The sequence below is a fragment of the Narcine bancroftii genome, chromosome 1 (assembly GCF_036971445.1).
Source record: "Narcine bancroftii isolate sNarBan1 chromosome 1, sNarBan1.hap1, whole genome shotgun sequence".
In the NCBI taxonomy this organism is placed as follows: domain Eukaryota; kingdom Metazoa; phylum Chordata; class Chondrichthyes; order Torpediniformes; family Narcinidae; genus Narcine; species Narcine bancroftii.
The window spans coordinates 79,678,808-79,750,896 of NC_091469.1; the positions used below are offsets into that span (position 1 = coordinate 79,678,808).

Consider the following 72,089-nt stretch of genomic DNA (forward strand, 5'->3'; position numbering starts at 1 on the left):
TTAATTTGGTGGTAAGATATTTGACATATTTTTGATTGGGAAATTTGAATGGCTCTTTGAATGAACTTTGTTAAGGAATCTAATCCCTGCAACAGGTTTTGTTAGAGGGCCACAGTTTATTGGATTTTGCCTCTGCAGTAAGAGAACATTATTTCTCTGGATTCCTGAGGATCCAGAGACTGCATTCCTTTTGTTTTGAGATCTGGAAGCATTATATGCACATTTGCAACTTGCTGGGGTTGAACTGCTTGAGTAGACCATGTAAAATCTTATAACATAACAGCATCTGGGGATGTCACGTGATCCTCTGGGGTTAGGAGGTGGAAAACTGTAAAATAAAGTTAGGTTAAAAAATGTTCTAATTGATTAACAGCTGTTTGAAATATAATTAAACAGCTACACAACATTTTCAAATATGTCTCCTAAAAAATTGCTGTTGCAGCCTTACATGGAGCCCTTGCGACGTGAAGCCAAGAAGAGAAATGAGGCCTACCATCAGTAAGAATCAAGGAGCCAATGCTCGGGCTGCTCCCTGGGTGAGTGATCCTTCTGATGACCCTGATTTCATCATCGCTCTCCCACAGCCATGGAGAATTGGTATCGAAGAATAGGAACCCAAAAGTGGCGCAGCATGCATGCGTGAACAACGGAGGCCTTCAGAGACACAGACAGAAGAAGACTCAGGCTCGCAGACATCAGCCAGTGAAAAGGATGAAGACCCAGAAGGAGGAGAAGAAGGAGGTAAAGAGAAAAAAGACAACTAGAACTGTAGAAACTAGACTTTAAACTAAGGCCAAGGATGTATCTAACATTGAACTGTGGGCAAATGTAAAGGGAGAAATAAGTAAAGTATTTGAGGTCATTAATAGAATGAAGAAAAAAATTAACTAAATTAGAAGGTTCAATGAAAAGAATGCAAGGAAACATGCAGCAAGTAGAGGATAGAGTAACTATAGTCGAATACACTACTACTGCTTTAACCACGGAGAATAAGAAATTGCAGCAAAATGTGGATGTATTGTAAAATTTTATTAGGAGAAACAACATTAAGATTGTGGGTCTTAAAGAAGGTGCAGAAAAGCAAGATATAATTTCTTCTGGAATTGCTCTCCAAAACATTGGGCCTTAACATTTTGATCGTCCCATAGAGATTGAAAGTGCACATAGTGCTCTCAGACCAAAACCATCTCCAACTTAAATCTATGATCTATACTAATTAAATTTATTCAGTTTGAAGACAAAAAGAGAATTTATTTTTGGTAGCAGCAAAGCTGAGATCGACAGAAGGCCCACTTGAGTTTGAAGGTGAAAAGCTTTATTTTACACTGGCATAAGTGCAGATTTATTAAAAAGAAGAGAATCCAATCCAGTTAAGAAGATTTTATGGGAGAAAGGATAAAGTTTTGCTCTGCATAATCCAGCGACTTTGAAGATCTTCATACAAGGAAATAAGTAACAAGTTCTTTTTGAGCTTTGTGGAAGCTAAGCAATTTGCATAAAATCTCCCATTTGTTCAGAGGGAGTGAAGAATGAAAAGATTTGTGAATATTTTAATTTTTCTATTTGATGGACTAAATTTTCTGGTAGTTTTTTTATTATAAGGTGTAAATCAAGATACCGTATACTGACCATTTTCTCTTTATTATTGTATTCTTGGGGTATTGTATGATTTTTTTCCCCTTTTAATTAAGTTTAGATTTAAGATTTAAAGAATTTAAAGTAAAAATACCAGGGGGTTGGTGAGGGTAGGTTGTTTTAACTTCTATTGTTTCATATGGGTATTTTTGACTCTGGTCATGATCCATAAAATAGAGGGAGGTGGTGTTGAATTGTATTATTACTGCAACTACTGTGGGGGGGGGGGGGAATTTTCTTGGTTTATATGTTTGTTATGAGTATATTCTGAAAATATTTTTCTTTCTTTTCACCTGGATTACTGGAAGAGAGGTGTGTAAGCACGCTGGATTTGGAATAAGAGAATTATGGGAGGGATATTTACAGGCAGAGACAGAAGTAATAGTGAATTAGCAGGATGATTAATACAGTTAAATTTGTAAATTATAATGTTAATGGCTTTAACCGGTCTGTGAAGAGGAAAAGGGTATTAACATACCTTAAGAAGATGGGTGTAGATTTAAATTTTTTGCAACTTTTTTAAACTGAAAAATAATATTCAAAGTTAAAGAGAGATTGGGTTGGTTGTGTAGTTGCTTCTTTTAAATCTAAGGTAAGAGGTATGGTTATTTTGGTTAAAAATAATATTCCAATTAAAATACAAAATGTTGAGTCAAATATATTTGGAATGATGGATGCTTCTTAATTTGTATGCACCCGATGATGAGAGATTTATTCAAGATACCTTTTTGAATCTAGCAGAAGCTCATAATAATATTTTGATATGAGGAAATTTTAATTTTTGTTTGGACCCAATCTTAGATAGAGCTATGAGAGGAGCTGTAAGAACCAAAGCAGCAAAAGTAACTCTGGTTTTAATGAGAGATTTGAATCTGAGAGATGTTTGGAGAAGAGTCCATCTTAGACAAAGAGACTACTCTTTTTATTCAAATAGACATGACTTCTATTCTAGAATTGACTTATTTTTAATATCTGCACAAAGGGTAGATATTGGATGTTGAATACAAAATGAGAATATTATCAGACCAGTCATCTTTTTTCATGACTATTGTAATGCCAGACAAGGAAAAAATCAGTTTATAGTTGGAGACTGAACACAACATTATCGAAAAGAGAGATTTTTGTGATCTTATTAGAAGGCAAATCTGATAAAAATCTGAATTCAGTGAATGATAAGTTTGTAATATTGGATGCCTTGAAAGCCTATCTATAACTAAGAAGTAGATCAGTTGGAGCAAGAAATAAAATTATTGGAAAAAGATATTCAGAAGCAAAGTTCAGAAGATAAGCATAGGCAGTTGATTAATTAAAAAGCTACTTCAATATAATACATTACAAACTTACAGAACTGAAAAAAATGATTACAAGAACTAAACAGATATTATGAATTACATGAAATATTACGAATGAGCATACAAAGAACTTGCATAGCAATTGAAATCTCAGCAGGCCTCAAAAACAATTAATGCAGTTAAAATGACTCAAATGTGATTAGAAATAAATGAAACTTTCAAAAATCTTTTATTCTAAACTATTTAGCTTGGCATCTTTAAAAGACAATAATAAAATAGATACTGGCGAGATCTAATAGACAAGGTTATTCTTTATTCCCAGCTTTGTTTATTTTACCTATAGAACCACTGTCTGAAATAATTAGGAATGATTTAGAAATTAAGAGGTTCAAGATTGGTCATGAGGAGTATAAAATTTGTTTATTTGCAGATGATATTTTGATCTATTTCACTGAACTAGCGACTTCCTTAAATAAATTATATTTACATTTGGAAGAATATGGTAAGTTTTCAGGTTTAAAGTAAATTGGGATAAAAATGAAGTTATGCCCTTTACACAAAGAAATTATACTCTTTGTCATAGAAATACTCAATTTAAATGGCCAAAAGAGGAGATTAAATATTTATGGATTCAGATAGACAATAATTTAAATAATTTATACAAATTTAATTATTTATCATGACTTAAAAATATTGAAGAATAGTTGAAAAGATGGACTGCTTTGCCAATAAAATTAGTATGTAGGGTAAATTGCATCAAGATGAATACCTTTCTACAGATACAATATCTTTTTCAAATTTTACCTATATTGTTACCACAAAGGTTCTTTCAAGAATTAAATCAGCATATTAATAAATTTATTTGGAAAGGTAAAATGTCAAGAGTATCTATACCAAAGCGAATTGGGAAGTTTGCAAATTCCTAACTTGAAGAATTATTATCAAGGGTCTCATTTGAGATTTCTTATTTATTTGAGGGATCAGGAAAACCAGCATGGGTCAAAATAGAGATGGATATAATAGGAGAGAAATCAGGAGAAGAATTTATTTATAAATGGGATTTTACAATTTTAAGTAAGAAGCACGAATATAAAGAAGAAAATAATCTTTGCAGTCAACTTTGGACAAATAATTTTCTAAGAAATAGTTTAGTTATGTTGTAATTATGAAATAAATGAAAAATAGCACCATTATTTTTATTAACCTTAGCAGTTTTTGCATTAATTCCCAGTCAAGTCGAAGATGGAGTGGGAGGTGGGGCGAATGGCTGGTAATTGATTGGTAAATCCAAGTTTTTGACTATTTAAAAAGGGTGGGGAGGGCAAAGAGTTAAGAGGGGGTTTTGATTTGTAGGAGTGAGTAATTGAGTTAATTGGCAGGGACCAATAAAAGGAGGGATAACTAAAGAAATGGCCAAGTGGATGAGTGGCCTAGTGAAGGAGTTGAACTTGAGCCTTTGGCTTAAGCGAGCAGAAGTTCTGGAAGAGTTTGCTTGCTACCACAGAAATAAGGCCAGGTGAGATAGTTTAAATCCTTAAATTAAATTTAGATAATAGAGTTGGTTAGGGCAATGGATTGCTCCGGTTGCAGAATATGGGAAACCTGGGACAGTGTACTTAACCCTGTTGCCTACTCCTGCAGAAGGTGCATTCAGCTGCAACTCCTTACAACCAGAGTTAGGAAAATGGAGCTGAAATTGGGTGAACTGTTGATCTTGAGGGAGGCAGAGGTAGTGGCAGTCAGCAAGGAGGAAGTCATCCCAAAAATTCAAGAGGCAAGGTGACTGTCGGGAAGGGGAAGATGCAGAAAGTGCCAAGTACCCCTATAACCATTCCAATCAATAACTGGTATACTGTTTTTGATACAGATGGTGGAGATGACCAATCACGGACAAATTGAGGTGGACATGTCTCCAGCACAGAGGCTGCCCCCCTTCCCCCACCCAGCTCAGAAGGGAAGGGGGAGAAGAGGAGAGTGATGATGATTGGGGACATTGGTTGGACAAGTGTATAGGGGATTCTCTAAATGAGATAGAGGCTTCCATATGGTATGATGCCTCCCAGGTGTCAGGGTCAGGGATGTCTCTGATTGAGTTCATAGCATTCTGGAGGGAAAGGGTGAACAGACAGATGTTGTGGACCATGTGGGGACCAATGACATAGAGTGGAATAGGGCTGAAGATTTGAAGAGGGAATACAGGGAGTTAAGAGGGAAGTTAAAAAAACAGGACTTCATGAGTAGTTATTTCAGGGTTTCTGCCTGTGCCACGTGCCAGAGAGAATAGGAATAGGAAGTTGTGGCAGATGAATGCGTGGCTGAAGAATTGGTGCAGGGGAATGGCATTCAGATTTGTGGATCATCGGGATCTCTTCTGGGGAAGTTCTGACAAGTTCTACAAAAAGGATGGGCTGCACCTGAACTGGAGGGGGACCAATATCCTGGCAAGCAGGTTTGATAGAGCTTTTGAGGAGGGTTTAAGCTAGTTTGGCAGGGTGGGTGGGAATGATAATGAGTGCAGTGATTAGGGTAGAAGGGAACCAGGGTGTTATGGTTAAGAAAAAGGAAAATAGAAAAAAAGTCAAAAATAATGTGCAGCAGGACTGTTGCGAGTAGAGGCGGCTAATGCCATTTGAACATTTTAAGAATGAATATCATTTGTCAAAAAGTACATTCTTTTGCTATCTTTAGTTAAGGTTTTTTAAGAGAGAAATTAGGTCCAGCTATGGTGCTACCAGACTGCAATGGCATGGAGGCCCTCATTTGAAAGGGGAACATGTGTAAGTTTATTATGGCAATGCATTTCTTATTTCAAGTGGAAAGCCTGAAGCTGGGTCTTAAATCTAGGTAAAGGTGGGAGTCAGACTTGGGTGTAACAACTGATGAATGATGCTGGTCAAATCTGTGTCATGACAGCATGACCTCAATTATTAATACTTGGAGGAGTCACATGATGGAGTAGTGGCCGGTAGGAGAATACCAGCCCTCTCCAGAAAAGAAAAAAAGAAGTGAAGAAAACCTAAGGGGGAAAGTATGAGGCCTTCCTTAAAATTTGGCATCTGTACCTGTGTTATATGGGGGCAAAGATATAGTGCAACTCTTTGTGCTTTGTTACTCTGTCTGTTCCCATCTACCCTCTCCTTGGAGGTGGGATGGTGGTGGCGGGGCAGGGGGGCGGATGGGTTCAGAAATCCATCCATCTTAGGTTGAGTCATGAAAATTTAAAGACCTGTAGGCTGGGGGTTGGTCCTGATGAATCCTACGATCTCTGCTCTTTCGTTGACTTTGTTATTATTTTTTTGTAATAATTTTCTTCTGTGTGATTGTTTTGTTTTACTTTTTTGGTCCTTGTGTCCCTAAAATGTCTGGAAGGTAAAAGGATGCTGTAAGATGCTACAGGCATAGGGGATGAGGACTAACTTATTGTTGCTGTTTTTCTTTTTAGGGTAATTGTCCATTTAATTTTGTCTCTGGATATATTAGTTGTGATAAGGGAATGGGGATGGTGGGGGAATGTGGTGTAATTGGACTCAATAGTGGAGCTTGTAAACAATTGGAAAATGTGGTGTTTCTATTATCATGGATTATGATGGATTGTTAACACCATTTGAGTTTGAAAAATTAGAAATAAAATATTCAAAAAATGTGCAGCAAAGAAGACCATAAGGACAAGGAGGTGAAAAGACAAGATAATTTGTCTTTCAATGGAAATGTAGAGAAGTTGATAACAGATACAGGTTTAAGGGTACTACATCTAAATGCACAGAGCATTAGGGATAAAGAGATGTCCTTGTTGTACAGCTACAGATTGAAAGATAGGATATTGTGGCCATTACCGAGACATGGCTTAGTGATGGATGTGATTGGGAGCTGAATGTCCAAGGGTGCACAGTATATAGGAAAGATAGGCAGGTAGGTTTAGTGGGTGGCGTGGCCTTGATGGTAAGCAATAATATTAAATCCGTAGAAAGAAAGGATATAGTTTCAAAAATAGTAGAATCTTTATGGGTTGATTTAAGAAATGGCAAAGGTAAAAGGATTCTATTGGCAGTTATATTCAGGCCCCCAAACAGCAGCCAGGAAATAATCTTCAGGCTACAGCTGGAGATTGAAAAAGCATGTCAGAGGGAGAATGTCAAAATAATTATGGGGATTTTAACATGAAAGGGGATTGAGGAAAGTCAGGAATATACTGGATCTCAGGAGAGAGAGTTTGTAGAATGTTAACGGGATGGCTTTTTGGAGCAGCATGTCAATAAGCCCACCAGGAATCAGCAGTTTTGGATTGGGTGATGTTTAATGAACCTGAGGGGATTAGGGAATTAAAGGTAATGGAACCCTTAGGACATAATGATCATAACATGATAAAATTGAGTTTCAAATCCAAAAAGGAAAAGCTGGTATGTCAATATTTCAGTGGAACAAAGGGAACTACAGTGGCATGAGAGAGGAACTGGCCCAAGTTGGCTGGAAAAGTAAGCTAGATGGAAGGGCAGAATTGGATGATATTTCTGCAAGAAATGAAAGTGCAGGATAGGTATATTCGAATAAAAAAAAAGGAAAATTATAAATGGGGAAAATGGCACAAATGTGGCTAACAAGAGAGGTTAAGGCTAAAATAAAAGCAAAAGGGAGGGCATACAAGGAAGTGAAAATTAGTAGAAAACAGGACTTTCAAGACTTTTAAAAACATACAGAAAGATACAAAGAAATTCATTAGGAAAGAAGAGATGAATTGTGAAAAGAAGTTGGCAAATAACATACAAAGAGTTTTTAAAAAAATATATAGAATAAAAAACACACTGGTAGATATAGAACCAATTGAAAATGATGCTGGAGAAATTATAATTGGAAACAAAAAAGATGGCAGAAGAACTAAGTGAGTATTTTGCATCAGTCTTTACTGAGTAAGACAATAGTAAGATACCTGATTGTTGGAGGTCTCAGGAATAGTATTAAGTACATTCAGGATTACTAGACAGATAGCGCTCAGTAAGGTGAATGAACTAACGGTAGACGTCTTCTTGCTTGTATGAGGTGCACCCATAAATTCTGAAGAAGATGACTTTGAAGATTGTGGAGGCATTAGATTTTCCAAAAATCAATAGACTCTGGCATGGTTCTGGAGGATTGGAAGGCTACAAATGTAGTTCTGCTGTTTAAGAAAGGAGGGAAGCAGAATAAAAGGAAATTATAGGCCTATTAGACAGACATTGGTAGATGGAAAGTTATTGGAGTTGATCCTCAAGGAAGAGGCTCTGAAATACCTAGGTCCAAGCCAGTATGGTTTCATGAAGGGAAGATCCTGCCTGACCAACCTAATGGAATTTTTAAAGGAAATTTCAAGTAGGATGGACGATGGAGAGACTGTGGATGTTGTGTATTTGGATTTTCAAAAGTCCTTCGATAAGGTGCTACATAAAAGGCTGATTAATACAATGAGAGCCCATGGAATTACAGGAAAGATATTGGATTTGGTGGAGCATTGGCTGCTAGGCAGAAAGCAAAAGCTGGGAATAAACATATCCTGTTTTGGTTGGTTGTCTGTTACTCGTGGTGTTCTGCATGGGTCGTTGTTGGGGCTGCTTCTTTTTACAATGTATATTGATGACTTAGATTATGGAGTGAATGGTTTTATGGTGAAGTTTGCAGATGACACCAAGATTGATGGTGGAGTAGGAAGTTTTGAACAAACTGAAAGGTTGCAGAGAGTCTTGAACAGCTTAGGAGGATGTATCTCATCTGCTATTTCTTTGCCCAATGTTGAGAAATGTATGGCTGTACATTATGGAAGAGGAAATGAACAGACAGATTATTATTTGGATGGGGAGAAAATTCAAAATTAGGAAGTGTAAAGGAACTTGGTGGGGGGTGAGGGGTGGGGTCCTTATGCAGGATACCCTAAAGGTTAACCACCAGGTTGGTTTGGTATAAAGAAAGTGAATGCTATGTTGACATTCATTTCAAGAGGAAAAGTGTGTAAAAGAGGTGTTGATGAGCACTGGTGAGACCTCATTTGGGATACTGTGTGCAGTTTTGAGCCCCTTATCTTAGAAAGGATGTAATAAATTTGGAGAGAGTGCAGAAGATTTACCAGGATGATTCCGGGAATGCAGGGGCTGATGTATGAGGAACACTTAGCCACCTTTGGACTCTCTTCATTGGACTATAGAAGAATGAGGGGATCTCCTAGAAACATTTCAATTGCTGAAAGAATTGGACAGAGTAGATATGACTAAGATGTTTCCCTTAGTGGGTGAATCCAGGATAAGGGGGTATAATCTTAGAATTAGAAGGTACCTATTTAAAACAGATGAGGAGAAATTTCTTTAGCCAGGGGATCGTGGATTTGTGGAATTTGTTGCCACATACAGCTGTGGAAGCTGGATCGTTGGTGGAGGTTAAGGAGGAGATTGATAGGTATCCAATTAGTCAAGGTATCGAGGGATGTGGGGGAAAAGGCTGGAACTTGATGGGAGAACAGTTTAGCTCAGTGTGGAGTTGCAGAGCATATGTGATGGGCCAAATGGCCTACCTTGTTCTCTTTCCTTCTTATTATATGCAGCTGAGTCTTGATGGACATTCTGAAAGGACAGGGATTCATTGTAATTATTTCCATTGCTTCTTTTAATAACTTAATACAAATTAATCTTGTGCAAGTAAAAATTGGGATGAATTAATTGTGTAAAGCTCGATGTGTGCCTGTGTGTCTGTGTGCAATCCTAACCCTCACTGGGCAAGTGTCAGAGTGCTACTGGTACCAGGTAACCCAGTACTACCTGTTGCGTGGTTGGTGACTAAACTGGCTCCCCTACCAGACATCCCTGCAGGATGGAAAAACAAGATCTGTTTAAGGGCGGATAAACCCTCTTGTACAGTCAATAGCCATTTAACAAACATGTGCCGTGAAGTGCAGAAAAGGCATCCCTTGCATTGAAGCTTGGTCAAGCCATTCATTGCAACAGAACTTCTCCCCAGCTGTCTTGGACCTCGTCATGCCACTGGATCCAGGAGGGGATGACTAGAGGGTGAGTCTTGACCTGTGCAACCCCTACTCACCTAAATCAATTTTTGCACATGCAGATCCTTTCTGAGGAGTGGGGTACTCCTCATATCAAACCCCATAAACTGACTGAAAGGAACCATCATCATCCTATGGGATGGATACCCAGAAGTAAGAAAGGAAGGAGCCTTCCCTCTGTGGGGCCGATGTGCTGATTTACTCAGTTTCAGGATACTATTCATCAATCTCACAACCTGTTGGTAAAAGCTATTCCCAGCCAAGTAGTGCTAATTTTGATGCTCTTGTGCCACCTTGATGATAATGGGCCAAATATGTGCTGGATGAAAAGGATTTTCTGTAATTCTTTGACCTGTATTGAAGCAACACTCCCAATAAATGTCATCAGTAGAGAAAAGGGAGACCCCTGTAATCTTCTTGGCCATTTTGATGATCCTCTGTATTGACTTCTGGACTGATGTTTTGCAGCTACAATGTCACACAATGAGGCAGGGAGACAACGCACTCTGAATTGTTGGCACAATGGGGACCTGTAACATTGCCTTCCTCAAACTCTGTCAGAAGTGTAGGCCCTGCTGTACTTTCCTGACTAATGAGCAGGTGTTGTGAGTTATATTTGACTAAAGGTATTTGAACTGGGAGAGAGCCAGTAATAACATCAATTAAAGAATTTATGAATTTTTTTGAAAAATCACTCGCTCAAGGTGAAGCAAGATTGTGCAAAGGCTTAAATTTGATTCAGTGTTAATAAAACACAAGAAAAAGTGAATGAAATAACATACTGAAAATGGGAAAAATGTTGGATGTTGGAAACAGTAAACATGAAAGACAGCAGCTGTGGGAAGATGAACAGAGTTAATATTTCTGGTGATTCTTTCCAGCATATTCTGTTTGTCTTTCTAAGAAAACAGTCGCTGAATTTGTAAATGAATTGAGAAAATTACCACAATAATTATGGCAATACATTCTCAGGGTCGCAGAATCAATGATGTTGGGTTTCAGAGTAATTTTACCTGGGTGAATCTGAGCTCTGAGACTGAAAATTTGCAGAGTATAAATTTGCCAGGCTTGTCAGTGGGATCAGTTATTGCATGTAATAGCAGCAAGACACTATTCTGAGGGAAGTGGAACATGATTTTGAAAAGACAATCAAGGCCATGGAGGGAAACATGAGGTAACTTAAAGCTGGCTTAGGCAAGAAAAAATGTCAAAAATTCAGTTTAAAAGGCCAAGCAACAAAGCTTGTAGGAAAAAAAAAACCATAAAGATGTGTAAATAAAATGAAGTAACAAATTAAAGTAAGTTTCTCAGTTTCTTTAGTCTCCACCATTCTGGCAATGTAAAAGAAGCAAGTGAAGACTTTAACACAAGGAATGTTTACAGCAGGGTTCAAATCCATTGTTGTCTGTCAAGAGTTTATGGTCTCTCTGTATCTCGTGGCTTTCCTCGAGGTGCTCAGGTTTCCTCTCACCCTTCAAAACTTACTGGGATTGTAGGTCGATTGAGTGTTACTGGGAGGCACAGGCTCATGGGCTGAAAGGACCTGTTACAGTGCTGCATGTTTAAATGTTAAGAAAGGAGGCTGTCATAACGAAGAGGGCCTCTGAGTTTTTAAACTAAAAGTCAGAAATGTGATATTGGAGTTTGACACCGGGTGCATCATTGCATTAGTGAACTGGACGGAACCAGAAAATACTGTAGTTGAACTTAAAAGGTTTAGTTCATTCTGAAAACCTGTACAGGTGAAAGCATTGAAGTAGTTGGAGTGATGGTGAAAGACCAAAAGAAAACTATTATGGATGAACATAAGCTCACCTTATGACAGAAGAAGCTGAGGCATTACAAGGGTTTCTTGGAAGACTTGAAGAGTGTTTAGAGATGAGCTGGGCATGCTGAAGGACACCCCCAAGCCAAAATTCCCGTTGATCTCAATGCTCCAACATGGTCCTTCAAGTTAAGGTCAGTGTCTTCTGCAATGAAACCTTTAAGGAAAGATTTGAAAGAATGTTTGAGTCTTCTTTGGTTCAATACAAAATTACAATTTTTAACATTCTTTTAACAACATATTTTAACATGCTATATTTTGAAATTGTAGGTCTTGCTTAGTATCAGATAAGAGATTATGGGGAAGATACTGTCCATCTTTGGGATTTGCATAGGTCAAATTTCACCAGAAATACAATAGTCCTGACATGCTCAGTGCTACTGAACTGAAGTTCTGTTAAGGTTGGATGGTATAAAATGTGGCTATGACTTTCTGCACATCAGAATCCATTTGGACTAAACCGCAACTAGTGCCAGGTAAGCAAGAGAGGATTGCTTCAAGACAGGGTTGTTGGATGCCTTGGTTTCCCTTCAACATCATTTTGGATTGATTGATAAGTATTAATTTTCTCTTGCAATTATTCTTTTTTCCTTGCATGTTTATTGAGTTCATTATTATAAAACTGGATGAAACAGCATTCTTTCGTTCTCCGTGTAAAACATGCAAACACGTTGTGGTGGTACACCACCGGCCTACTGCAGGGGGCAACCTCTGTACCTGCAGGAGTGTAAGGGGACAGGACAACACCTGGTCGGCTGTCAATCAATCGGCCTGAATGGATCAAGCCCCACCCGGTTGGGTGTCAATCACCCTCTGTGATATAAGCCTGTGCCGGCCTCCCGAGGCCTCACACTGAGTTGCTGCAGCCACACCCAGCTTGGCTCTGTGGAAGTCTTTGTGGATTAAAGCCTGTTGTACAGTCTTTACCTTGTGTGTGTCTGATTCTGTATAACAGCGCACCACAATTTAATCCACAAAGTTTTCCCACGACTGCCATGGAAAAACTCCTGAGCGCAGGGAGCCTCGAGGTCGACCCACACCACCCGGAAGCCCAGACACGCTTCGAGATCTGGCCCCACGCAGTCGAGGCAATCATCAAGGCACACGAGGGTAACATCCTGGACTCCGATCAGAAGAGGTGGGTCCTACTCCGGTCAAAGCTGGCTCCCCGCGCCTTCCAGGTAACCAAAGGCTGCTCTACATACAAGAGCACAATGGACACTCTCGAAAACTTGTACAAGCCCCCCATGAATGTGGTCTGTATAAGGTACCTCCTCAACACCCGAGCCCAGCAACCTGGGGAGACAGCTGAGTCTTACTTCGGACACTTGCGAGAGTTGGCCCAACCATGTCTGGCTGAACCTGGGGTAGGTGTAGAGAAGGTTGAGAGGCTGATTCGTGATGCCTTCGTCCAAAGGCTGCACTCGAGGGGCATCCGGCAGAAGCTGCTGGAAGACAACATTCCTGTAAGTACTGTGGGTCCTGGTGTGGGTCAAATCAACAATCGCACCAAAACAGCTAGGAACCAGTATTGTTCCCGATGCGGCAAGAAAGGCCACTTTGCAAAAGTGTGCCTCTCTAAACCTGCCGGCAATTCAGCGGCCCTCTATGACCTCACTACTGCCCCTGCGGACGCCCCCACGTGCGCGTGCCGGGCGGCGCCATTGTCCCCATGACGACTTCCGCCTTCCCTGACTTCGACCGCGCAACATCCGGCCCCGCCAGCAACCGTCGCAGTGTGTGCCCTGAGCATCTACACCAGCCTTCGCCCTCACCGCTTGCTGAGAACGACAGTGACATCACTTCTGGCTCACAGTGTGACGTCACTTCCAGCTGACGTAACAATGTCACTGCCGCCGGCCATGATGATATCACTTCCCCCAGTGCAGCGAAAATGGCTGGGGAAGGAGGCCAGCCATGCAGCGGCTCCCCACATGCCACCGCCATCTTGGGCTAGGCAGTGCCCAACATGGAGGGCCCCCAACAACATTGAGAATGACGTGGTCAACACGGGCGATGACCAGGCCGCCCTACTGATGCTCCCCATGCCTCCGGAGGCCATCGGCTAGTGCATGCTGCACCTCACGACCGATGTTGATGTGGTCAACATGGGCAATGACCAGGCCACCATATTGACGCTCCCCATCCCTCCGGATAGTGATGACTCCGACTTCGAGATGGTCCTGGCCACCACCAGGACATTCCCCTCCATCTTGGATGCTTGATGATGGATGTGAGAGTCAACAGGCAGGTAACAAAGTGTCTGTTGGACAGTGGCAGCACCGAGAGCTTCTTTCACCCGATTGTGGCCCACTCCCTAAGGTTAAAGGTCCACCCCACCACCTGCTCGATCGCCCTCGCCACCAAGGATAAGACTGTTGGTACCCTCAGGCGCTGTTTGGTCGATATAATGATGGGAGGGGAGACTTACACAGGATTCAGGCTCCTGGCCATGCCCAAATTCTGCGCACCACTCCTCCTGGGCCTGGATTTCCAGTGCCACCTGCAGAGTGTCACCCTTGCCTTCGTGGGGCCCCAACCTCCACTCACATTGCACAGCACACCAACCTACCAGCCCCGGCCAACCTGCGGCCTCTTCACACTGTGCATTACCCCACCGGCGCTCTTTCCACATCTTGAGCTAGGCTGCAAGCTGATCACCGCCAGAAGTAGGCGCTATTGCGCTGCAGACAGGGACTTCATCAAGGCAGAGGTGCGGCGTCTCCTGGTGTAAGGCATTATAGAGCCCAGCAACAGCCCTTGGAGAGCCCAATTCCTGGTGGTCAAAGGGGGAAGTAAGCCGAGGATGGTCGTGGATTACAGCCAGACCATTAATCGGTACACCCGGCTGGATGCCTACCCCTTGCTGAGGATCGCTGACATGGTCAATGAGATTGCCCGCTACTGGGTTTTCTCTACGATTGACCTAAAGTCAGTGTATCACCAAATTCCTATCCACCCGAAGGACAAGCCCTACATCTCCTTTGAGGCGGACGGGCCCATGTACCAGTTCTGCCGGGTTCCTTTTGGGGTCACGAACGGGGTCTCTGACATCCAGCAGGAGATGGATCGCATGGTATACCGGCACAAGCTGAAGGCTATGTTCCCATATCTGGATAACGTCACTATCTCCAGCCATGACCAGCAGGACCACGATGCTAACCTGGAAAAATTCCTCTAGACAGCCGCAGAGCTGAATCTCACTTACAACAAGGAGAAGTGTGTGTTCAGCACCACTCGGCTTGCCATCCTGGGGTACATTGTGGCCCATGGAGTTGTCGGCCCAGATCCGGAAAGGATGCGCCCATTACTGGAGTTACCCCTCCCCCCATGCTAAAGGCCCTCTGCAGGTACCTGGGCCTGTTCTCTTATTACTTGCAGTGGGTCCCTCCCTTCTCGGACAAGGTCCACCCACTGGCCCCAGCCACAATTTTTCCCCTCCCACCTGAGGCGGAGGCAGCCTTCACCTGCATCAAGCAAGACATTGCAGATGCCACGATGCTGGCTGTGGATGAGGACTCCCCCGACCAGGTGGAGAGTGATGCCTCCGAGGTGGCCCTCGCTGCTACCCTCAACCAAGGGGGGGTGCCCCGTCGTCTTCTTCTCCAGGACCCTCCACGGCTCCGAGCTAGGGTGCTCTGCCATTGAAAAGGAGGCCCAGGCAATTGTGGAAGCGGTCCACCACTAGTACCACTACCTGGCCGGCAGGAGATTCATGCTCCTCATGGACCAGCGGGCTGTGGCATTCATGTTTAACACTATCCACAAGAGCAAGATAAAGAATGACAAGATCCTGCACTGAAGAGTTGATCTGGCAACCTACAGCTACAACATCCAGTACCGCCCTGGGAAGTTTAACAACTCCCCTGATGCCCTCTCTCACACCTTCACGTCTATGCGTAATGACAGGTTGCAGGCATTGCATGAGTCCCTCTGCCATCCGGGCGTCACCCGGTTGTACCATTTCGTTAAGTCCAGAAATCTGCAGTACACCATCAGGGACGTCAGGGACATGACCGAGGCCTGTTGTGTCTATGCGGAGTGTAAATCCCATTTCTTCCACCCCGCCCCTCCCCCAGGCCCATGTTGTAAAGGCTACTTGACCTTTCAAGCATCTCGACATGGACTTCAAAGGGCCCCTGCCTTCTACAAACTGAAACGTCTACTTCCTCACAGTAGTGGACGAGTGAGTACTCATGCTTCCCTTTCGCCATCCCTTGTCCGGACACCTCCACGGCCACCATCATCAAGGCCTTGGGGCAGATTTTCACCATCTTTGGTTACCCCATCTTCATCCACAGCGACCGGGGGTCTAGTTTCATGAGCAACGAGCTGTGCCAGTACTTGATGGTAAGGGGCATCGCGACCAGTCACACGACAAGCTATAACCCAAAAGGCAATGGGCAAGTGGAACATGAGCATGGGGTGGTCTGGAAGGCAGTCCTCCTGGCTCTCAGGTCAAAAGGGTGGGCCATTGAGTTCTGGCAGGAAGCCCTGCCCAAGGCGCTCCATTCCATTCGGTCACTGCTGTGCATGGCTATCTATGAAACCCCTCACGAATGTCTCTTCTCATTCCCCAGAAGGTCGACAACTGGAATGTCACTCCCAGCATGGCTCACATTCCCGGGACCAGTGCTTCTGTGTAAGCATGTAAGGACACACAAGGCCGAAGCCCTGGTCGAGCAGGTTTTCCTCCTTCATGCAAACCATAACTGCACTTAAGTTAGGTTTGGCATTGGCAGGGAGGACACCATCTCAACCAGGAACCTGGTACCAGCAGGAGTACCCACCACTCCACGCCACCCTCCAACCCAAGACGACACTGATCGGACACACATCCCTGTCCCCATGCAGCTATGGGGCATGCAGGGCCTCCTTGACCACTAGGGGCTGTCATGATAATGAATATGTATGAGATGTACCGGAAGTCACATGGTATGAGAGAGAGAGATAAGAACACAAGCAGGAGAACAAAGGAAACAGGAAAATAAAGCGACTGAGAAGTTTACCTGATAAAACTTGTGTTTAATGTTTTATTAACTTCACATTTCGGGCCACAAATGTGACATTGGCGACGAGGATAAAAGCTTGAAGAAAATTAAAGACTAAACAAGATTACAGAGGATTACAAACAACTTCAAGGTGATAAGAATTTTGTCTGTGACTCAGTACTTTTGGGGCTGGAATATTTCCTCATGGCTGGTGCAGACGGTGACTTTCTAACGCATAGTAGAATTGCTCATTTTGACCCAACGGGTGATGCAAGCACTGTAAGTGTGAAGTGGAAGGCATGGCTGGAAGAATTTGAATCCTATGCCGACAGTCGTGGCCTATTTTTAGATACCGGTACAGTTGAACAAAAAGCGCAGAGGAGGGCGTTACTTCTTTTCACCGCGGGATCCGCAGTTCGGGAAACATTTAAGACACTTTTGAATACTGGAAGAAAGAATGAGTACTGGAAAGCGGTAGATGCATTAAATGCACACTATGTAGTGACACCAAATGCTACATTTCAACGCCATTTGTTTCGGAGAACGAGACAAGAAGATGGCCAGACAATTGCTCAGTACGTGACAAGACTATGCCACCTAGCTGTTGGATGCAATTACATGCCAGCTGATTTGGACAACCAATTATTGGATCAAGTTGTACAGCACTGTAGATCAGATAAACTCAGAAGACGTCTACTGGAAAGAGGGAGTGAGTTGGAACTCACCGATGCTTTAGCTATTGCTGCTGCATTAGAGGCTGTTGAAGGGCAATTTCATACCATGACCCTGAAAGACAACTCAAGCCAGCAAATTAAGAGGCTCTCACATCGCCATAACCAGCCAAGATATACGCCGACACAGGACGTGGAGTGTTATCGATGTGGAAACGGAGGTCACTTTGGAAAAGACCCATATTGCCCGGCCAAAGGCAAAGTTTGCAGAAAGTGTGGAGGTAAGGACCACTTTGCAAAGAAGTGCAAAAGCAAGTCTAATGCAGACCAGAAGAGGAAGAGTACAACTTCCAAAGGCAAAGTCTGGGGGAAAGGAAAGTATCCTGGAAAGAAAGATACCATTTGCCAGATAGACGGTGACGATGATGATACCCAGGAGGAACAGAGTTGTTACCAATTTACGTTGAATGAAGTACATCATGAGAAGGTCCCAGTGATCATTGGTGGAGTGACAGTGCAGGTCATTGTAGACTCAGGCAGTGACAGTAATGTGATTGAGCGACATTTATGGGAGAAGTTGAAAAGAAAAAGATCATCTGTACCTCAAAGAAGTGTTCCAAGAAACTGTATCCATACACAGCAACCAAGCCATTGCAGACCATTGGATGTTTTACTGCAACTGTTGAAGCTGGAGATAAGTACACTGAAGCAGAGTTTATGGTCATAGAAGAGAGGGGAGAACCATTGCTGAGTAGAAGCACAGTGCAAGACCTGGCAATACTTCATATTGGAGCTTGTGTCAATTCAATTCAGTCATACGAGGATATGAAGCAAGAATTCCCCGCAGTCTTCCAAGTAGTAGGAAAGTTGAAAGGTCGACAATTGAAGCTAGCGGTAGATGAAACGGTCAAACCCAAGGCACAACCAATGCGCCAAACTCCGTTTGGACTTCATGGGAAAGTCGAAGCCAAAATTAAAGAATTGATCGAACAAGACATTATTGAACTGGTGGAACATTCGACACAATGGGTCAGTCCCGTAGTGATTGTGCCCAAACCAAAGGTTGATATAAGACTATGTGTTGACATGAGAATGGCCAATGAAGCTATAATTAGAGAACGACACCCTATACCAACGGTGGAGGAAATACTTCAAGAACTAACTACCAGCAAGGTATTCTCAAAAATTGATCTGAAATGGGGCTATCATCAATTAGAGCTGGATCCAGGTTCCCGAGATGTAACAACATTTGTGACTCACTGTGGATTGTATCGTTACAAGAGACTATCATTTGGAATTAATGCAGCTTCGGAGATCTACCAGTATGAAATCCATCGAGTGATTCAAGGCATTCCTGGAGTTGCCAACATTTCTGACGACATCATAGTCCATGCACCAACGAAGGAAGAGCATGACAAACAGTTGAGGCGTGTACTATCTAGACTACAGGAGGCAGGCCTTACCATGAATGGAAACAAGTGCCAGTTCGGTGTGTCAGAAATGGACTTCATGGGACACAGACTTACACGGAAAGGACTAAACCCTGCAGAGGCCAAGGTGAAAGCTATCGCAGAGGCACGTGCACCTCAAAACGCAACAGAGGTGAGGAGTTTCCTGGGATTGGTCAATTTTTGTGCAAAGTTCATCCCTAATTTCACTACAGTGGCAGAACCACTAAGGAAACTAACCAGGAAAGGTGTACTATTTCATTTTGGATCTGAGCAGAAGAAAGCGTTCACAGCGCTGAAGCAGTCTGACAGATGCAAAAACTCTTGGATATTACGATCCGGCGGCATCAACCAAAGTTATAGCGGATGCCAGCCCGGTTGGTTTAGGAGCTGTGTTGGTCCAGATGCATGATGGAGGACCAAGAATCATTGCCTATGCCAGCAGATAGTTATAAGATGTGGAAAGAATATACTCTCAGACAGAGAAAGAAGCACTCGGACTTGTATGGGCCTGTGAGAGGTTCCATGCATATTTATACGGCATTGAATTTGAACTCATCACAGATCATAAGCCATTAGAGGTGATCTATGCACCTAGATCCAAACCATGTGCCAGAATAGAGAGATGGGTATTCAGTCTACAACCCTACAAATATAAAGTAATCCACATTGCAGGGAAAGCAAACATTGCTGATCCGCTGTCCAGATTGGTGAAGGATGGTGGTCCACAATCCAAGTCAGAATTGGGAACAGAAACAGAGAGCTTTTACGCTTCGTAGCTATTCAGTCGACACCGAAAGCTGTGACTACGAAGGAAGCCGAGAGAGAATCTGAACGTGATCCAGAACTCATGGAAGTAAGAGAATGCATACAGAGTGGACAATGGGACAAGTGTACTCACAAGGCTTATATTCCCATTAGAGATGAACTTTGTTTCATCGGACAGTGTGTATTAAGAGGTTGCAGATTGGTGATTCCGCAAAGATTGAGACCGAAGATCGTATCCTTAGCGCATGAAGGACACCTAGGTATTGTTGGTACCAAGCAAAACCTCAGGTCCAAGGTATGGTGGCCAAGTTGTGATAAAGACGCAGAGAAATTCGTTAAAACTTGTCACGGATGTCAAATCACAAGTAGGAGTAATCCGCCAGAACCGATCCGGAGTACGCAACTCCCGACAGGACCAAGGATCGACGTAGCTGTTGATTTTCTTGGACCTTTACCGATGGGTGAATCAATTATGGTAGTGATAGATTACTACAGCAGATACTATGAGTACATGGTGTTGAAGTCCACAACCACTGAAAAAACAATACAAGCTTTAGCAGAGATATTCGCAAGATATGGATTACCTGTTACATTATACTCTGACAATGGTCCACAATTCATTTCAGAGACATTTGCAGAATACATGAGGACCACAGGTATCCACCATCATAAAGTAACTCTGAAATGGCCGCAAGCCAATGGAGAAGTAGAGAGACAAAATCAGTCCATTGAAAAACAATTGAGGATTGCACACGCAGAAGGACAAAATTGGCGAGAAGCATTGCTATCTTATGTGGCTGTCTATCGAGCAACGCCTCATGCAACCACTGGAAAAAGTCCTGCAGAAGCATTTTTTGGGAGAAAAATCTGCACAAAAATGCCAGAAATAAAGGAAATCCAGGAGATGAGGGACCACGATGCTGAAAAGAAAGGTGCAGCAAAGCTGTACACAGATTCGAAACGTGGAGCCAAGTACTCAGACATCATGCCAGGAGATAATGTTCTAGTGAGGCATGAAACTGGTGGTAAGCTAGACACACCTTATTACCATCAACCCTATACTGTCGTATCCAGAAGTGGCAGTATGGTGACAGTCAAGTCTCCGACTGGAGTCCTGTATAAGAGAAATGTATCAGGTGTAAAAAGGTACCAGTCTAGAGATACATCGAGTGAAGAGATTGAAAGGCCAATACGAGATGCTGAAACTGAGAGACCTGATGATGTTCCAGAGGCAGTTACCAGCACTCCTGATAAAGTGACTAGAGCGCCAGAAACATCCGAAGCCGTGGCGAGCAGTATTTCCGACGCTGAGAGTGAACAACCGAGAAGCGACGACAATATCGCAGGCAGGCCGAAACGAAACCGGAAAGTGCCCAAACGATACGAAGACTTTGTGCCATAGTTTTAATAAGAACTTTGGGACAGTATTTAATCTTATATCATAAAGTGCATGTATGAGTGCTGTAGGAAGTAAATTTTATGCAGTTGAGTTATAGTATTACCATTAGTTACGATGTTTGTATGTTTCCGAGGGATATTGGTAAGTGAAGGTAAAGTTTATTTCTGATTAAAGGAGGGACGTCATGATAATGAATATGTATGAGATGTACCAGAAGTCACGTGGTATGAGAGAGAGAGATAAGAACACAAGCAGGAGAACAAAGGAAATGGGAAAATAAAGCCACTGAGAAGTTTACCTGATAAAACTTGTGTTTAATATTTTATTAACATTTCGGGCCACAAATGTGACAGGGGCCTGCTTCAGCCTTAGGAGATGAACCCGCCCCCTACCCATCCAATATGACCTGCATACGTCGACCTCGGCGCCCCTGGCCACCCCTCCGCGAGGCACCACACCAGGCACACACACCCCTGCCGCCAGCCCCCCCTACTTTCCCTCTGACTAGTCACCAGATGCCAGTCCTACAACGGTCACCCCGGCAGCTGCCAAATCATCTCAACCTGTAAATGTTGTATGTACATAATGGGTGCGATTCCTTGTTACTGCCTCCCCCTTTGGGACAATTTTAAAGAAGAGGGTGAATGTGGTGGTACACGACCGGCCTACTGCAGGGTGCAACCTCTGTACCTGCAGAAGTGTAAGGGGACAGGACAACACCTGGCCGGCTGCCAATCAGTCGGCCTGAATGGATCAAGCCCCACCCGGTCGGGTGTCAATCACCCTCTGGGATATTAACCTGTGCCGGCCTCCCAAGTCCTCACACTGAGTTGCTGCAGCCACAGCCAGCCTGGTTCTGTGGAAGTCTTTGTGGATTAAAGCCTGTTGAATAGTCTTTACCTTGTGTATGTCTGATTCTGTCTAACAGTGCACCACAGACATATACAGTGAAAGGATAGCACACATGTACAATATATACAAAAATATTTAAATATTGTTCAATAAATAGTAGAGTCACAGAGGGATTATAGAGCATTTCATCAGTCCTTCAGCAGTGTCACCGCCCTTGGGACGAAGCTGTTCCTCAGCCTGCTAGTTATGGCTTTGAGACTTCTGCATCTCTTTCTTGAAGGGGGTAGCTAGAAGATGTTGTATGTCCTTAATAATTTTATGACTACTCTTCAGAGAAACAATCTTAGTAGCTTGCATCAATTGGGGGTGGGGAAAGGGATCCTTTCTGCCACTCTTATGGTCCTGCAGATTAATTTCTGATCCAATTCTCTACAGCAACTGTACTACACTGTCATGCAGCCAGCCTGGACACTTGATAGAGTTCCTGTAGAAAGTTGACAGAATGATGACCAGTAAACTTCTCAGGATGTGCAGTGGCTGTTGCGTTTTCCTGTCAAGTTAAGAGAATTTGTGTCTAGGATAGGTCACTAGTTAAATGGAGTCCTAAGGACTTGGTGTTCTCTACTCTCCACTACAGAATTATTGATGTGTAGTGGAGGATGGTCATCCCTAGGTCTCCTGAAGTCTACAATCTCCTTTATCTTGTCCACATTGAGGCTCACACTACTTCATTAGATTTTTCCACCTCTTCTCTGCTGTATGACTCATCATTGTTGCTGATGAGGACAACTACTGTTGTCAACTGTAAACTTGATGACTCTGTTGGAACTGGATCTAACATTGCAGTCATGGGTCAGTGAAGTGAACTGCAGTGGGTTGAGAACAAAGAGCTCTGATCTCGACCTGGAAGTCCAGAATCCAGTTAAAGAGAGAGGTGTTGAGTCCCATGATGACAGCTTCTCCACCTGCCTCTGGGCCATGATTATATTAAATGCTGAGCTGAAGTCGATGAACAGCAGCCTGGTGTATGAGGTGTCATACTCTTGGTTGGACAGTACAGAGTGGAGTGACAAGACTGGTGCATCATCAGTGAAAAGGGTCCATCTATAGGTGAATTAAAATGTGCCTATTGTCTCTGGAAGTTGTGTTTTGATGCATTCCATTACCAAACGCTCAAAGCATTTTATAATAGAGGTGGTCAGTGCCAGAGGGCGGTAGTCATTGAGGCCTGTTATTGTCAGCTTTATTTTGTTACAGGGTTGATAGTGACTGTCTTGAAACTCATGGGGATGGTGGACTGCTTTAGTGATATGTTGAAGATGACTGTGAGGACCTCTGTCAGATGGTCTGCATAGTCTTTCAGTTCCCGATCAGATGTGTTGACTGGTCTCACTGCCTTGTGGTGGTTCACCTTGGATAAGATTCTCCTTACTTCAGCTGTGGCTATGCAGTGGGCCCATTCATCAGGGGGACATGGAGCTTTCTTCAGCATCCTCCTGTTCTTCTCTTCAAAATGTACATAGAAGATGTCCAGTCTGTCGAGAATGGAGGCGTCCTTTGACTTGCATGATCTCTTATGGTCTTAATACCTTGCCACATGCGGCCTTGTGTCACCAATGTTGCACAGCTGTCTATGGATTTTCTGTGTGTACCCATGCTTTTCCTACTGAATTGCATGGGAAAGTTCAGCCTGGCTGATCTTAGTGTCATCTTGTATCCTGTCTTGAAGGCAAAATCACAAACTCTGCATCCATTCATGGTTTATGGTTAACCTTACTTGTGAAGCATTTGATCTTGGTGACCTCCTCAATGCATTTTCTGATGCATCCAGTCACTGAGCTCGTGTTCTCATCAATGATTCCATGATCGTTGAAGGTGATCACCTCCCTGAAACAGCTCCAGTCCGTGGTCTCAAAGCAGTCCTGCAGTGCCTCTGTGGATCCCAAGCCCCATCCATGTCCTGATCTCCCTGTGAACTGGCTTTGTTTGTTTTGCCAGTGGTCTAACATGTGATCTGAGTATCCAAGGTACGGGCGAGGGGCAGCCTTATACACAGCAGAGACATTGATATGTACCTGTTCTCTCCTTTAGTGGTGAAGCTGATATGCATGTTGAAACCATGGAAGAATTGCTTTCAGGTTGGCGTAGTTGAAGTTTTCAGCTACAATTATGGCACGGTCAGAGTGGTATGGCTGGGCTTCGCAGATGGCACTGTAAAGGTTCTTCATTGCAATACCCTCATTAACCAAAGGTGGAGCATGAACTGCAGTACTCAGCGGGTATAAAGTTTGTCATTTTCTAATAATTTTATACTACTATGCACAATAAAGTAGTTTTTCCAATCTGTAACAGGTGTTTAATGACTCCTTTGGCTGTGAATTCTTCTTCTTTATGAATCAAGGAAGAACTGGGGAAAAACATTGAAATTGTTTGCTCCGAAACCAAAATTGGAGGTAGCCATTTGCAGAGTTATGAGTTAAAATGATTAAACCTGCTGCATATTCTGAATAGGCAAAACCATGGTGTCAGAGTAGAGGTTGGCACGGTTAGTGTAATAGTTAGAGCAATGCTATTATAGCACGAGCAACCCAGGTCCCGATCTGGTGCGGACTGTAAGAAGTTTGTACGCTCTCCTCATGTGTTGTGTGGGTTTCCTCTCGGTTCTCTAGTTTTCTTCCACCCTTCAAAAGAATGGACTAATTTTGTCAGGAATTGTTTGATTGGTGCATATGGACTGGAAGGGCCTGTTACTAGGCTGTACATCTACATTTAAATTTAAAATCATGATATTCATATACCAGGGTTTGACCAATAAAATATTGACCCTCATCCAAAATCCCTTTCCTAGAACAGAAGGTTTATTTGAATGTAGGCTGGAGGGAAGGCTAGAGGAAAGTTGGATATGAATCAGTAATTCTGCTTCTCTTCCCATATTTGCTACCTGACCTGGTGATCAGTTCAATTTTTTTTGTTTTTAATTCAGATTTGCAGCATCTGAAATTATTTGATTTTCATGCATATCAACAGTGTTAATCAGAGTGAGAATTTTGTTTCTGCCAAGGCAAAAAGAGGATTGTTTATATATATATATATATATATATATGTAAATATCTGGCAAACTTTCCAATATCAGGAAGAACTCTTCTGGATGCTCCCAGTATTGTATATTTGGATGAAATCCTGGTTCTGAGTATTGAGATAGAAACACCTGCAGAATCTGGAAGAAACTCTGAGCAGAATGGAAAAGCCCAAAATAGAAATAATTGCATGTTCTTATATCCTAGAACACTGAATTATTTAGGATTAAATCCAGTTCAAGAGAAGATAAAAGATATTACCAAAGCTCCTCTCCCAACTGAAGTAATGGAGCTGAAGGCATGTCTAGTGACGCTGAATTGTTTTGATATTTTCTTTTCCAAATCGGGGAGTACTCTTAAATACACTTTCATTGGTTTCTATAAAGGACATGAAGACCAAATGGACTCAAGCTCAGGAAGGTGTTTTAGTGCGATCCAAAGAACTGCTGCAGCCCGTTGCTGTGTTCTTGCACCAGAGTCAATCTTTTCCATCAGATGGAAGATGGTTCTGAAAACATTATAGGGTTTAGTTTGAGCAGCAAGAGAAAAAGTACCCTCAGCTGGATAAAGAAGGTTTCGCCACAAAGCTTAGAGTTTTTGACCCTTAAGTTTATGCATGGAGGTCATTTCAGCATTTACATGGATCAGAAACCCCTGATTTTTCTTATTCTATAAAATATCACAACCTCCATTGGTTTCTCATAAATTGAAAGTCGGGCTTCTGGAGCACATGAATATATTATTGTTTTTAAAGCTGGGAAACAGCATGTGCCAGTGTTGACTACTGGTGAAGTTATGCAGGGCCAAGTGGTGATAATGAATAATGCCCATGAACACTGATCAAATCTGCCAGTTTTTTGATGTTACAGTATAGCAGGTAATACCATTTGAATTGCATGACAAATCTTTAGGATATTCGGATACATAATCTAAATCTTTACTTGCTTTACACCTATGACTGTGTGGCTTGGTACAACAACAATATCTACAAATTTGCTGATGTTACTACAGTTATGGGTTGTATAAAAATGGTGATGAGTCAACATACATGATGGAGATTGAAAATCTGGCTGATGCACCACCAACAATCTAAGGAGCAGATTGTTGACATCAGGAAGGGAAAACCAGAGGTTTATGATCTATTGATCATTGGGAGATCAGAAGTGGAGAGGGTGAGAAAATTTAATTTGCTGGAACCACTATCTTTCCTGGACACAACACATCAGTGGCTTTATCCTTCAGGAGTTTGTGGAGGTTTGTTATGACATAGGAAACCCAGGCAAATTTCTAAATATGTGTGGGGGATGTGTTCTGAGCAGCTACATCATGGTCTGGTATGGGGACACCAATACTCCTGAGTGGAAAGCCCTGAAAAAGACAATGGACACAGCTCAGGACATAAAAGGCAAAACCCTTCCCACCTTCAATAACAGCTATGGGGAACACTGTATTTGGAGAACAGCAGCAATCATGAAGGATCCACATCGCCCAGCACATGCTCTTTTCTCACTGCTACCATCAGGAAAGAGCTATAGGTGCCACCAGGCTTACACCACCAGGTTCAGGAACAGTTGTTTCTCCTCCACCATCAGAGTCCTCAACAAAAAACTCAACAGGGACTCTTAAGGTCTTGTAAAAACGCAATGCTGGAGAAACTCAGCCAGTTAAAGAGTGTACTTTATAGAGCAAAGATAAAGATACATAATCAATATTTTGGGCTTGAGCCCTTCATCAGTTACCTAGATGTAGGGCTCGAGCCTGAAATGTTGGTTATGTATCTTTATCTTTGCTCTATAAAGTACACTGTTTAACTGGCTGAGTTTCTCCAGCATTGTGTTTTTACTTCAACCAAGGTGTCTGCAGATTTTCATGTTTTACTTATTTAAGGACTCTTACTTTTGCACTTTATTGGATTTTTTTTCTTCTCTCTGTATTGCACAGTAAATTTGTTTCCATTTCTTTATTTGTCTACATTTATGCATTGAGTTGTTTTTTTTTGCACTACCAATAAGTGGTAATTCTGCCTCGCCTGCAGGAAAAAGAATCTCAGGGTTGTATGTGATGTCATGTACTTTGACCATAAATCTAAAATCTAAATAATATTGCATTCTTTACTCTTTATGACTATCATAATGGCCCCAAAAGTTTTATGAATCAAGATGTCAGGGAAAGTAAAGGTAATGAGCACAGAAAGAGGGAGTAATCAGAATGAGATTGCAGGCTTACAGGACAGTATGGAAATAGTGGTTCAGAAGAGGGATATTGCATAGGGTGAGAGTTTAATGCACAATGCGAGGAGCTTAGTATGAGGGGATTTGGGAGGAGGATTATTGAAGGGGATCTGAGGAGAAGGTCAAGGGGGTTGTTTAATGTCCTCTCTCAACATTTTCAGTTCCTACTCCAGTTAATGAGAATCAGTGACTGTTTTTTATGTGATTGTATCCCTTTCTGCAAATTGATCAATAATTATTTTTCATCAACCCATTGGATGGATTGATGAATAGAGTCCTGCATAGACATTTATAAGCCCTTGTTAGCACAATTGCTCAACAATACCAATATGGTGGGTAAAGTTTTGCTAACATAGAAAATGTGTTATGTTAGAAATCATAATATACAAAAATAGCTCTGGAGGATAAATAATTCTAACAAGATCAACAGCAAACAATTAGCAAATTATTTCAAATGTCTCCAACATTTCTCCCATTTGCAATGTTGGTAATTTTATTCATTTCAGCTTAACGTGATGATTTTAAGACCTAAAATGTAAATGATGCATTGGTTAAAATTGAAATGCCTCTACTAATGTAAGCAGTACTGTCACTGAATTATGACAGTTAGAATTTCAGCACTGAAAATTTTAATTATTAATCATGAGCTCTGAGAAATAGATGTCATAATCAGTTGAGATTCATCAAATCAAAAGTAACATGGGTACATAAAAAGATCTGTCTCCTGCCTTCAATGCAGTTTTAGACAATGTCCTTTGTACTGCTTTTAGTTTGATTAGTATAAACAGTGGTATTATGAAACACTGGACTCCCATGTCATTAGTTCCGCCTTCCTCTAGAAAAGGCCAATCTGTACATTTTTTTGGAGTCACTACCTCTGCTACATGGAAATGAGAGAAGGTAGCAACTGACAGTAAAGCTATTTAGTAGCTGTAACAAGCAGTTGCAGCAGGGGAGATTTTGACTCTGTGTAATAGCATAAAATTGGTGACAGTGACAGAGATAATTTCATCTCTCTCCTGAATTGAAGTCAATGAAAATAAAAATCAAGAGAGGTGTAAAATAATCTTATGTCATTGCAAGTACTTAAAATATGCTCCAACTGGTGACCACTGCTCCTGGCTAACATCAAAAATTGTTGTCACTCTCTTTCTGGATTACTCTGCTTTGTACGGTTCACATATCTTATAATTTTTTGGAATATTTTATTTTTGATTTTCAAAGACTTGTACAAATCCAAACAAACAACGCAATATCTTTTGACAATAGTATATAACATGCAGTCTATTTTTTCCCTACCCTTCTCCCCTCCTTCCCATACCCTAATACAACAAAAATTCTATAAATCACCAACATTTGGATGTTTGTATTTGTTTAAAGTCACAAACCCTTAATGGAACTTAAGAAAAACCAAAAGAAACCTAAAATTAAAAAGATGAGGAACAAAATACAAGAGCACGTCATCTGCACCATGACCACTTCATTGATCTCAATCATTTCACGACTGGCATGGATTGTTGCATTGCTTTTATTCAGAAGGGTTATAATTATATCTGCATACCAATGTGTTGCAGATAGGATTGCCACACCCTAATAAATGTACAATATTTCCTCCTTCAATTGTATGTGATTTTTCTCCACTGGAATACAACTCTGCATTTCTGTATTCTATCGTGTAATATTTAGTTGGGAGTTGGATTTCCACTTGACTTCCACTTCCTGGCTACCGACAAGGTGACTTTCACATACTGAATTTGGTATCTGGATAGTTTAAAACTCATTTCCATTATGTTTCCCAGAAGGTACAAATCTGGATTCTGTGGAAAATCCACCTTTGTAATTTTTTTCAGAATGTCTCCCAGCTCCTCCCAGAATGATCTCACCTTTGTGCACAGCCAGGTTGAATGGATAAAGGTTCCAACCTCCACACCGCACCTAAAGCACATTTCCAAAATTTCTGATTTAGATTTATGTAATTTTTGTGGTGTGAGGTATAGTTGATGCAAGATATTGTATTGCACCAATCTGTACCTGGCATTAATAACTGCTATCACGTTGTCCTGACACAAGTCTGAGCAGCACCACTCGTGGATTGTTATGTCCAAGTCTATCTCCCTCCTTACCCTTGATTTGTGTAAGCCTGGCTTCGGGTTTCAGTTTGTAATAGGAGATGTATCATAGAGATAAACTTATGTGTATTCCCTTTTCGAATTAGAATCTCCATGCCACTACACATGGGCAGGGCCATAGACCTCTCCAAAATATCCCTTAAGAAAGATCTTAGCTGAAGATAGCAGAAGAAGATTTATTTAGACAAATCATATTTATTCCTCAGCTGTTCAAATGACATAAACTCTCCTTGCTCATAACAATCTTCAATACACATGATCCCCCTTCTGGCACCAGGTATCCAAGATCTTATTATCCAGAGTCATGGGTATTAATTTGTTCTGGGTCAAGGGTGCTTTAGGAATTATCCCCATCTTTACTGAGATACATTGATTTATTTTTTTGCCACGTCTGAATTACATGTTTTAATATGGGGTTATCAGTTTTCTTTGATCATTTTAGTATCCCATTTAAATATATACTCTCATATCTTTTCCCCTGTGTGTAGTCCAATTTGTGCCCAGGAGTGGGGTGATAAACCTTGACTAGGCCACCCAATAATACTTTTTAAAAATCTAGTAATTTCAGACTTTCCAATTTGTAATCCCAAGTTAACTTTTCCATGGAGATTTTAGCCACTTCAGCATTCCACAAGTACTTTCTGACATATCTGTTGAGCAGATGAAGTCCTGTGGCAACAGAATGGGCAATGGCTGAAATAGATATTGTAGTCTGCCTCACTTATATTTTAATGCAATTAACTCTGCCCACAAAAGTTATCGGCAGGGTTCTCTTTCTACCAAGGTCCTCCTCAATCTTCCAGAGCAAAGGGAGATAATTCAGTTTATATAAATTATGTAAATCCTTATCTACTTTTATCCCTAAATATTTAATGGTGTCTTGCAGCCATTTAAATTGACTCCCTTGTTGGTATTTTCTGTAAGCCCCTTTGTCAAGGGCATGATTTCACTCTTATCCAGATTTATCTTATACCCAGAGATCTTGTAATAATCCTTCAGTAAGGTCCTCAGCCTGACCAACAACCACACGCAGGTCAGTCAAATATCCTAACATATCATTTGCAAATAAACTGATTATTTTTGCTCCTCCTGGTCCACTTTGAACTCCTTTATGTCTGGATCCCATTGGATGGCTTCTGCCTGTGGTTCAATAGCTGGTATAAAAAGTGCTGGGGACAGGGGCGAGCCCTGCCTATTGTATCTACCCAGCAGGAACACTGGAGACATTTGCCCATTTGTAATAATTTTAGCTTGGGGTTTATGGTAGAGCATCCTTAACCAATTAATAAATGGTTGTCCTAATCCAAATGTTTCCAATACTTTGAATAAGAAGTCCCACTCCTGTCTGTCAAAGGCCTTCTGTATGTCCAGAGCTACGGCCATGCCTGAATCTACCCCTGACTGTGCTAAATGGACTATATTGAATAATCTACATATGTTTTCTGCTGATTGTCTCTTTTGCACAGATCCAGCTTGATCTGGATTTGTTAATTTCAGTAAAGATTGAACCAATCTAATAACCAAAGCTTTTGATTTTATAGTCTATGTTCAATAATGGGTGATAGTCCCTGTCTTTTTTTGGATCACCGTAATAATTGCTTTTGAGAAAGATTCCAGGAAGGTATATGTCTCCTCCACCAGCTTCATAATAATTAATTATTTGAAGATTTTAGACCATTCTCTTCTTCTTGTCAACTGACTTGAAGACACTTTATGGGATAATACATTTAAAAATAATTAAGCAATTTCATGTTGCAATTTGCTCCATTATTTCCATAATTTTTTGAGCATTTGAAATTATTTAAGTACCTAAGAAAAATCACCACAGCACATTTTAAAAAATGCATTCCTAGCAAACAAAGCAAGGCCAATGACAGGAGAACTATTTGCAGTTCCATCATAATTTGAGAAAATTGCATATTTAAAACTTAAGTAATTATAATTCAATCCAAAATAACGGAACTGCTGACTCCAGAGTTTTGAGATGGTCTGAAAAATTTACTTCTAGATAACTAAGTAACACACATATTCTCTGGTTATATATAGCAGAAGAGAATTTGAAAATAGCAGTTTCAGGGCCTTCATAACTTAAATAATGTCAAAAAAAATCAATCCCAACACAGCCATTTTGCAGTAATAAAATGAACACCTAAACCACAGAAGTGGAAGCAATTCATACCAGCATGCAATTAAACCAGACATTTTAGATAATTCTCTTTGATCAGGGGTCTGGTGTTTGCCAAAGAAAGATTACAATCAGCTATAATAATATTTTACAGAAGAATTTGTGTTTGCTTTAAATTCTTTATGTGCAATTGGACTGCCTGAGTGTGATGTATTTGCTCTGCAAATCTCCCAACGATACAACAATTGGTCTAAAACAACAACAACAAATTCTGCGGGAGGAACTATGTGCATTGAACAACATCATTGGGAGAAAGAGAATGGTTAATGTTTTGGGTTAGAACCCTTCATCAAGGCTAGCTTTAAACTAAAATGTCCACCATTCTTTGTCTTCCAAAGATGCTGTTTGAGCCACTGATTTCCTCCAGCTGGTGCTTTCTTTGCTCCAGATTCCAGCATCTTCAGTTTCTTGTACTAATTGTTGCTGGTTTGACTTGTTATAAACTATTTCCAGCAGCATTTTTGAAATTTCTTGATCCTGCAAATGCAACATAGAACGTTGCAGCACTGTATAGGCCCTTCAGCCCACTATGTTGTGCTGACCTATATATGTAGATCCATAGAATGCTAAAGCACAGAAAACAGGCCATTCAGCCCTCTTCATCTTTGCCAACCATTATTCCACTAGCCCCATTGAACTGCTCCCATTTCTTAACCCTCCAGACTTCTCCCATCCACGTATTGATTCAATTTATTCTTAAATTTAAGATAGAGCCTTCATTCACCATATATTCATCATTCACCACATATACCTGTAAAACAAATATAGACCCTTCCTACCTCATAACCCTTTATTTTTCTTTCATTCATTTGTCTGCCTAAGAGTTTCTTAAATGCCCCTAATGTTTTAGTCTCCACCACCATCCTTGTCAAGGCATTGCAGGCGCCCAGAACTCCATTTTGCTTTTCCTGCTCTGGGGAAAAAAAGGCACTGGCTGTCCACCTTATCTATGCTTCTCAGAATCTGTAGACTTCTATTAAGCCTCCTCTCATTCTTTTTCAGACCAAAGAGAGAAAAGTCCCAGCTCTGCTAACCTTGCCTTATAAGACTTGTTTTCCAATCCAGGCAACATCCTGGTAAATCTCTTTTGCATCCTCTCCATAGCTTCCACATTCTTCCAATTATGAGGTGACCAGAAGTGAACATAACACTCTTAAGTGTGGTCTCACCAAAGATTTGTAGAGTTGCAACATGACCTCTCGACTCTTGAACTCAATGCCCCTATTAATGTAAGCTCAGAATTCCATAGGCCTTAAATATCTCATAAACATATGCAGCAACCTTGAGAGATTAATGGATTTGGATCCCAAGTTCCCTTTGTTCCTCCAGACTGCCAAGTATCTGACCATTTACTCAGCCTTCTGATTTGACATTCCAAAATGCATCACCTCACATTTATCTGAATTGAACTCCATTTGGCACTTTTCTGCCCAACTCTGCATCCTGTCTGTATCCTTTTGTAATCCATGACAACCTTCAGCACCATCCACAACTCCTCAAACTGAATATATTCCCTCCACTACTACTCTCTGATTTCTACATGCAAGCAAATGAGTCTTTCATGGGGGACTATCTCAAATGCCTTACTAAAATTCATATATACCACATCAACAACTCTACCTCAATCAACTTCTTTTGTTACTTCCTCAAAAACTGAATTAGCTCGTGAGGCATGGCCTTCCCTTCACAAATCCATGCTGACTCTCTTTTCATGTTTGAAAATTTTATTAAAAAGTTTTCCATACATGTAATAATATCTGAGAACAAAATTTAACAATCAAATATTAATGTCCAATCTATTACTTGATGATATAAACTACAACCCTACAACCCCCTCCCCACTAAACTAACAGCAAAACAAAGAAAAAGAGAAAAAAAGAAATGAAATAGCAAGGAAACATAAGAGAAGAATAAGAAGAAACTAGAATAGAAACTAGGTGGCCACATGTTTCTCCTTATCACATGGAATTAATCATTTGTAACATAATATTTTGAGGAGGTTAATGAAATTGGAGACTCAGGAAAAGGTCTATATTTTAATTCCTTCAATCCTTAAGTATGGCACCAAATTTTCAAAAATACATCATATTTATTTCTCTATTATAAGTGATCTTCTCCAAAGGAATACAACTATGCGTTTCTGCAGCCAACTGTTCCATACACAAGTGGGTATCTGATTTCCATGTCACTGCTATACATTTTCTTGCTACTGCTAAAGCAATATTTAAAAATTGATTTTGATGTGTAGATAGTTTCAGTTTTGGTCTTATCCCCTCAATATTACCAAATAAAAATAACATTGGAGTTTGTGGAAATTTAATTCCCATAACTGTTCTAAATAAAATGCCAAATTTGACCAAAAGGGTCTTACTTTGGATCAAGACCAAGTAGAATGTAAAATAAAAACTACCTACCTCCTGACCACATCTAAAACACTGATCAGATAAATCTAATTTCAGTTTATTTAGCTTTTGTGGAGTGAGATATAATGGATTTAAAAAATTGTATTTGTCATGCAGTCCTGACACAACTCTGTCCAATTAACTTCATCAATATTATCATTTAAATCTGTCTCCCAATGTTGTCTGGACATTTGTATTTCTTGTTAATAATTCCCTTCTTCAATAAAGTATACATAGCTGAAATAAATGTCTTAACATTATCCTCTACATTTCAATATTTCTACATCATCACATTTCAATAATGACATTGTTGGTCCCAGGTTGTCTCTCAAATAAGCCTGTAATTTATAATAACAAAAAAGGGTATTATTTTGTACCCCTTGTTTATTTTTTTAATTGATCAAAAGTCATTAAACTTCTACCTATATAGCAATCTTCCTTTCCAAATCCAAATATCAAAAATTTGATTATCCATTGAAAATGGAATAAATAAGTTTTGCATTAAAGGCATTTTAGCCTGAACAGCACTCTTCATTCCAATTTTTCACTGACTTTATTCTAAAATTTATCAAATGCTTCAGCAAGGGTGCTTCCCTTTCTCCACATAATAACTTTGCTTCCAATTTATGAATTAAAAACCTTCCAATTTCATCTCTCCTATTTTATACATTTATATTTTAATTCATGCTGTTTTTTCTTCCTCATCAAAGAAAGACGTTAAAAATCTCAATGAACTACCGTATAGTAATTTCTAAAATTTGGTAATTGTAAACCTCCTAACCTCAAAGTCAATTTATCTAAAAAAACTCTCAGCATCTTACCCTTCCAAAAAAAAGTTCTAATATATTTATTTTATTCTTGAAAAAAACTTTAGTGGTTTCATTATTGGTAATGTTTGAAATAAATATTGAAGCCTACCCAATAATGTAATTGGCATCATCTTCCACTTATTCAAATCCTCACCTATTTTCTTGAGCAAAGGAACATAGTTCAGTTTATATACATTCTCTAATTTATTATCTACCTGTACAACTCAATATTTTATCCCATTCACGGGTCATTTAAATTGAGTAACTTGTTGACATTGAGTGTAATTGCCTATAGTAAGAGGCATAATTTCACTTCTATCCTAGTTTACTCTGTAACACAAAAGCTTACCATATTCTTCCAATCTCAAAACATTGTCAGCAAATAAATTAATTTTATATTCTTCTTGATTAACCTTGAATCCTTTTATATCCAGATCAGTTCATATCAATTTTGTAAGAGGTTCAATCATTAAAATGAATAATGCAGTAGAAAAAGGGTGTCCTTACCTACTAGATATAGTCAATGGAAACAATGTGGAAACCTGCCCATTCATAACAACTTTAGTTTTAGGGTTATTGTATAAAGTTTTAATCCACTTTATAAACTCTGGATCCATCCTAAATTTATCAAAAATGCAAACAAAAAGTCCAACTCTTGTCAATAAAATGCTTTTTCTGCATCCAAAGTCACTACCTCACTTAAATCTCCCCTCTTTCATGCTAAATGTATTTTGCTAAGTAGCCTAGTTACATTATCAGCCTGTTTGATCCACATATATCAATTATGGTTAAAAAAAAACATCAACCTATTAGCTAAAACTTTTGCAATAATTTTATAATCTACATTTAACAAAGAAATTGGTCTATAAGATGCTGGTTTTAATGGATCTCTACCTTTATTTGGTATTATCATTGTCAACATAGTAGAGAAAGTTTCCAGGAGTGTATGTGTTTCCATCAGCTATTATAATATATCCATAAAAGGAAGAATTAATAAATCCTTAAATTCTTTATAAAATTCAGATAGGAAACCATCCTCTCCTAGAGATTTATTACTCAATGCTTCCCCCATTTCCCTTGAAATGAAAGGGACATCCAACTCCCTTTGTTCTTGTAAAGTTAACACTGGTAGCCTTGTCTGTGATTTTAAAAAATCCTCTATTTTATTGTTGTCTCTCTGTGATTCAGATTTATACAACTGAGAATAAAATTGTTTGAAAGCCTCAGAAATTTAATGAGGCTTATAAGTAGTTACATTCAACTCTGTTTTAAATACATTAATAGTCTTGAAACTTGTTCTGCTTTCAGTTGCCAAACAAGAATCTTATTAGTCTTTTCACCTAACTCATAATATCTCTGCTTAATTCTCATTATAGCTTTCTCCATTCCTTATGTTTGTAATGTATTATAATTGTTTCTTATTTATAAGTCTCTGTTGTTTTTCCTCTGAGACCTGTCTTTGTAAATCATTTTCTAAACATATTATATCTTTCTCCAATTGCTCAAATTCTTTCATATAATCCTTCTTAGTTTTAAAAGTGTAATTTATAATTTGTCCCCTTAAATAAGCCTTCATCGCATCCCATAAATTAAACTTATCATTAACCTAATTAGAATTAGTCTGAAAGAAAATCTGAATTTTCCTTCTAACAAAATCACAAAAAATCTGATGTTTTTCATAACATTGAATTAAGTCTCCATCTATTTTCCTTCTAACAAACTTGCAAAAAATCTGATGTTTTTCATAACATTGAATTAAGTCTCCATCTATAAGTAATTGTTCTTTATCTACCATTGGAAAAATTCATAATTAATGGTGAATGATCAGATAGAAGTCTTGCTTGATAATCAACTTGATTAACTCTATCTTGAAGATGAGCTGACATTAAAAATAAGTCTATCCTTGAATAGGAATCATTCCGGTTCAAATAGAAAGTATAATCTCTATCCCTTGGATGTACTTTTATCCATTTGTCTATTAAGTTCAAAACATTCATTAGTGCTAAAGTTGTCTTTGCTGCCTCTGCTCTTATTACTGTACTGGATGATCTGTCTAAAACTAGATCTGAACAAAAAATAAAATCCCCAGCTATTAAAATATTCTGATGTACTCCTGCTAAATTAAGAAATGTTTCTTGCATAAATTTTTCATCATCAATGGTGCATACATGTTCAAAAAAGTCCAAAATTCTGAAAAAAATTGACAACATACTGTAACATATCTACCTATTGGGTCAATCATTGCATTTTGTATCATGACTGGAAGTGTCTTCTTGATCAAAATTGCTGTTCCCCTTTGCCTTTGAATTAAATGAAGAGGCTGTGACATGTCCCACCCAGTCTCTTTGTAATTTTTGATGTTTCACTTCAGTAAAATGAATCTTTTGTAAGAAGGCTACATGTACATTTGCTTTTTAAATGTGTCATTATTCCCTTCCTCTTCACATGTTCATTCAGCCCATTAATATTAAAACTAATAAAATTCAATAAATTACTTATTTATATTCATTTTAATCCAAGGCCAATGACCTTGTCCCTTCCTCTCTCTCCACGCACCTCTCTGATTATCCCAGTATTCAATATATACCATGTCAGGGGTCACTCTCCTCAGCAGTCCAATTAGAAAAGGAATAATACATTTATACATAAACAAATTAATATTACAACCAATAAAATATTCAAAAATATAAAACAAAGAAACAAAAAACACATTTGATGTGTTTAATTAACATAAAACATCACCCCACTCCATTTTACAGGTTGTAGCTATTGCCACAAATACACACATGAATTGAAAGCAGTCAGTCCATAAAACTTTCAATAGCCCACCACCACTCCCATCCCCCCAGCCCCAGAATGTTTAACATCATCAATCGGGTCTATACAAAAAAAAAATTAAAAAAAGCTTTAGAAGTAAAAAAAGTTGATTAATCAGAACATTTTCAAAAGTCCTCTTGAAGCTTAACTGGTAGAGTTTCAACAAATTCTTCTGCATGAATGTGATCTGTAAAATAAAAAATTCTTCTCTCCTTAGAAAATATTCAGAGTAGCTGAATAATGCAGGATACATTGATATGCCTTTTGCCATAAGGCATGTTTCACAGGGCTTAATGCTTTCCTCCACTTCAACAAATGGAAACTTATATCAGGATAGAAGACTACCTTCACTCCATGAAATTCCAACAGACCTTCTCATTCTTTAGTGCCTTCCACTGTTTGAGCCAATATTTTCTCTCTATCTTGATGTCTAAGACATTTTGTAAGTACAGATCTTGACTTTTAATCTGGACGAGGGCTTTAGATGCCCTTTCAATTTCAATAGCACCTTCAAATTTATCAGGTCCCAGGACCTCCAGAATCCAGCACTGAAAAAAACATTCTTCACCTTTTTTAAGGCCAATAATTTAAATATTATTTTTCCTACTAAAACTCGCCAGTAGATTAACTTTCTCCCAAAGTTGCTTCTTTTCAATGTCCCATGTATCAGAATCATTCTCCACTCTCATGGTTCTATCCTGTACACCTTCCATACCAGCTTCTACAGTCTGATACCTTATCCAATTTATTTTGCAATTTCTCAACAATAGCAAAATATTTCTCCATTCTCTTACAGTACAGCTCTGATTATCCAAAATGGTCTGGACTGGGCCCATTTCGGATAAACGTTTTTTTTTCGGAGAGCCGGTCATTTTTTAAAAACAGCCCAGTAGCAACAGCAAATCACTTGTGACAGTATTTAAACAACACTAAACACCAAGGGAAGTTTAATTAAAATAATGCTTAATTCTCACCAAAATAATGTTGGCCTCCGCCAATCACTGACACTTCCCCATTGAGGCCCCACACATGCTGGATGGCCAAAGGTCCCGCTCCTGTCCGGGTGCTTGAGGTCCCCGCCAACACTGGGAGCCCAAGATCTACTGCTGCTGGGACCCCAAGGTCCACTGCTGATGCCACCGGGAGCCCAAGGTCCATTGCTGCTGCTTCCCGGAGCCCAAGGTTCCTGTTACTGCTGGGAGGCAAAATCCACTGCTGCCACCATCGGGAGCCCAATAGCCCGGTCAGTTTGGCTCCGAAAATTTTTTGGATAAATGTGAGGATTTTGGATTGTTTCAGAGAATCCAATTTCGAATAATCAGAGTTGTACCGTATCTAAAATTTTTTATATTTGTTTTTATTTCTCTCAATTCTTTCAGTAACTGGGCATAAGTGCATTCCTCCTCTTGTAGTACAGGGTATTTTCATTTTCCTACCCTTGTCTTTAAGAACTTTCATCTGCCTTGTCACCTCTTCTTCTTGATTCCTTCTTTGTCACTAGCCAGCGAATCTGACAGGGAAATCTCCTTCTGTTCAAGATATAACTTCTGCTATGTATCAGAGCCAGCACTGCTGGCTCCAGTGACATTGTGGGGCTCTTTCAGTCTGCGCATGCACGGTTCACTGTCTTCCTCCTCAACGCTATCACCCCATAGAGATAGTTGTGGTGGTGCTTTGGAGCATTAAGCGGTCCCAGTAGGGGCACTACTCACCTTGCAATGAGCCCTCAACTCAGCTCCTGGATCTACGGAGACAATAGGCCTTCTTCTTGATGTTATTCCATCTGTGTTTGCGACAGGCCAGGGATGGTTTTTCCTCTTTTAGGTAACATAGCTAGAATGTTGTATTGAGGTTGTAAAGCAGTTTTTAATAGTTTTGGTTATTGCAATTTACCTAATTAGCACTCTTTTTACTAATTCCTAGGAGAGTCAGAATTCAACGTCCTGACTCTACCACGTCACATGCCCCCCTACCCCATGCTGACTATCTTTGAGCAGACTGTACTCCTCCAAATGATTGTAAATCCTATCTTAAAAATCCTCTCCATTAGTTTGCATCACACTGGTCTAAAATTCCCAGGACTCTCCTTATTACCTTTTTTAAGCAAGGGTACCACATTTGCCATTTTCCAATACTCTTTCATCTCCCTTGTGGCCAAGGAGGACTCAAAGATCATAGCCATTGTCCCAGCTATCTCTTCGCACCCTTCCTACAGAAACCTGGGTATATCATGTCCAGCCCCAAGGACTTATCAATCTAAATATTTTTAAGAAGATCCAACACTTCCTCTTCCTTATTCCCATGCAAGCCTGTTCTATTCTAACCTCACCCTGTGAACACTGAAGCAAAGTAGTCATTTAGGATCTCTCCAACTGCCCAACTTTGCATCCTCCATAGATCCTCTTGTAAATTATGACAACTGCCAACATTATCGACAACATCTCCAACCTTAGTATGATACACACACTTACTGACTCATCCTTCTACGTCTTGGTCCAGATCATTCATAAAAGTCACAAAGAATAGTGCTTCCAGAATATATCCCTGCAGAACTCAATGAGTCACCAACCTTCAGGCAGAATACTTTCTGTCCATTACTAGACTTTGCTTTCTATAGTCAAGCCATTTCTGAATTCACTCAGCTCAGGTTCCATGGATCATATGCTTCATGACTTTCTGAATGAGTCTTCCCATGGAGGACCTTGAGAAATGACTTATTAAATTCCATATACACATCTATTGCCTTACCTCCTCACTAAATTCAATTAGGCTCGTGAGGCATGGCCTTCCCCTTACAGAGCCATGCTGACTATCCCTAAGAAGACTGTGGTAAAACACAAAAGTCTGCAGACACCTAGTTGAATTAAAAATACAATGCGGACAAACTCAGCTGGTCATACAGTTTACTTTATGTAGCAAAGATACAGATACATAATCAACATTCTTGGCTTGAGCCCTTCATCAAAGTGTGAAAAATGCTGGTAGGGGCAGGGGCAGGGAAGGTGCTTTGTCCCAAATGCAGAAGGTAATAGGTGGATAAGGGAGGAAGGGCATGCTAGCAAGGAAGAGGAGTAGAGATAGTTGGAAAGGAGAGGGAAGTGAATGAAGAAGGAAAGTGGCAGATAGCTGGAAGAAAGAAGGGAAAGGGAAGGCAAGGAGAAGATAGGGTAAACTAGCAGAAACTGGAGAAGTTAATGTTAATGCCAGTTTAGGGGTGGTCTTGGTGGGGTAGTACACAAGATCATGAACAGATATGGACAGATATGTGAGGATGGTAATGGGGCGTGGAATTGAAGCAGTTGGTTACTGATGCAGACAGAGCAAAGGAGCTCAGTGAAGAGATCTCCCAGTCTGCACCCAGTCTTGCAGATGATGTAAAGAAGGCCACAAAGGGAGCATTGAATGCAGTAGATAACTCCCTCGGATACACAAGTGATGTATTGCTTCACTTGAAAGAATAGTTTTGGACCCCGAATTGTGGTGAGGGAGGAGGTATTCCTTCAGCATTGTGCTTTTATCTGAGAAGATTGTTCTTCTTTAAATGCTTGTAAATCCTCTCCTTAAGAATACTCTCCAATAGTTTTCCCACCACTGATGCAAGACTCACTGGTCTATAATTCCTAGGATTCTCCTTATTACTTTTATTAAACAAGGGAACCATATTTACTATTCTCCAATCCTCCCACACCTCCCCTGTAGCCAAGGAGGACACAAAAATAATTGTCTCTTCACTCCCTTCCACAGCAACCTGAGATAAATCTCAACTGGTCCCAAGGACATTAATCCTAATGTTTTTAAGAAGATCCAGAAACTTTCTCTTTCTTAATCTCAACATGGTCCAGCACATAATCTTTGCTCTTCTGACCTCACCTTGACCAAGGTCCTTTTCTCTGCTGAACACAGAAGAAAAATATTAATTTATGATCTCCCCAACCTTCTCTGCCTCCAGGCACATGTGGTATCCTTTATCCTTAAGTGGCCCTACATTCACTGACATTATCTCTTTGATCTTCACATGTGTATAGAACTCCTTAGAGTTTTCCTTAATCCTATTTGCCAAGGCCTTCTCATGCCCTCTTCAAGCTCTCCTTAGTCCTTTTTTAATCTCCTTCCTGGCTACCATATAATTCTCACGAGCCCTTCCTGTTTTTTTGCTTCCTAAATCTAATGCATGCTTCCTTCACTAGTTTTGTCAACCACAATTCCCTTTTCCTACCACCTTTTCCCCTCTCAGTAGGACAAACCTATCCAGAACCCCACCTAAACATCCATTACAATACTTCTGTGCTTTCTCCAAAGAACATCTGTTCCCAATTTATGTTCCTGCCTCATCCCATTGTAATTAGCCCTTCCCCAATTAAGCTCTATGATCATGTCTCCTTTTATCCATAGGTAAAATATGCTAAAGATCAAGGCATTGTAGTCAGTATTACTAAAATTCATCCCTACAGAGAGGTCTATCACCTGAACAGATTCATTACCCAGTATTAGATCTGGTATGACTTATCTTCTAGTTCGCTGGTCCACATACTGTGTTAGGAATTCTTCTTGGACACAGATGACAAATTCTGCCCCATCTACCCTTCTTGCATAAAGAGGTGCCAGTCAATATTTGGAAAGTTAAAGTCTCCCATAACAACAAGCTTATTATTTCTGCACCATTCCAAAATCTTGCTACTTATTTCTTCCTTGGTGTCCTGAGGGCTATTTTGGGGCCTGTGGATGACTCCCAATCTAATAATTCTCCCTTCCTATTTCTGATTTTCACTCACATCAAATCAGTAGACACTCCCTCCCTCTCTTTCTCCAGCTCTGCTATTATCCATGACCAGTAATGCTATATTGTTTGCAAGCATAAAATTCACATCATGATACTTCTAATGCTGTATCTGAGAATCATGAAGAAATATTTTTCATTTTCTTTGACGAATGTGTAATTTTGTGTATATCACTGATTTTTCAATCAACACATATATAGAGAGAAAACGGAAGATCTAAAGATACAAGAATTCTTTATCTGGTATTGCAAAATACATCATTAATGACGATTGTCCCATTAGGTATCATTGCGAGTTGTTATTCATTTCTTTGTCAAATTGGTTAGAAAAGAGAAGCTACCAACCAAAGTGATAAATGCAGATATCTGATGGATAACTGTTCCGGTGTTTTGAGCTGTTGTGGGACTGAAGTTTATTGATCAGGATTGCTAGTTCAGGTAACATGACAAGAAGGGTATATTCTGTAGGTATTTTGTAATCTTGGAGATGGTTTTCCATCCTGAGGGACAATTTTTCTTTGTGATACAAAATCTATCAGTGAAACCAATTACACAGATGAATGCTTCTGCTCCATACTCCAGTTTTACTGAATTCCAGCATGAACCCTCCTTTGATGCATCAATGGTTGTCATGGTGGGGAGGGGGTATATAATTAATTCAATGCTTCAATTCAGTTGGGAAGAATAAGAAAACCTTCAAATACTGGGAAGTTCTGGATGACTTCTTGGGAAGTCATTGGTGTGTGAAGACAATTGTAGCCTGGAGGAAGAAATTTCACTTTCCACTGTGCTTATTTCTTTAGAAATGAGATATTTTTTTTCATTTCAGCTGATTTTTTTTAGGTTAATGGAACAAAATGGGATTGTGTGGATCTATCAGTTGCTTATCACAATGCAACAAAGTTTACTTAAGGGTTAAGTACAACAGAAAATGAACTGAAAATAAAATGCAACAGGACTTGAAGGACCTAGTGAATGTCTTCAAAATATCTAATGTTTGGAGCTTTTGTCTTGCTGAAAGATAACCCTACTGACAATTAATTTTTACATCATTATGTAATTAATTTGAAATTGAACAAGCCCCCTGGAGCAGTTTATCTCTGCCTTTTGGTCACTTAATTTGAATCACCTCCATTTTAAGTTGACCATCCTTTAGACCATGCATAATATTCCTTCCCTTTCAATTATTTTCTGTGTATTCGGGAAAGTTCATGCAGAAGTGTAATTTTCTCATCACAGACTTTCCTTTATTTAATTTGCAGTGACTTCTCTTTAACAGGCACCCATCCTGATATCTTTGGAAGCCCTTATCCATTGTCTGTGATGAAAGATTCAAACTGTGCAAGGTACCGGCCTTAAATTGCTTCATGAGCCTGCAGCTCAACATCCATAGAGTACATTTCATCCTTTACTGGTGTGTACCTTTAGTCTTGCAGGGTAGTGGGGGATAATTTTAGATCAATTAATTTTTTTAAAAAAGGAAATGTTGCTGATGAAGGAGAAAATTTAATGTATTTAAATTATTCAAGTCATTTAGTTCCAGTAACAGAATGACCTTTGCCCTGAAATGTCAAAGGAATGTTGTTAAGATAATGACCAGAGAATGAATGAGAAATATGAAAGGCAAATATAAATATTTCCCAGAAACTATTTGATTATTATATAAAATAGTTCAAGCATGAAGTACGAGAGGAAATTAGCAGATAATATTGCGGAGGATAGCAAAAGCTTTTTTAAGTATGTGAAGAGGAAGAAATTGGTTCGGTCTAAAATTGGCCCTTTGAAAATGGGCAAGGGTGAAATTATTACCGGAAACAAGGAGATGGCAGAGGAATTTAACAAATACTTTGCAACTGTCTTCACCAAGGAGGATATAGGTTATAGTCAGTTAGGGGGTAGTGGTCATGTGGTACCAAGAGACTTGGGGAACTTTACTGGGGAGGTCGGGGATCTAATGAATATCTGGATCCAGAAGCAGGAGGTTATGAGTAAATTGTTGGGACTGAGGGCTGATAAATCCCCAGGGCCTGATGGGCTGCATCCTAGGGTGCTTAAAGAGGTGGCTATGGAAATTGTGGAGGCACTGGTCGACATTTTCCAAAGTTCCATAGATTCTGGGGAGGTCCCTGAGGATTGGAGAGTGGCTGATGTGGTGCCACTTTTTAAGAAAGGAGGGAGGGAGAAAACGGGAAATTATAGACCGGTTAGCCTGACATCAGTGGTGGGGAAGATATTGGAGTCCATCATAAAAGGAGAAATAGCAGAACACTTAGTCAGTAATAATAGTATAAGGGCTACTCAGCATGGATTCCTTAAGGGTAAGTCATGCTTGACTAACCTTCTGGAATTTTTTGAGGATGTGACAAAGAGGGTGGACTCGGGAGAGCCAGTGGATGTGGTGTATTTGGACTTCCAGAAGGTCTTTGATAAGGTACCGCACGGGAGTCTAGTGGGCAAGATCAGGGAACATAGTATTGGAGGTAAGGTGCTGACATGGATAGGAAATTGGTTAAGAGATAGGAAACAAAGGGTTGGAGTAAATGGGTCTTTTTCAGAATGGCAGGATGTGACGAGTGGAGTGCCTCAGGGATCGGTGTTGGGTCCTCAGTTGTTTGTAATTTATGTTAATGATTTGGATGAGGGGATTATAAATAACATGAGCAAATTTGCAGATGACACTAAACTGGGTGGCGGTGTGGGGTGTGAGGAGGATGTAAGGAAAATGCAGAGGGACTTGGACAGGCTGGGGGAGTGGGCGGCTAAATGGAAGATGAATTTCAATGTGAACAAATGTGAGGTTATTCATTTTGGGGGAAGTAATAGTAAAGCTGAGTATTATTTAAATGGAGACAAGCTAGGGAGTGGGGAAGTGCAAATGGATCTGGGTGTACTTGTTCACCGGTCACTGAAGGCTAGCATGCAGGTTCAGAAAGCTGTGAAGAAGGCAAATGGAATGTTGGCTTTCATAAAGAGGGGATTGGAGTATAGGAACAGAGACGCCCTTCTGCAGTTATACAGGGCCCTGGTGAGACCCCACCTGGAGTATTGCGTCCAGTTCTTGTCTCCAAACTTGAGGAAGGACATACTAGCTATAGAGGGTGTGCAGCGCAGATTTACAAGGTTAGTTCCAGGGATGGTAGGGTTGTCATATGCAGCAAGGCTAGAAAAACTGGACTTGTATCCATTGGAGTTTAGAAGGATGAGGGGGAACATGATTGAGGTATACAAAATCATCAGGGGGATAGACAAGGTGAAGTCTGATTACTTGTTCCCAATGATGGGGGAGACGAGGACTAGAGGGCATAGTATAAGAATACAGGGTAGGCCCTTTAGGACGGAGATGAGAAAGCATTTTTTTACCCAGAGAAGTGTGAATCTGTGGAATGCTCTGCCACAGAGGGTGGTAGAGGCAGATTCACTGACTATGTTCAAAAGAGAGTTAGATAAGACTCTTGTGGGTAACGGAGTTAAGGGTTATGGGGATAAGGCTGGAAAGGGGTACTGATGGTAATGATCAGCCATGATCTAAAATGGCGGTGCTGGCCCTACGGGCCAAATGGCCTACTCCAGCTCCTATTGTCTATTGTCTATTGTCTATTGTCTTTTTGCTACACTTTATTTTCCTAAACAGAGTCTACAAAACCTTGGGAGTGCATTGAGTAAAAATGGTTGATGATATAGTTTCCAATATGAAAGCCTATCAGGAACGTCAGAAAGGATGGCTAATACTCATTTTTTTGTTAATATATCACTAAAATAACCCAAAAGCTTGTGAAAATAATTGGTGGTGCCATAGTTAATCAATAGTTAAGACTGCTGTCACATTGCTCCAAAGTTTTGGACTCTATTCACACTATGACTTTGTATGTAGAGTTTGCACAGGTTTCATCTGAATGCATCAGTTTCCTTCTACATTGCAAAGACCACAGCATAATGCACCTAGTAGTGCAGTTGCCTCACAGCACCAGATTCAATGCTGATATTGTCATCAAATCTGGAATCAAGCTATGATCTGTTGAATAAATGTCTTTCTTACAAAAGGCAAACATCAGTTCTCAGCCATCTCCTCTGCGCCATGACTCCACAGCTGGTCATCAGGACATCTTTCCTCAATACTTGCTGCTTCTTCACTCTGCCAAGCACCAATGGGTGGGACTGTCTGGCAGACCATTGTTTTATGATTAAGGATATGAGCCTTTTCTCTAGGTGGACAATTGCAAGCTCACACATTACCAGATTTATATAATTATATTACTTGCAAGGATGGGATTTGTCTCAGGACAATTGAATTGATACTCCAGGAACCTGACCACTATGTTAAAACATTTACAAATGTTCTCCACTTCTTGACCTTCACAAGCTACTTTTACAAACACTTGAAGTGCTCAGTGTCTTCTTCGATTCATGGGCCTGAGATTCCCTTGAAGACATTATATTTTTGGCATGAGGCTCCGTGAACATGTTAGAAATATTTTCTATTCTCTTGAAAATCACTTGCTGTGTTGGAACTTGGAGTTGAACACATATCAGGAGTGTTATGTGAGGTGTACATCACCCTCGGAGCTGATTAAGTGTGTTCAGAGACTTCATATTGACCACATTGCTCTGGGAGAAGTATCTGATATTAGTTCACATATCCCACCAATGGATTTGGAGGATTTTATAGAGCTTGTGTTGATCATACTTCAAGGTTCAATGTTCAAAGTTTCTTGTATTGTCATGTAATCTAATATATATTTGTGCATGTATGTCTGTTTGTCTGTTCTCCATGCAAATCAATATGGAGCTTACTAGAAATATCCAAGAAGGTTCAGTAGAGGTAATATTTGATGCTGAATGTCATGACCACATTGAATTTAACCTTTAAGGTCGTATGCAGTTCAAAAGTGTTCTTTGACCAGCTTGTACTGACTTTCTTTTCTGTTGGTATACAAGTATTTACTAGCACTGACTTGCATTACTATTTACTATAATTGTGGTACCATTTGATGCTGAATGTCATGACCACATTGAATTTAACCTTTAAGGTCGTATGCAGTTCAAAAGTGTTCTTTGACCAGCTTGTACTGACTTTCTTTTCTGTTGGTATACAAGTATTTACTAGCACTGACTTGCATTACTATTTACTATAATTGTGGTACCATTTGATGCTGAATGTCATGACCACATTGAATTTAACCTTTAAGGTCATATGATGTTCAAAAGTTTTTAAAGAATTGAACTTGCACCAGGGACACCTCAATCAGTTACAGTGCTGTGCATCAATGTACATTCAGAATAAAAATATGTGGCTAAACCCAGTTCAACATGGGGCCCAAAGAAACAAAGCAACATTTCCAGAAGCTCTTAACAAGTCCGTAGATTTAGACAAAGGAAACAGCAGAGGAATATCAGTCTCATCTCACTGCTGATGCTTCCAGACATGCAAGGAGCAGGCAGCAGGAAACAGAACAGCAGTGATATGCTCGTCTTAGTTCTTAGGTCTCCAGACAGGCAAGGGGTAGGCAGTGGGAAACTGTATAGCAACACCAGGCCTGCCTCAGTTTTCAGGCCTCCAGACAAACAAGGAGCAGACAGCAGGAAATTGAGGAACAATGGAATGCCAAGCCCACCTCAGTGCTGATGCCACCAGGCATTCCATGAGCTGACAAGAGTCTGCTGAGGAAGAACAAGCAAGAATCCAAGTAATGTGAGCAAAAGCCACCAGCTGAAGAGCAACACCATTTACTGCAGCTGACCTGCTAAATGCTGTATTCAATTACTCAGTTGACATTAATTATGCAGAATAACCATGAAGTTTTTTTGGGTATTTTGTTTCAAACATGCAGTCAACAACTGAGTGTTTTATTTCACAGACAACGCCGGGTATCCTGCTAGTGATACATAAAAATGTAATATACTTCCACTTTTGTCTGCCATAAGGCAAACAAAGTGTTGTCATGAGCATTGCCCAGCATCCTTAACTGTAGGAGAAAGAGAACCAAAAGTGTGTCCCTTCAGAAACACTAAGTGTTGGTGGATTCACCTCCAGCCTTTGCAGCTGTGCTGTCTCCTTTTCAAACTATTAACAGCCCGGCCTCCATGCCCATACTTTCGATACAATCAAGAAGATATCGGCGCCTGAGCCCTTTGGAAGACCTTCTTGCCCTCAGCATCCTCTCGAATCCCAGACACGATATTTGATTCCTGTGAGCTAGTCTCGAGCAGCCCACAGTCTGTGTCTTCCTTCAACTGCAAGTCACCAGCAGCCAGCCACCTTTGTGGATCCTTCCACTGCAAGCTGTCAACAGCCCGCAGCCTTGGACCGCAAGTCGCCAGCCACCCATGGCCACAATAGTTCTACAATATGTTGAAATGCTTATTGTCAGTTGTGCAAGTCTCCAAAACACCTCAATTGTAAGTAGTAGAAAGATCACACAATATTTCAAGCATTTTCTCAAAGTGCCTCATTTCTGCATCTGTCCATCTCAGGGAGTCATCAGATCCCTCAAAGACTTCTTCAACCACCTTAGGACCTACAGAAGCATCAGAAGCAAGTCAAGCTCTATCCTGAGGTACTGCCCAATACAACATATTTTCTTGATGAGATTCGGACCTGCTGCACCATAATTCCAATACAATGACAATGAAACAACCTAATACAAACTGCAGTAACATCTAAATAACCACACTAACTTGAATAAGCAAGAAAGAGTTATCAAAATTCAGATAAGGTAAAACTTAACCATTAATTTCTTATTTATTGTAACCATCTTATTTATTGTTTATTTGTTATTTATTGTAACCATCTGATTGGAAAGTTCATATTGAAGTTCTGTCTGGGTTTGAATGGATATTGTATGATGCACAATTCACTATTTAACAACACAAAGATTTGGTAAGACCTTCAAATTTAAAGGTAGCGATATGAAGAAAATCCCATTCAGACTGCAATTTTTGTAATTAACTCTCTGGGTCTGTCAGATATATCAGAACAACGTCAGCAAATAGATTGATTTTATGTTCTTCCTGGTTAACACTGAAGCCTTTTATGCCTGGATCTTGGTTAATAGGTTCCACTAACAGTACGATAGCCAGGACGAAAAGGGCTGAAGATAATGGTCAACCTTTTCTACTAGATCTCGACAATGGGAACACTAATGAGCTTTGGCCATTAGTGATTACTTTTGCATTAGGCTCATAATATAGAGATTTAATCAGGACTTCCGCAGGTTATAAAGTTAATTTATGCCACTTACAGGTGGGAATTATGATAATGTTAAAAGAGGATCTCAATTTAAGTGGCCGCTTAATAATATAAAATATTTAGGTATTAAGATAGATAATATCTTACAGAATTTATATAAGTTGAACTATCTTCCATTGCTTCGGAAAATTGAAGATGATTTAAATAAATAGATAACTCTTCCAATTACTTTGATTGGAAGGGTCAATCATACAAAAATGAATATATTGCCTAAATTACAATATCTTTTCCAAAACCTAGCAGCTTTTGTACCATAATGATTCTTTCAGAATTTAAATAAATATATTAGAAAGTTTCTGTGAAAGTGTGAGTTTCCCAGAGTCTCTACGATAAATTGACCTGGAATTACGAACTGGGAGGATTAAAGCTCCCAGACATTAAAAAATATATAATTGGGCAACTGAAATGGAGTTCATCACCTCCCTCTTTGACAGAGGAGACAAGTCTTCTTGGGTAAAATTGGAACTGCATAAGGTTGGTGAGAAGATAACAGAAAATGTAATATATAAATTGAATTCTAAATTAATATTTGGTCCTAAGGAAGCCCCCTTACTAAAGCACATTATTACAATTTGGAATAAACTCAATCGTCAAATTGATGTTAGGGGAGGCATCTCATCCAAAACACCCCTAGGTCAAAATAATTAAATTATGTTAACAATTGATAATAAAATTCTAGAAACTTGGCCTTAGAATGGGGTTAAATATATAGAAGATTGTTTTGAACAGTGACAATTTATGATATTTGAACGAACCGGGAATATATTTGGAATTTTAAACACATACTGTTTCTGCTAGCTTTAGTTAAGATCTTATTTAAGGGATAAATTAGTCCAGCACTTACCTTACTGCAATGTATGGAAATAGAGTCTCAGGTTTGAAAGAAGATCACAAAGAAGTTTATTCCAAAAAAATGTATTCTTTACTTCAGGCAGAAGCCCCCAGACAAGGGCTGAGAGAGATGGAAATCAGATTTAAGTAAAGAAATTGATCCATTTTGCTAGTCTGACCTGTGTAGGGACAGCATGAGCAATACAATCAATGTTACGTATAGGCTGGTGCAATATAAAGTTTTCGTATCAGCTCTATCTTATTCTGCAAAAAATAAATTAATTAAATCTGAATTATCTAATTTATGTTTTCAGTGCAGTCAAGATATAGGGACATTTTTGCATTCAACCTGGTCATGCTCTGTGATTAGTAAGGGATTGCTTAAGGTGGTACATGGATGGAAAGGGAAAGTTGAGAATCACTGCTCTAGACCCAATTGATACTGAAATATTTTGCTTGAGAAAAATTGTCATTGTCCCATTTCCTTTGGTTCTATGAAACCATGCACATAACGAGTCAATTAGTGTAATGGATAAATATTGGGAGGAATTTGGTAAGATTAGTGGGTTACATATATACACACATTTTAAAACAGATCTTATTTGAAAGACTGAAGTATTAATATTCAGGAATATTGCAAAAACTATGGAGAATTTTATGCAAATTTCACAAGTAGGTGCTAATTGAAATTACATCATGAAATGAATAGACCATTGTTTGGAGGAGACAAACTGGCTATTTAAAATTATCTACAGTGTGCTCACAGAAAGGTCACACCTGGGTTTTGTGTATTTAAGACAACAGATGGGAGCAGAAAGATAACTCCTGTTGTTTGCTGAAGAAGGTGGGGGTTTCTGCAAGTGAGAGAGTCACATGGGCTTACTGGCAGTTGGAGAGAGAGAGAGAGAGAGAGAGAGAGAGAGAGAGAGAGAGAAGACAAGTTCAAGAAGCTCTCTCAGCTAGTGTGTGTGACACTGAAAACAACTGAACAGTGCAAGCCAGGAAGCTTGTTGAAACAGAAAGCTCTAGAGCAGTGGATGGCTGGAAGTGCTATCTGTCTGATGTTTCTCTTGGAATGTGGAACAGAAAGGAACTTTGTAGTAGCCTGAAAGAAAGAGGTTATCATCTGGAGAATCCTAATGGGGCAAGTTTCATCAGCGAGACATTGAGGTGACTAATGGTGGTACCTCAGTTGTAGAAATCCTGGAACAACAAATAAACCCTACAAGAACCTTCCTGAAAAATAAACATTTGCCTTTTGAGCACCAAAGCCTGGTTAACTTTATACATGTTAAATTCTGTTCACAGTATAAGAATTGCCTGCATCCAGAAAACTTGGAAGAAGGAGAGGTGAGAACTGTGAACTAAATAACTTTTCTTAAATTTACACACACATTACATACATGTGTGCTGAGAATTAGAAGGGGGTTAATTTGGGTTAGTTAAGTATAGAGATAAGTTAAAGTTTGATTCTATATTCATGTTTAAAGTTAATTAAAAATTACTTTTATTTAAATAACCATTTGTTGTGGTGAATATCTATTGCTGCTAGATTTTGGGATCCTTTGGGCTTGTAACATTCGACACTATTAAAGCAGTGTTTTTTAAACTTTTTCTTTTCATCCACATATCATCTTAAGCAATTCCTTACTAATCACAGAGCACCTATGGCAGAGGGAATACCTAAAGTGGTATGTGAGTGGAAAGAAAAAGGTTGAGAATCACTGATTTAAAGCATCAACAATTTTACAATTGAACTCATTTGGTTGTGTGCTTTAATCAACTACACACACTACCATGGTCAGCATAATGGTGGGTGAAACGCCATTACAGCACTAGCGATTGGGAGCAGACTGGAGTTCAAGACCCACACTTCCCATAAGGAGTTTGTACGTTCTCTCAGTGTCTGTGTGGGAGTTTGTACGTTCTCTCAGTGTCTGTGTGGGAGTTTGTATGTTCTCTCCATGCCTTTGTGGGTTTTCTCCAGGGGCTCTGGTTTCCTCCTACCATTCAAAAAGTAAAAAGTACTGGGGGTTGTAGTTTAATGCAGTATCATTTGGAGGGCATGGACCTGTGGGCCAAAATGATCTGTTACCATGCTGTGTGTCTCTTATATACTCACACACACACACACACACACACACACACACACACACACACACACACACACACACACACACACACACACACACACACACACACACACACACACACACACACACACACACACACCATTTGACTGCTCAACTCAGAGAGGAGATTGACAATAAGGACTGTTTCACAAGGTTCTCAGATAGCAATGTAGAATTCCTGGTCAAATATTCAAACAAGTATGGGAGCCTTACATTAAATACAATAGCGAAAACCTACCGGGGACAAACATTACCTAAGTTGATGGAAGGAGAAGGAACGAAAAGAATGGACTCAGTAGAATTTCTGGTGTATTTTTGTTGAATGACAACATTGTCTGACTGGCTTAATGCAACCTAGATCGTATACCTAAAATGGATGAGGGGGGGGGGGTGGGGGGGTGGCTTGGGAGGAGGGGGGGGGGGGTGGGGAGAAAAAGTCACTGTATATGTGTGAAAAAGAAAAAGTGTATATCATGGCTAATGTGATTTATGGTGTGAAAAATAAAAAAAAAAGGCGATTGAAGAAAGAAAGTATCTGCTTTGATTAAACTCCTAAAATTGAGTATGATTCATTTCAGCAGATACCTTTGATGACAGACATGATTAGGTGGCATCTTGAGGTCACGATCTGTACCTCCAGTATGTGAAGCAGCAACTTGTAGAAGTTGTGAGTAAATGTCAAGGATACAGAACAAACATTGCAAATAATACATGGTCTTGCCAGGAAGGTTAAGTGACTCACAGTGGTCAAAGGATGGGAATAATATGCTTCAGTATGTCCTGCTTTGAATTTAAAGTGTTGTTAAACAGGCAATGACATCATCAGACCTATAACAAACACTAATAAAATATTATCATGTGAGCACTTCACATGATGGGATATTGCAAGCCCAATATCCAGCACAATTTCAATCCTGTCATAAAATCTCACAGCTACTACTTTATCATTTAACAAAGTATTCTGGATCCTATCATACTGTAACAGGATTTATTCACTTATAGAGCTAATCCATTTAACCAACCAAATCCATGTCAATGTTTATGCTCAAGTGCCAACATTGTCCCACTGAACTTCATTTTCCCAATCTAAAATTCTTTTTTTTTCAGAATGTTTCACTTCACTTCATGTGATATGGTTGTGCAATACATTTTCAACTGTAACTGGTTTTGTCTTCTTCAGAAAAAAAAAATATAGTGGTAAATTAACTGAGTTTTATCAGCTAAGACTAATTCATTTTTTGGTAATAGATCAAAAGAACAGTGTTTAAATTAATGGACAAGTAATCAGATGACTGGGTTCATACTTCACATGGGCACGAGATCAAATTCCCCCATAGCTGCATGAATTTTCTTTAAAAAATTAGTAAATGCCACTGTTTCCAGATGACCCAAAACTTGGAACTAAAGTAAGCAATTAGGAAGAGGATAGTAAACCTGTGGAGGATAGAAATTGGGGAAATGCCCAGATATAGAGAGGAAAATAAATTACCTCTTTTGGTTGGAGGGGCAGTAAAAATTAAAATACACAATTTTAAATTTGGAGCAGGAACCAAGGAGGTCCCAGGCTTTTAATAGATAAACTTTGGAAAATTAGTTTCATTAATTATGGCAAAATTAATGATAAGGGCTAGATTGTAGCTGTTTTCTCTGCTGTAGCTCTTTTGTTGAGGTGAATTCTGGCTATGGTATTTTGGGGAGAATACCAAGACCTAGTATAGACTAGTACAATTCAAGGAATAGAGATTTCAGATATGTGGGAAGATTTGAAAAGCTGTAGTTTGTTTTTGTAGATTTGTTAAGGGTCATTGTGGGCTCTTTGCTTTCTCTGGATTCATAAGGTCCAATAAGTCCATTTTCAGTGTGGGCAGAAAATTACACAGACAAGGTACTCAAAACAGGTGAGATCTTCAAGGACTGGTCTCATATCTTTTTTTTGGAACTTTCTATCATCATGTCATTAATCACATGATGCAATCATTCTGTAAATAGATAATAAAGTAAGAATCGGACCCAAAGTCAATACAGAGGATAATTAAAATAGTCAGGAAGACCAGTGAGGTCTCCTTTTCCTCTTTGATGACATTCACCGAGAGCAATGCTTAAATAAAGCTTGTCAGAAATTAGGTACAGAAGCTTCAAAATCAGGACTTCCAGACTGGGAAATGTGAGATTGATGAACCTTGGGTTACTGACAAATGAAATTGAGTAAATTATTCAAACATATTTATTTTGTATATTTTTTAAGCATGTGATTATTATGTGTTGACTTATGAGAAATGTATTCTGTGTGTATGTGTACACCATGGTCCGGAGAAAGACTGTTTTGTCTGGTGGTGTGACAGTCACGTGATAAGAAAATGACTTGAAGAATTAGGAGCAGTGTTAGGCCATCTGGGCTTTCCAAGAGAGCTCTGTCCATCTTTGTGCATGCTTTACTTTTTCTTTCACCACAGGTGGTTGTATTCCTGTGGGCCTTCTTTGTGGTACAGGTGGTGGGTTTGGGAGATGCTGTCAGTTTAGCCTGGATGAATAACTAGAGTCATTGATTCATAGAGTTAAATAGCACAGAAATAGGCTCTTTTATCCCACTCATCCATGTTGATCAATTTGCCTCTCTGAGCTCTTCCCACTTACCTACAATTGGCCCAAATCCCACTCTCTAACTGCAGTGCCTTGTTTTTAGACTAAATTCACTGCACCCACTGTGCATCAATGAAGGGAATACATTTTTTAGGATGGTTGATGGGGTGCAAATCAAACAGGATGCTTTCCCCAGGATTTTATTGATCCACTTGAATTTATGGTACTGCACTCATGGAGAGTAATTCATTTACCTCGGGATTTGTGCTTGAGTTATAGATGATGGGACATCTTGGACTGTCAGGAGATGAGGTATTTTGTCAGTATACTCAAACTCTAACCTGCTTTTGGTATGTATCTGGTGCAGCTGAGCTTCTGGTCAAGGGTGTTGATAATGCAAACTCAGCAATGTCAAACCTTAGTAATTAGATTTTTCCTTGTCAGAGATGGTCATTACCTTGCATTTTTGTGGCATGACTCGTACTTGTCACATCAGTCTGTGTGGACTGCTTTATTTGCTGAGGGGTCCAGAATTGAATTGACATAATCTTCACTTCTGTCCTGGTGGTGGAAGAAAGATCATTGATGAAGTATCTGAAGTTACTTAGGCCTGAAACTAGGGTGGCCATTCCAAAGGAGGACATGGTCATAGGTTACCATATATAATATATATATATATATATATATATATATATTCACACACACACACACACACACACACACACACACACACAAAATTTAATATATATATAAATAAATAAAATGTATGTATATAATATATAAATAACAAATGCAAACACACGATGTCTCTGGCCATTTTTATGTAACCTGAAGTAAATCAGATTGACCGGAGCCTTGCTTTTTTGCACTACCTCCATATCCCTTGATACCCTAAATATTCATAAATACATGGATCTCTGTTGTGAATAAACTCAGCCAATGAGCATCCACAGTCCTCTGGGATAGAGATTTCCAAAGACTCACCACCTTCTGAATGAAGTAACACCTTAAATCAGTTATAACCACTCTTACATGCATTATAGTATTCAAAATTTTGAAAGGTTTGGATAGATTAAGATACAAGAAATTGCACCTAGAGGAAAATAGATCAGTAACAGGAAAGCACAGATTTAAAGATAATCCACAAAAGAAACTGATTTAGCCAAGCCAAGATGTATTTTTTAATACCACGACTTGTTCAGTCATAAAATGCACTGCCTGAAACCATGTTTAGAATAGATTCAAGAGTTTGTAGCCACTGTACGCCACTACAAGTTATTTTCAAAAGGGAATTGAATAAATAATTGAAGGGAAAAATTGTGAGACTGCTATAAAACTGCAGCATAATGGAACAAGTTAGCCAGTCAAATCAAGTTTATTGTCATCTGATTGCACAAGTACGACCCAATAAAACAGAGTACTCCGGTTCTGAGTGCAAAACACGGAGACATGCAACTAGACATAAGAATTAGACAGACAACAATACATATGCAGGACAAGTATTCATACATTAAAATAAATAAATAAATATTGTTTCATGAATATGAGAGTCATGGTGTGAGCAGTTCATTCAGCATTCTCACTCCCTGAGGGAAGAAGCTGTTCCTCAGACTGGTAGTGAAGGTTCTAATATTCCTGTATCTCTTTTTTGATGGCAGCAACTAAAAGATGATCTATGCAGGGTGGAAGGGAATCTCAATGATTTTGCATGCCCTGTTCAGACAACAATCCCAGTAGATGGAGGCTCCACCTCGGCTATAGCTATGCAGGAGGCCTGTTCATTGGGGGACACAGAGTTTTTTTCAGCATTATCTTGTTCTTCTGATCAAACCGTGCATAGAAGATGTTCCGCTTGTCTGGAAGGGAGGCATCATTATCCGTAACTCACAAGGTCTTTCCAGAAGCAGCAGCATCTCTATCTGCCCTGAAGGAGATAAAGGCCATCCAGCTGGATCGCTGTGTCTGGAATGGTATCCTGAAGCCACGTTTCTGTAATCATCAGAACACAGCAGCTCTGTAGTTCTCTCTGGTTCAGATGGAGCCTCAGTTAATCCATTTTATTCACCTGCGATCTTATATTTGACAGTAAGATCATCAGGAGCATGGATCTGAAGGGTTAACTCTCAGTCTAACCGCGATGCCAACCCATTTTGCACATCTCTACCTTCTTCAGCAGCACCTCCAATGGCCTCCCACATGTCTTGCATGATCCACTCTATGGTTTGGAGTAGCATGTGTTCCTTGATTCAGTAGGTTTAAACTGCACAGAATCAGTTTGGCCAAAATGCCAGCAGAAAGATGCTGCAGAGATAGCCTCTTCTATGCTGCATCCTTCTATAATTCTGTGCTTCTGAGCGGTTGGATTATCATTCATAAATGCCCTCAGGAAAGGGAAACCTACTGTCCTACTCTATCAGTGTTCATGTGGCTCTGACCCAACATATTAACATGGTTGACCCTTAAATGCCCACAGGATTGGCCCTGTAAGCCATTCAATTGCATTAAATTATAGGTAAGACAACAAGGGTTGGGCAATTCATTCTAATTTGCCATTAACATCTACATCCTAAGAATGTATGGAAAAGATCATTAAATTCACATATTCAAGGTTCACTGTCAATCATTACGATCCAAAATGGGTTGCTTTAAGGCACGTCAGAAACTTCTTGTGAATCACAGGAGTTGGCGTGATTTTTTTTTTACGTTATTTTCAACTTAAAATAGATTTCTAACTCAAAAAAACCTGTCATACTTGTTTATGTCGTCAAAAAGATTTGAGAATTGTGACAAATTGAAATAAAAATGAGAAAACTCAGTCCTGGCCGCTTCAACACAGGCAGACATGCTACTTTTCAGGGTACCATCTGTGCACAACTGAAGTTCACTAGTTTTTATCTGTGTTATTTACCATATAACCATATAAGCATGGACAGCACAGAACAGGCCAGTTTGACCCTACTAGTCCATGCCGGAACAAATCCTCACACTCCTAGTCCCACTGACCAGCACCTGGTCCATACCCCTCCAATCCTCTCCCTTCCATGTAATTATCCAGTCTTTCCTTAAATGTAAATAACATCCCTGCTTCAACCACCTTCGCCAGAAGCTTATTCCACATCTCAGCCACCCTTTGAGTGAAGAAATTTCCCCTCATGTTCCCTTTATAATTTTCCCCCTTCAATCTCAAACCATGGCCTCTGATTTGAATATCCCCCACTCTTAATTGAAAAAGCCTATCCACGTTGACACTCTCTGTCCCTTTTAAAATCTTGAACACCTCCATCAAATCCCCCCTCAATCTTCTACGCTCCAGAGAAAAAAACCCCAGGCTGCTCAACCTTTCTCTGTAACTCAAACCCTGACATCCTGTCAACATTCTCGTGAACCTTCTCTGCACTCTCTCTATTTTGTTTATATCTTTCCTATAATTTGGTGACCAAAACTGCACACAGTATTCCAAATTTGGCCTCACCAATGCTTTGTACAATTTCATCATAACATCCCAACTCTTGAATTCAATACTCTGATTTATGAAGGCCAACATTCCAAATGCCTTCTTCACCACACCATCTACCTGAGTTTCAGCCTTGAGGGTACTATTTACCATAACTCCTAAATCCCTTTGTTGCTCTGCACTCCTCAATTGTCTACCATTCAATGTATATGACCTATTTAGATTTGCCTTTCCAAAATGCAACACTTCACACTTATCCGTATTAAATTCCATCAGCCATTTCTCAGCCCACTCCTCTAGCTTTCCGATATCTCGTTTTAAGATACGGTAATCTTCCTCACTGTCCACAATACCACCAATCTTTGTATCATCTGCAAACTTACTTATCCAATTCACCACCCCTTCTTCCAGATCGTTAATATATATAACAAACAATAGTGGACCCAGGACTGATCCCTGAGGAACTTCACTAGTCACCGGCCTCCAATTGGACAAACAATTTTCTACCACTACTCTCTGACACCTCCCATCCAACCATTGCTAAATCCATTTCACTACCTCCTAATTTATACCTCCACCTTTTTGCCGAACCTCCTGTGGGGAACTTTGTCAAAAGCTTTACTAAAGTCTAAATAGACAATATCCACAGCCTTCCCTTCATCAATCTTTTTTGTAACCCCCTCGAAAAACTCTATAAGGTTCATTAAGCATGATCTACCCCTAACAAAACCATGCTGACTGCTATCTATCAATCCCTGTACTTCCAAATATTTGTAAATGCCATCCCTCAGAACACTTTCCATCAACTTGCCCACCATAGACGTCAGACTCACAGGTCTATAATTTCCAGGCTTACATTTGGACCCTTTCTTAAATAGCTGAACAACATGAGCCACCCTCCAATCATCTGGCACTACCCCCGTGACCAGTGACATCCTAAATATCTCTGTTAATGGCCCCACTGTCTGTACACTAGTCTCCTTGAGTGTCCTTGGGAATACTTTGTCTGGACCTGGAGATTTGTCCACCTTTATCTTTTTTAACACTGCCATCACTACCTCCTTGATTATCCTTAAATGATTCATGACCTCCCCACTATTTTTCTTTACTTCAACTGGTGCAATATTTTTTTCCCTAATGATTACTGAGGAAAAGAAATCATTTAAAATTTCCCCATCTCCTCTGACTTTTCACTCAGCCTACCCTCCCTATCTACAAGGAGTCCAATTCTATCCCTCACTAATCTTTTACTTTTAATGAACCTATAGAAACCCTTTGCATTTATTCTTACTCTGCCTGCCAAAGCCTCTTTGTGCCTCTTTTTGGCCTTTCTAATTTATTTCTTTTTCTACACTCCTTGTAGCCCTCTTTCAATTTCTCAGCACCCTGCTGTTTATACCTCTTGTACAGCTCCCTCTTTCTCCTAACCAAATTTCTAATATTCCTCGAAAACCAAGGCTCCCTATGACTTCCAGCCTTTGCTTTGATGCTCACTGGGGCATATCTACTCTGCACTCTCAAAATTTCTTCTTTGAATATTCTCCATTTTTCATTTATATCATTTCCTGAAAAATTCATGTCCCACTCAATACTCCCCAAATCCATTCTTATTCCTTTGAAATTTGCTTTTCTCCAATCCAGAACCTCAACTTTAGGCCCTTCTTTCCTCTTCCCTAAAACTACCCTAAAACTAACAGAGTTGTGATCACTAGACCCAATTTGTTCTCCAACATTATCCTCAGATACCTGACCTATCTCGTTCCCTAACAGGAGATTTGTTTTGCATACTTGAGCATCACACACAGATGCCGAATTCAGTCACCTAGAATCAAAAGAGTGCCAAAAATTCTGTTTTCCAGATCAATAACAATAATAAAGTATTGATTGTGCAGTCATATCATCAGACCTCAGTTAAAATAAATATATGTAAAAGAGTTTCAATAGCATAGTTTTAATGCTTGGAAAACAGAATTTTTGGCACTCCTTTTGATTCTAGGTGACAGAATTCGGCATCTGTGTGTGATACTAACACACACACACACACACACACAAACACACACACACACACACACACACACACACACACACACACGCACACACACACAAACATGCGCGCGCGCGAACACACACACACGCACGCACACACGCACACACACACACACACATACACACGAGCGCGCACACACACACACGCGCACACACACACGCGCGCGCGCACACACACACGCGCACACACAAACACGCGAGTGCGCACACACACACGCACGCGCGCACACACACACATGCACACACACACACACGCACGCACACGTGCGCACACACACACACGCGCACACACACACGCGCGCGTGCGCGCGCACACACACACGCGCACGCACACGCACACATAGACACACGCGTGCACACGCACACGCATACGCACACGCACATGCACACACGCACACACCCACACACACGCATGCACGCATGCACGCACGCACGCACGCACGCACGCACGCACACTTTATACATTTCTTTCATCCCTTAATGATTAGATTTTTAATAATGACTCAAAAAGCTCTAAAACTATCTTTGATATTTTCAAAATTTGGAGCTAATGTTGAGTCTTGGAATCTGCACAGCACAATTGAATAAATTGTAACTGTGGTAAATCAAAGTAAAATTACGTACGTACATAACTTTCTTATTCAGTTCAGTTAAAAAAATTAAGTCTCATTTTTCTTTTCAAAATAATAAAAAATCTGATTTTAGAAGGGAACTTTTCAGGGGGTTCTTTCAATTTATATAATGCTTTCACACCTAGTGAAGTACTTTTAAAATGTAGTTATGATCTTAATGTAGAAAATAAAGTCTATTTGTGCATGTATAATCTGATTTTGTAAATTGAGGGATAAAATTAAACAATGCAGTAAGATTTATTATGATAGCCTTAGCTCTGGCAAAAGAATGTATAATATCAACCTGGAAATCAGAAGAGAGCCTGAGAGTACAGCAATGGTACATGGAAATGAATAAATGTATTCCATTGGAAAAAATAACATATAATTTAAAAAAAATAAAGTCACATTATTCAAACAAATTTGGGAACCGCACATGGAACACAACAGAGAGGGCCTACCGCGGACCTCCACCCCCTAAAATGATAGAATGAGAAGAAGACAAAATGAACTGACCCAGTGTGTAAAAGTAGTTGACACAATTTTCTTGTTTATTTTCATTGTGTGATGACATTGTTTAATGGGTTTATTGTATTGTATATGTTGAACATTTAGTGGGTTTGGAGGGGGGTGGGAAGGAGGGAGGGAAGGGAGGGGGAAAAGGGGAGAAAATGACACTGTGTATATTCAAGAGGGAAATGTTTGTGTGTATTTTGATTAATATGGTTCAAAGTGTGAAAAATAAAAAAATAAAAAATAAAAAAAAGACACTCTCTTTAAATTCAAGGATCCTTTATATTCATCTGTGGTTAGTTGCCTGAAGCATTTCTTGAAGGAGTAGCCCAAATCTTTGCTCTCGGGTAAATGAAATTGTATTCACAACCTTTTGATTCAGAGGGATTAAGTACACAGCTACTGACTCTTTTAATTTAATACAATTAGTTTACAATAATAGTTTTTCTTTACAAGTACCTGTTTGGCTGCAGCAGGTGATAATTTTGGGGCATTTGCATATTGCACAACCTATGTTACAATAACTCATTATCCTTACAATTCTTGACAAATGAGGCATTCCAGATCGAGCAGGTGTATTCTTTGACCCAGCGGGCTTCTGCTCCGTCATTAATTAACTAATTAAATTTACATTTATTTTAAAAAATTTAGACATACAGGCCATTTTGGCCCACTAGTCCATGCCACCCAATTTACACCCAATTAACCTACACCTCCCCCGATAGGTTTTGAATGATGGGAAGGAAACTGGAGCCCCCATTAAAAACCCACGCAGACTTGGGGAGAACGAACAAACTTCTTCCAGACAGTGTGGGCTTTGAAACCCGGTCCCAATCACCGGTGTTGTAAAGGCGTTGTGCTAATTACTATGGCAACTGTCCTGCCCACAATTACAAGATATATTGCTGCACATACGCACCAGTTTTCCTGCGAGTGGCCATAGTTCTTTTGCCCAAGCTCCTTGTCGTCTTCAGACTTACCAACAGAGAAGGAATGGCCATCCTGTCTCAGTGGTCATTTTAAACCAATAGTAATCTAAACAATAAAGCCCATCACTAACATGAAGAATATCCTATGATTTATGATGGAAAAGGTTGTAAATATGTTGAAGTTATGAAGGGGAAAAAACACAATGCATCATGGGTTAGCTGGGATCCTGATGTCCCTTTGGGTTTACTGAAGTTGTGCCTGTACCATAAGTACAGTACAATGCTGCAGCCATTTTTTTTTGTTATCCCCATCCTCACAATGCTGCTGACCCACCTATTTGTTCTTCACTGCTCCTCAATTCATTATTTCCTTTCATTGTTAAGCGCATTAAACATTAATTTTCTGCCAAAAATAGCTAAGACAAGAAAAATAGAGAAAATAAATGACGTGCTTACATGATAGAATGGAAATTTAGGATTAATATTTAAGATATAATTGTAATATCCTTGTAAGGTATTGGCAGTTTCCTCCTTTACCTATTATTGTTATGTAACTAAGACCACGTGGTTCAGCAGGCATAGAAATGCTAAGATGCTAATTTGCTCAGTTCTCTGGTCTGACTTAAAATGTCATTGGATGATATCTTCTGGGTGTGAAACTGCGAAGGCTCTGACAAGGAAGGCACCATCTGCACTTGTCCCAAGACAAGAAGCAGTGTATGAGGTACTGATTGGGTATGACCTGAACTTTTCCCTTTGCTTGCATCTCCATGTTCAAATTGAGGTTATTAAAAACACAGTTGACTAAAAGTTTTATGTGTTAAATTTCCTGCAGATAATACCATATTATCAATATTTTAAGTGACATAAACTGCTTTAATATGACATAAATAATTTCAATGCCCAACCTAACTAGTTGCCAGATACAAGTATTCACCAGATAGTCTGGTCTGCATGCACTTTCTTGAGTTGACTGAAGTAGATCAACTTGTGCTCTGCAGATTTAATTCTCCATACCTCCTCCTTATCTTTATCTTCATTGTGCAAGGCTACGTATGTGGTTAGCTGCTGAAGGCCAATGATGTTAGTTTGCTGCTAGTTTGGTTTATAAGATGTGCCTGCTATACTCTGTGTCTTATAGTTATCTCATCAGCTAGGCTTTGGCTGTAAATAGATCAGTATATATTGCCCTTCAAAAGATAGAAGATGATTCCTGCTATATCACAGACCCACATCTTATTTCTTAAGTTTCTACAGCTGGGAGAGTATTATTTCTCTGTTTAACCATTTCTATCCTGGGAAATAATTTCAGACGTCGAGGATATGGAGAAGTAAGTAGGAGAAATAAGAGAGAAAAAGTAAAAACACATCGAGAAGCTGGAGGAACTCTGACGGCCTTCTCAGCGCCCATAAACAGCTAAGATATATCGCCAATGTTTCGGGCCTGGGCCCTTCTTCAAGGAATAAGTAGAATGAGCCAGAAGCAGGAAATCTCAGTGCCGGCTTGGGGAGGAATCCAGACCCACCAAAGGTGTTAATTCGATGTGATAAGGGAAGAAGTAGGAATTTATCATGTTTATGCAAAAAGAGACAAGGAAGAGACAGAGCTGGAGGAAGGTGATAAATGCCGGGGGGGGGGGAGGGGGGGGGTTTAATGAAAGCCAGATATTAATGCCATCTGGTTGGAGCAGGTTCAGCACCAGAACAAATGTTAGAGGGGGACATTAGCATGTTAGAGGGGAGTTCGTTCAGCGGGAGGAGTGGAGGGTGCTAGCGGGAATCTACTGTTCGACCGGGGGTTGGGGAGGTGCTACCCTGGACCTATGTGTCGACTGGGGTGGGGTGCTATCCACCCCTCTGATTAGGAGATGAGGGCACTCTTTTTATTGCATCAAGTGTCACTCGACGCTACTGACTTTTGACGCACACTAGTGACACGTGGCCAGGGGTGGGTACAGAGCTGTTAGCGTGTGTCAACCCAGACTCTAGTGACGTGGGAGGGGGTGGGGTGGGTTTGACAGTCAATGATGACCACACCTTGTTTGGGGGGGGGCATGTCTGCAGATGTTCCCCCCCCCCCTTTGGCACCAACACTGAGTTGGAAGGTGCCCAGTCGGAAGATGAGGTGTTAGTCCTCCAATTTGTGGGTAGTCTCAGACTGGCAGTACATGAGACAGACATATCAACAAGGGAATGGGATGAAGAATTGAAATGGATGACCACTGGGAGATCAACGCTATTGCAGTGGACAGAGCTGCAAGTAAGTGAGAAACAGAATCTAAGAAAAAAATGCTGGCAATTCTCAGTAGGCCAGAGCAGCATCTGTGCAGAGAGAAACAGAGTTAATATTTCAGTTTAATGACCTTTCATCAAAGAAGCATATCCACTTTAATTGGAGTCTCTGCTTCTTTTAACCTGCCATCATCACTTTTTCATCCCCCAGCATCATTCTATGTTATCTCAGCAGTGTTTTAAGGACAAAGGTTGGTTAGCAGAGCTATGGCTTTTCTCTTTAGAGCAGAGAAGGCTGAGAGGTGACTTAATAGAGGTCTACAAGATTATGAGAGGCATACATCGAGTAAGCCACCAATACTTTTTTTTCCCCTGGGCAAGAATATCAAACACCAGAGGACATCTGTACAAAGGGATGGGAGGTAAGTTTTGGGGAGACATCAGGGATATAGGGGTATTTTTTTTACACAGAGAGTAGGAGTACTCAGAAATACTTTAACAGAGGTAATGGTGGAGGCTGGTACAATAAGGACATAATGACTCTTAGGTAAGCACATAGATGAAAGGAAAATAGAAGTAGGGAAGGTTTTGTTTTTTTTTGCAGTTGGTTCATATAGATCGACACAACATCATAGGCTAAAGGACCTGTACTGTGCTGTAACGTTCTATGTTTTAACATGGAAAATAAACACTTCTGCTGGAAGAAGCTGAATAATAAAAAGGAAGATCTACCTTATAGTTGAGTCATGATTAAATTAAATAATCCATTAGGGAAAATAAAGTATTTTTTCTGCTATGCTCAGATTTGTCATTTGAGATCACTGAAGAGAATTGTGTAGATGACAGTACATGTCTTTTATTCATTCATTCAAAGGGTGCTGCCATCTCTAAAAGGCCCAGCATGTATTGTTACCCACCCTGAATGTCCCACACGAAGGAGTTTTGGAAGTGCAGCTCTCTACCACTTCAGATCAGTGTGAGGATACCTCTAATGTCCAGAATTTTTAAACTAAATAGCACATGATGGAATGGTGATATTATTATCTGGATAGTATGGGACTTGGTGGTAAGATGAAGGAATGTTTTTAAAGAAGCACAAAATGTCTAATTATCCTGATAAAGTAAACTTTGAACACTGGAGAAATGGCATTCTTCACATAGAGAAATGTACACCTGTCACAGATCCTTTCATTTTTCTTTTTAAAATATTTTTTTATTGAGTTTAACAATTATTTCTACATACATAGTATTTTATAAAACAAATAACAGGTCAAGTTATATATATATATAGATAGATAGATAGATAGAAAATAAGTAAAATTGCATTAGACTGTACCTTGATCTAAACAAAGGGTAAGTTCTGTCTAATTTATTGAAATGATCTATGACAACAAATATGGTTTTAAAAAGTTAATTATAAAAATAAGTAAACAAAAAACCCTAAAACTAAATCTAATCTATCCCCTCCCTCTAATCAATGTTACCTAGCAGAAAATAATGTAAAGATATGGATCAAATAGCAACATTCAGAAACTCGTCAGAGAATCACCGGAGCATCCAAACTTCTTAAATCCTCCTATTTCGATAATATTCAATGAATGGGCCCCACATCTTTTCAAATTAAAACTTTCTATCTTTAATGTTGTATCTAATTTTCTCCAAACTTAAATAGGACATTACATCATGTAACTCAGCTCCTTAAAAAGCATTAAACAACTAGATCCATTCAAAATCTTTTCAAACGTCAAGCACGGATTTTGTCTTTGGCAGGGAGAGCACAGCAACAAGTAATGCTTCATCTTTGAAATCAACGTCGTACTTTTGGAATTATCTTTGAGCCACTTGCTCCAAATAGAATACCTAAAGCTTGAGAATCCCACATTGGACTATACAACTGTGATTGAAAATTATTGACATTTTGCACTATAAATCATCTTAAGTGGTCAATTCATTATTGAATAATGTGCTGCAGAAGCATGAGTACTATGTTCATCAGGATGGCTGCCATTTTTTTATGTTGAATTAAATGACTAGAATTCTCCTTCAGCACTCCCTTTATGTTCCTAGTCAGTTACCTTGAAACCTTTGCAATCTCACCATGGTTTTTGTTCATTAATCTTAATAGATGGAAGCTCATGTTCCAGGAATTGATAATCTTACAATATGTGTTTTTGACATGTGCTCGGATTGCAAGAGCAATGTTATTTAAAAGTGCCTTTACATTAGGGTATCCATTATCAGTCTTAAATGTAAAATTATCCTGTTAAATCAGCATCAATGGTCTTGACTTTGCTCCAGTAATCTGTGGCAATCCAAGAGGGTGTCATCAGAACATGATCTTTCCTTTTCTTGGATGAACCATTTTGTTGCTTTCCTGACTGAGACATGCAAATTGCTATTAATTTGCTGAATTAGAACTGGATTTCAACATTGCCAAATACAATTCACAGACTATTAATTATAGAGCACATTCTACCAGTCATTTTAAAATGGATTTGAGCCCAAATGTCATCTATATCATCGATTGCACTAATATGCAGACTATTGCTGAAGACTTGCATTTCAAATGTTTACATCTTTTCCCTTGCAATTTTTTTCCTAATTATCACAAATGGAATAAGACCATCCTCTGTCGTGTTCTCTTTTAGCTGTTCTTCCATTAGTTGTTCTGTTTGTGTCTGTAGTTACAGCTTGATCTAGTTTTGTTCTCTTATTCTCCCAACTACATATTTATATTTCAATTTATTTTCAATAATTAGAGTCTTGGAGTCATAAAATCTTACAGTATGGGAACAGGCCAAGCCCAGATTGTCTCTGCCTAACAACATGCCCTCTTGCTCTAGCTCCATTTACCTATGCACCTCTGATCCACTCTCATCCCAAGTTCAAATTTATTGTCTGAGTACATACATTCTTTTTCCTGACAGCCAAACAGAATTTCTACTTAACAGCAGGGCAAAAAACTGTACTCAAGAAAAGATAGGTATTTAAAAAAGAGAGAGAAAAACAATAAGTCAGTGCAAACAAACTGTGTAAAACAAAAAATAAATATTCAGTAAGAAATAATGTGTAAAGAAAGAGTCCTTAAATACTTCTCTGAGTTTGTTGTTTAGGAGTCCAATGATAGAGGGTTAGCAACTGTTCCTGAACATGGTGGAACAAGTCTTGTAGCCCCGATACCTCTTCAAGTTGGGGAGAGTTTTGCCTGCAAAGTACTGGACTGGGCTGCATCCACTACCTTTTGTAGGGCTTTCTGTTCAGAGATATTGTTGTTCCCACACCAGGCTGTGATACAGCCAGTCAGCACACTTTCCACTACACATCTGTGGAAGTTAGCCTAGGTTTTTGATGTCATACCAAACCTCCACAAACTCCTGAAAAAGTAGAGATGCCGTTGTGCTTTCTTCATAAGCACATTTGTGTGTTGGGTCCAGGAATTGTCCTCGAAGATAATGGCTCCCAGGAATTTAAAACTATCTAATTATCCAAGTATTTCTTAGAAGAAACATTTCTACTTCTGTCACTTTTATCTGGCAGCTCATTCCATCTGCCCTCTACCCTCTGATTAAAGAACTGTCCTCTCAGGTGCATTCCAAACCCGAACCCCCTCATCTTACAGTTATTCCTCCTCATCTTAGGTGCTCCTTCTCGAGTAAAAACACTTATGGTTCTCGTGATTTTATTGCCCTTCATAAATTGAGGGACCCACTATGCTCTAACAAAAAAGAGACCTAGTTTTATAGACTCCCAAGATAAATCAATGATCTGCCAAAAACTTTCCTGTATCCTTTCCAACTTCATAATCTCCTTCCTATAGCCAGGTGACCAAACGTACACAATATTCCAAGTGTGGCCTCACCAATGCTTGTATAACTTTACGTGGTAACCCAACACTTGTATTCAGTGTCCTGACAGATGAAGGCAAGTGTCCCAGACAGTGCATACCCTCTCTACTATGCTGCCATCTTGAAATAATTATGTATCTGCACCTCTTCATCCTTCATAATACTCTTTTGTGCAGCTATTTTCAACAGGGGCTATACAAATCCTTTGGTGGTCACAGGACATTTAAGGGAGAGAATGGACTGAAATCATAAAATGTTTTTTATGTAGTTGATGGGAGAGAAGTGTGGAAGAAAACAGCTAAACTTGACTGCAATGAAATGGTGTGGTGGGGGGGGTGGTTCTAAACTTTGTGTAGTTCTAAGGGGGGGGCGCAGTGCCAAAAAAAGGTTGAGAATAGCTGCTTTAGAGCACCGACATTTCTTTGTCTTCATTTCTTTGCCCTCCAATGATCAAAACAAATAAGTGATAACAGTTAACCAAATGACCAAAAAAATGTATTTACAAACAAGGAACATCCCAACCATAGACCAATTACAGAATAGAAAAAAGGCCACTTCAGCCCCTCTGGTCTGTGCCAAATTAATTTTTTCTTGCCTAGTCCCTCTGATCTGCACTCAGTCAATGGACCTCCATACCTCTCCCATCCAAATTTCCCTTAAATGTTAAAATCGAGCCTGCATCTACCATTTTGGATAAAAGCTCATTCCACACTCCCACCACTCTCTGATTGAAGATGTTCCCACTCATGTTCCACCTAAACTTCTCCCCTTTCACTCTTAACCCATGTCCTCTTGTTCTGAATCACCCTCAATGGAAAAAAAGCCTAGTTACATTTATTCTGTCTATCCCCCTCATAATTTTAAATATCACCCCTCATTCTTCTACGCTTCAGGGAGTAAAGTCCTAACATGTTTAACCTTTCTCTGAAACTCAGTCCCTGAAGTCCAGGCAACATCCTAGTAAATCTTCTCTGCATTCTTTCAATCTTATTCGTATCCTTCCTGTAGTTAGGTGTCCACACAATACTCCAAATTTGGCCTCACCAATATCTTATACAACTTTAGTATCACATCCCAATTCTTGAACTCAATACTTTGATTTAGGATGGCCAATATGACAAAAGAATTCTTTACAACCCTATCCACATGTGTCACCACTTTCAAGGAATTATATATCTGTATTCCCAGATCCCTCTGTTCTACCACCCTCTCTTAGGTCCCTACCATTTATTGTGTATGTTCTTTCTTGGTTTGTTCTTCCAAAATGCAACACCTCACACTTGTCTGCATTAAAATCCATCTGCCATTTTTTCAGCTCACTTTACGAGCTGGTCTACATCCCTCTGTGAGCTTTGAAAACCTTCTTCGTTGTCCACAACACCTCCAATCTTAATGTCATTTGCAAATTTACTAATTCATTTTACCACATTATCATCCAGATCATTGATCTAGATGACAAACAACAATGGTTCCAGTAGCAATCCCTGAGGCACATCATTAGTCACAGGCCTCCAGTCTGAGAAGCAATCATCCACCACTACTCCCTGGCTTCTCCCATACAGCCTTTGTCAAATCTAGCATCTGAATCTTCCTGACTAACCTCCTATGTGGGACCTTGTCAAAGGCCTTACTAAAGTCCATGTAGACAACATCAATAGCCTTTCCTTCATCAACTTTCCTGGTAACCTTCTCAAAAAACTCTATAAGATTGGTTAATCACTTGAAAACATTTTAAACCTTCATATGTTACATCCATGATACCTCCAAAAACATAAAAAGTAATTGCAACAACCTCTATATTCTGATGAGAAAACAAGAAGAAAAAATGATTTGAGGCATACCTTGACAATTAAATATGGAGCTGGAGTCCATTCTGCCTCCCAATCAGGTGTGTCCTTGGAGAGGACCACTGCCAGCACCTCCCAGCCGCTAGTGTGGAGAGATGGCATCGGTGAGGAACCAGGAAGTGAACTGCACGTGTGTGATTTGTGATTTCTTATGCATGCATGGCACAAAGAAGCCCAAGGGGTAGCATTTCAATCTGAAGAGATAGTTTTTCTTTGTGAATTGATGAAGGGACGACGAGATGCGGTGGGAGACCGGCGGTGACCCCCTGGGGAGGTCGGGGTGCTGTCGCTGGGAGTTCAGACCCGCAGTAAAACTTTTAAGAGAACCTCTCCATCTTCACCCGAATAGTAGCTCCACTCATTTCCACAAGCAACCCTTTCCCCTGTTATGCTAAAGGAAGCTCCATTCCAACGCACAGCGAGTGATGTTAACAAACAGGACCAAGTATTGTTTGACCAGACAATCTAACCATTCCTGGAACCAGCGCACCGGTGGCATCATGAAGAGAGTCTCTGCTTCCTCAGGAGTTTGCGGAGGTGCTAGTGGAGTTACTCAAGTGAACCGGTACGGACTTGAAGGGCCGACATGGCCTGTTTCCGTGCTGTAAACGGTTATATGGTTATATGGATTACAGGGAATGCAGCAACTCTCTATAGAAAAGTTGGAGACCTCGACTTCAGCACCGGAGTACGAAGAATCAGGTTCAAGAGGAGGTTCATCAGCTGAAGATGAGGAAGAAGGGATACAAGAAGAGAAGGTAATGGAAGAAATCAAATTTAATCCTCAGACTAAGACATTATCTATAATGATAATGCAGCAGATTAAAGCAATGAAAGGGGAAATAAGAGAAGGATTAAAGGGTGTCAAGGCTGAAATTAAAGAAATGAAAGAAAAAACTAATAAGCCATTGGATGTTGAAAATAATATGAAGAAGAAATTAGAGAGAATGAAAGAAATAATTACTTGGGTATAGGATGATGTGCAACAGGTTGAAGACAGGATATCGAAGTGGAAAATTCAACTACTGGTTTAATTACAGAAAATCAAAAGCTTTCTGATAAAGTGGACATTTTGGGGAATTTTAGTAGAAGAAATAACATTAAAATAGTAGGCCTTTCATCAGGAAAAGAAGCTCCAGATGGGATTCGCTTCTTTCAAGATTGGATTCCAAAAGTACTGGGAGAAGATAATTTTGAGAATATGATTGAAATTGAAAGAACCCATAGGGCTCTGAGACCAAAGGTTCTCCCTAATCAAAAACCATGTTCTATATTAATAAATTTTCTGCCTTGTCATGATAGAGAGAAAGTTCTAAGTTTTGCTGGGAAAAGAGCGAAGGAACAACAAGGTCCTTTGTTATGGGAAGGAGATAAGATCTTATTCTACCCCAATTTGAGCGAAGATTTGTCGAGATGAAGGAAATAATTTAATTCTGCTAATAAAATTCTAGAAGATAAAGGTTACAAGTTTGTCCTTCGATAACCTGCAACTGAAGA

The 72,089-nt window shown here is 39.8% G+C and overlaps 1 long non-coding RNA gene across 1 annotated transcript; it reads left to right on the forward strand.

Annotated features, from left to right (window-relative positions):
- The first annotated feature begins 454 nt into the window (after positions 1-454).
- On the forward strand, positions 455-53,384 carry LOC138760346 (uncharacterized). The gene is made up of 3 exons (XR_011355554.1): positions 455-741; positions 51,712-51,753; positions 53,114-53,384. It is a non-coding gene; the product is annotated as an uncharacterized lncRNA (long non-coding RNA).
- Positions 53,385-72,089: the final 18,705 nt, after the last annotated feature.